Here is a 72,089-nt window from a genome sequence, read left to right as displayed (position 1 = left end):
ACGCCATCAATGTGGTCCTCGTGGACACTATCAGCACAGTCACAGCCAACAAAGCCAACATAAAATGGAATCGGACGCAGGACATGCTAGAAAAGAATCAGATATAAGGCGCGCATCCTCTTTGAAGCAACAACCCTCCTACTCCAAGTATAAAGGTGACATTCAATGCTTTATATCTTCAACATGAATACTCTCTGTGAAAGGCTTAGATACAAGGGAGGTTTTGTAGACATTGAATTATTTAACATGCAGTATCAATGGTATGTAATAGTGCAGTTGTGTTTGCCCCAATAGTAGCCCTCAGAGGGTAAACATTAAACATTATTTCAAAAAGCAGAACAAAACAACAATAGAAAAGCTAACCCAAGATTACATGGACCTTCATATGCTACTACAAATTTAACTTGGTATGCAGTTATATTAGAACAAGTATCTCTTTTGTCTAAGCATTTTTGATGAGTGATTTTTTATTACAGACTGCGTGGCTCGTGTACGGAGGTTCCTAATAACTAAATTAGGAGAAGACTGGGTCTTTCTAGTGCTGCTGGGTATCTCCATGGCTTTAGTCAGTTGGACTATGGACTATGCCAGTGCCAAGAGCCTCCAAGGTACCACAACATTTAAACTTATTCAGAAGCTATTCCATGTCCAAATTCAAAATGAGTAGTTGAGCTTTGTAAATCATTCCATAAAGAAGTACCTTCAACGGATAGTTGTGTCTGCACTCTGGTATTAGTCAATCAAACATGTTTTAAGAAACTGGGTAATCTTCTTCTTTTGCTGGTTAAAGGTGTCCATTGGTCAAAAATCGAGTTTTAGCTGCTTTTCAACATGCTCTTTGTTTCCGTAATTTTCTTCTAACCATTTTGTTTCCTTTTTCCTTCTCAATTTGTCTCTGTCCTTCCTATTCGATTCATTCCTATTCCATAATTTATTTCTAAACAACCCAAATATATCATCTTCTAATACTCAAATATGATCCCCCAAGCACATTTCCATTTTTCCCATTCTTCCTACTTTTTTCTATCACTTCTCTCATACATTGCTTCTACTACCCCTTGTATTTAGCTTATAAGTGGATGTATGGACAGCTGATGGGAAATGTCCCACTGCAGTACTTGGTTTGGACCGCCTATCCAATGGTGCTCGTCTTGTTCGCCACCTTCTTCTGCAACTTGATTGCTCCACAAGCCATCGGTGTGTACTCTTTGCTTTTCCCTGAGCAATTAACATTTGTCCTCTGCTTTCTTATAGTGCTTTCATTTTAACCACTTCTACTTCTATTTGAAGTGTAAGCTTATAACGCTGTAGCGTACCGCTTCAATGCATGCTGCATGCTACCCATAAACTGTATGAATTCTATTGCAGTGATGGCTGGTTACGTGTTTAAATGGGAGGGCTAAAAATATCAATAGTGTCTTTGACAATAAAACTAATATATATACAATATCATCATTATAGTATATATACTACGATTATAAGGTTTCCTTAATGCCTTAATAGTGATGTCAGTGAAATTATTACACACAAATTGATGCATTCAATATATGGTCAACAGGAAAGATGAAGCTCTTCTTTTCAAGCAAAAAACCCAAAACCCCAAAACAATGAACGTGCTATTATAATATGTTCTTGTCCTTTTGTAATTTGTACATTGACAGGATCTACTTTTACGATCTACTTTTACTTTTTTTCTACAAAGGAATTTTAGGGAAAAGGAGAGAAGAAAGAAGGCCTCGTTCACATTAATTTCACCCATGATGGTATTTTACATGTACCTCTTTAATCCCCACTGATTTAACTGCTGGATTTCGCTCTGTATTATCACCTGCCATAACTGCCATTGACAGATTACATGAATCTACTCCCTGGTCTAGAAAGAAAACAGCCCCAGCATTGCTTCCTTATCCCATTCTGTGTATTACTCTTAATTATTAACAGAAGATAATATAATGTGGATGCCAAAACCTTAAACCTTGTATGAATTAGTAGACCTTTTAGCCCTCTCTGCCTGCATTTAAACCATGATTTACGGTCAACTTGTTACTTATACATTCTATCATTCTTTGTGATATACTATATTAACTACTAGAAAGGTTGCAAAAGGATTCTCAAATAATACTTGAAGAACGTTTGAAAGTCTTTCCTCAAATATATTTTGTTTATAAATACATGACAGGCCCGATAAATTCTAACTCTGATGTGCACGCCTGATAAAAGGACGTTGTGGATGTTTTCTTGTTTAAGATAGTAGTGGAACAGCATTAATCTTTATACTGTACATTGTACACTACTATCAGTGTCACATTTTTGCATCTTCTGCCAAGATGCAATGAAGATATACGAGTGTCGTTGTTTAAATGACTCAAAACAGAATTATTCAGTGAATAATATCTTTAATGATTCTGCCTGGAGTTACCACTTCTTGAACCCTCACCCCCACCTTTATCTTCCTTTTCTTTCCTCAGGTTCTGGCATCCCAGAGATGAAAACAATCCTTCGAGGAGTTATGTTGAAAGAGTACCTCACATTTAAAGCATTTATAGCAAAAGCAGTTGGTCTTACTGCAGTACTAGGAAGTGGAATGCCAGTAGGCAAAGAGGTAATGTGGCTACATATCTAGCATTTTTACTGAATGTAAATGATTGACTGTAAGATACCAATAAGATTTTCTTTGTGTTTTTCAGGGTCCTTTTGTACACATAGCTAGCATTTGTGCCACTGTGCTCGGCAAGTTTATGTCCTTTTTTTCTGGGGTCTATCAGGTAAGCAGAATGTAGCTGCTTTTAATGACTGTTTAACTATAAGCTGTTATATAGCTGAAAGAAAAGCTTTTTGGTTGGATTTAGAATCAGTTCTACCAGGGTTTTAACAGAAGTGCACTATATGAACCAATGTGAGTGGACACCTGACCATCTCACCCATATATGTGCACAATCACATTGCGTAGTATGTTCTTGTTTGCTGTAGCATTACAGTTTCCCTATACTGGAACTCTGAGGCCCAAACTTGTTTCATATGTCCAGAGTAAGCTCCAAAAAGGTTGGGGTGGAAGAACGTGAGTGTCCTGCACTGTTTTGGGATGAGCTAAAACACCAAATTCATCCCATCAGCCATGCTCCAAAAAGTAGTGGAAATCTTTTGGAAAAGGGTAACACTTATTAAAACAGTTAAGGGGGAGTAAATGCATTGCAGAACATGACCACAAATGTATATGGCAACATCTAAATGTATAATAGAAATGCTGTACTGGATGCAGTGCAATGCTATGATGCAGCTAAATAATTTGATATTGTGATATTCAGTACAAAATAATGGGTTGTCACAGACAAACTTATCCTTATCAAAGTTTTTAAGCAAAATTAGGAAAAACATATTGAGTTATATTTATATTTAAAAAGAAAAAAAAAGTAAATGAATCATATATTTATTTGGTAATTGCATTCGTTTGTCTCTGTTTCTTTGTGTCAGTAGAGCCCATACTGCTACACAGATATCCTCACAGTCGGTTGTGCTGTGGGAGTAGGCTGCTGTTTTGGCACACCGCTTGGAGGTAAAATATATATATCTCAATATATCTATATGTCAATAGAACGAAAACATCTAATCGCAATTATTCACACGATTGTCTTGAGTTAACTCGTGATTAATCGCAGCTTAATCGCACATTTTATCTATTCTAAATATACCTTAAAGTAATAATTTTCAAGTTTGAATACTCTAATCAACATGGGCATGGACAAATATGGATTCTTTGTGCAAAATGATGTTTAATATTATTGAAACCACTCAAAAAATTTGAGCATAAAGAACATAGACAAGTAAAAAAATGGTACACGTTCATGTTTATTAAACACATGGAAAAAAGAAAATGATTATTATTTTACAAAAACATTATGTTTAAAGTAATCACGGTGTTTTATGTAATCATGATCATCAGGATACCAGACAGACCTTTTGCTATTTTTGTACACGGATGGTTTTAATTGCCGGATGTGTGTGATTTTGGTGCTTGATTTGAGACTTGTCGCATCAGTAAAAGAAATGTTTAGTGATTAAAAATAATTTTTTTGGTGGATTTTTTTATGTCTGAGTAAAGAAAGAACGTCGTGAAAAAATGTGTGTTGCGATAAAGGTTTTAAATTGACCTCTTTCATATTTATGTATATTTTTATTAGAAATAGCCAAACAAAAATGCGCGCTGCATTATTTGCGTGTTAATAAAATTAGTGCTGTTAAAATAAATATGCGTTAATAACATGTACATTTTGATCAGGTTTGATATATATACATACAGTGTATTCCAGAAGTATTCAGACGGCCTTCACTTTTTCTTAATTTTGTCATGTTGCAGTCTAATTAATCTACACTCAGTATCCCATAATACATTCACAAAGTGAAAAAAGCTGAAATATCACATGTTCAAAAGAATTCAGACCCTTTAAAACAGCACTTAAAAAATTAGTTCAGGTGCCTCCCAATTCTCTTGCTTGTTGCTGAGATGGTTCTGCACAGCTTTTCTGTGACACACCTCTCTATAGAAGGCCTCACAGCTTACAATGCATATCAGAGCAAATAACAGAGCCTGCAGAGCTCACAGACAGGATTGTTGCAAGGCACAGATCTGGGGATGGGTACAAAAATATTGCTGCTGTACTGAAGATTCCCAAGAGGACAGTGGCCTTCGTAATTCTCAAATGGAAGAAGTGCGTCACAGCCAGGACGTCACATGGCCAAACTGAATAATCAGGGAAGAAAGGCCTTAGAAAGAGAGGTGACCAAGAACCCGATGGCCACTCTGACTGAGCTCCAGAGATCTTATGTGGAGATGGAACAAATTTTGTGTAGGGCTCCATCACTGCAGCCCTACACTAATCTGCGCTTTATGGCAGAGTGACTAGACGTAACACTCTTCTCGGTGCAAAACCCATGAATGTCCGCTTGGAGTTTGCCAACACAGTCTGTGAGTCCTTCTGGTGCCTTTATTGCTCTTTTTCCTATTTATAAATAACAAACACATAACAACATTTTTAAAAAGTGAAGAAGGTCAGAATACTTCCCAAACGCACTGTACATCGAATGCTCTTTATACATTTATATATTTTTCTTCATTAGTTTTATTCTTCTTTAGGAGTCCTGTTTAGCATTGAGGTTACATCAACGTTCTTTGCAGTGAGAAACTACTGGAGGGGCTACTTTGCTGCCACATTTAGTGCCTTTATATTCAGGGTACTTTCAGTGTTCAATAAAGATGCAGGTGAGATTTGCCTTTTTTTTTGCAGTCCTCAGATTTAACAAAACCCTGAAGTAGGCAAAGTAATTCCAAAGAATTTATATCTCATCGCTATATATTGTAGCCTATTTTGTTTAAACTATTTCCATTTGGCTTTGTTTCACCATTTGAACAAACCTTCATTCTTCTTTTTCCCAGTCACCATCACTGCTCTGTTCCGCACCAAGTTTCGCATGGACTTCCCCTTTGACCTGCAGGAGCTGCCAGCATTCGCCATCATTGGGTGAGAGCGTGGGGCAAGAGCGTGCCGTTCGTGGTGAGGGCACAATCCTGGAGCTGTATTTGTTGTACCGCAACCCTCGCAATGCCATAGAACTAACTTAAAAGCGAAGATGATTGTGGTGTACCATGACATCCCTGTTTTGGCTTATCAGTTCCCCTCGACAAATGCACACTTTTATAGATGATTTTTTATTTGATGCATGGCAGTGAATCACATTTTGTTTTGCATGTCAGCTGATTGTTTTGGTGTTTCATAAAACACTGCTGTACCAGGAACAATACTTATGCAAAAAATAATCAAAATATTTTTTCTGTTTTTAAAACAAAAGCAATGTAAATGTTAAAATGTTAAGTGAAACACTAAAAAGGAACATAATGATTATGCGCAATTATGAATAAATAACTGAATGAATAATTCATTATATCAAGACTTTTCTGAGTTAGTGGTAGTTCTTGTTCTTTTGGTACAGTAGATCAAATTTGATCTAATGTTTATTTCTGTTGCTCTACAACACAGTATTTCTTGTGGGTTTTTTGGAGCTTTCTTCGTCTACTTGAACCGGCAGGTTGTCCTGTTCATGAGAAGATCCAACCCCATTACACGGGTTTTTACCAAACAGTAAGAGAGCCATGTGAACAGAAGGAACATAGAGCATGTGTACACATTTTAAAGTACGCTTACTGGCAGCTCAAAAACGCTGCCTTGAAATCACCTTAATTCCTATACATTTCTAAAACCAAAAGGAAATGTTTGAAGGCTAGCAGATCTCAGATGACATTATGGTCAGAGTAATCAGCCTTATATAAGGCACTTTAATGTCTAGTGACTCACTTGTTCTCTGACTTAGTTTTCCTACATTGGTTGATTTGCAGTTAGCTGAGTAGCCTCACCAGTTTTACTATGAAACTCTGTTTTTTTTTCCTCACACAGCCGACTAATTTATCCAGGTGTTGTAACTTTTGTGATTGCATCGCTGACATTCCCTCCAGGATTTGGACAGTTCATGGCAGGAGAGGTTAGAAAAAAGCAACATTTATGCAGCACAGTGTTTTAATTAAAATTCGATTTAATACCTGACATCTTTTAGTCTCTTAACAGTATATTCATTATATTTCAACACAGCTAATGCCCAGAGAGGCTATAAATTCTCTGTTTGATAACTTCACCTGGACCAAAATCTTGGGATCTACTGCTCCTCCTGGTCTGGGGCGATCATCTGCCTGGCTTCATTCAGATGTCAATGTATTTGTCATACTACTTCTCTTCTTCATCATGAAGGTAAAGTTCTGTATATATTTGTTTTTTATTCAAATTGAGCATCATTGCATAACTTCTTGGAAGTTGTTTGACTTGTATAATAAAAGTGTATCATGGCTTGTGTTGACAGCCACATTCTTGTGGCGAAAGATCAAGTGTAGGATTACATGTGTGTGATCCTGAGCCAAAGCAGATATCATGCTTCAGGAGAATTGCTGAGAATTGCAAGTTGTAGATTACAGTGTGAAGAAGTAATCGGCCATAATAAAAGATAGGCAGCGACCACAGTCTTAATTTTTGGGTGGAGGTTACAGCATCTTTTAAAAATTCTAATTACTACTATACTATAGTACTATAGTTCTTACATCATTTATCCAAAAGTAATGCAAATCTTCTCTGTATTACTTATTATAGGGGTTCCTTGCAACCCTGAAGCTAAACCTAAATTGGTTTTTGAAGTGAAGTTCCCGATGAGAACTCATCTACATGATTTGAGCTCTGATTTTCTTGTCACAGACTAATGCTGGGGATTTGTCATCCGCTCAGTGACAAATCGCTGTGTGCCCCACTTGGTGACAGTTTGTCTAGTGTGAGTGGTTCAGCAGAACGATTTTCTCAGTCTGCAAGCTGTCGCAGATGCTCCAATATTTTCAAGTATGTCCGAAAATGCTTCAAATGAATCTTGTGAAGCACCTCTATGACAAGCAGAACTACAGTAAGCAGTTAAAAAGTTGGAAAACAAATGGTTGCTCAGACAGTAATGCTTTTGTGACAAATGATTTGCCATATCAGACCCGAATCTTTGATAGAAAAGGGAAAAAGTATTTATTTTCATTATACATATTGTATAGTATGAGCAATCTATGCATCCAGACAAACAATGACAAGGTGTGTTCCTTTCTTGGCACTGACAATGTTAAGTAAGCAACTTTGGACACCCTCCCAGTCTGACTGTGTGGCAGGGCCAATGCTGGCATATTGTCTGGCAGATTTAGACTCTGATTCAGAGTCAACTCAGAACGACCTCAGGCTAAATAACTTGCTGCTCACAGACTTTATGTCCAGCACAGCGAGGAGCTGAGAATTTTGTCTGAGACAATCTAAAATAAAAAGGGACAATGGGTTTTAAGACATGGCTCAGCTACATTAATTATATAAAATCTGACAACACAAGAACTTGCCTTTTTTAAAGGAATTAAGGGATGCTACACACTATATAGATGCACTTGAGAGGTTTTTTTTGTTTCCCAAACTGATGAACTGCAGTATTAAACTGTACCCTTGGTAGCATTCAGAAAAGTCCAAAAAGCAATGCAATGTGGCCTGCAGTCAAACTTTTATCATGTACTCTTTCATATAATGCCAAATATGAAAATATTCATTGTGCAACAGTGTGAAACCTGACAGAACAATGGTATTCTCGTGAGATCTTATAATAAAAGGCGCACAGGTGCCAATACTTTAATATTTTACTGCTTGCGTAAGAGCAAGCTATAGATGTTGAGCCCTCTGTGGGGGAGCTGGTCGAGGGCTCTCACTTAGCAGTGGGACGCCGGGGTCAGGACATGGACTGGCTCTCTGTCAGTCTGGTTAATGCATGATGGCAGGTGTGGTGGGGCACAGTCTACATTGCCAGACACATTGTTGAAAACATGCCAGGGTCGTTTTTTTGGCATGCTGCTGCTGCCCAACAGCTTACTGTCAACTGTGGTTCTTGCTGAATATATGGTCATTGCAGCTTGCCATACCACTCTGCCCATGACTCTGTCGCCGGTTCACCACTGTTTCTTTCTTAGACCACTTTTGATGGATACTGACCACTGCACAGTTTTGGAGATGCTCTGACCCAGTCGTCTAGCCATCACAATTTGGCTCTTGTCAAACTCGCTCAAATCCTTATGCTTGCCCATTTTTCCTGCTTCTAACACATCAACTTTGAGGACAAAATGTCAACTTGCTGCCAAGTATACAATATTCACCTACTAACAGGTGCCATGATCATGAGATAATCAGTGTTATTCACTTTATTGGTCATTATGTTATAATGTCCTAATGTTTTGCCTGGTCGGTGTATATCGAATTGTTTCCAGGACAATATGCAATATGTTCCTATAGACCTTATAGTAAATAAATGTTTAAGTCTGTTGTAGACTTTATGGTTTGGTCTTTGTCAGCTGAGGTATTGATTTCAATGCAGTAAGACCTGCGATTATTGAAAACATAGCTTGGTTTAATGAAGATTGGATTTCAAAATGGCTATTTCAAAAACAGAAAAGCTTAAATGTAAATCGGAAGCTATAAAGAAAAAACCTTCGCTAAATTTTAATAAAGGAAACAGTCAAGCATGGACCACATCCACTAATATTTTAAGTATTTCAAATTGTAATTTGTTTAGTATTATCTATTAGCTACAAGCCTTAGCATAAACAATGCAACTGGAATACTTTTAAGCATTTTGGTTTTGTTGAATAAAATATGTATGAAATCTAAAGGCAATTAATCATTTTGCACTGTATTCTGCAGTTCTGGATGTCAGCTGTTTCAACAACAATGCCCACCCCCTCTGGAGCATTCATGCCTGTGTTTGTACTTGGTAAGATATAAAAAAAAAGCAATAGAAATGTTTTTTTTCTTGAACAATAATAGAGAAATCCAGACATTTGTCACTATACAATAAGTTGCCTTTCTGTTGTTAGTGAAATTTTCAAGGGCAACCAACTTGCCTTCAATAAAGGAAATTACTGGGGCAAAGTCGGTTAAATCTTCTTCTCCATCTAGGTGCAGCATTTGGTCGTCTAATCGGGGAGATCATGGCCTCCCTATTTCCTCATGGCATTCTATTTGATGGCATCCTTTACCGGATCACTCCTGGAGGGTATGCTGTAATTGGTCAGTCTTACTTCTAACTTCTTTTCTTTTCTCTTGTCTTTTCTTCTATTTTCATTTCTCTCTCTTTTCATTACAAACCATATAACTTACTAAAAAATGTGTTAGAACAATAATTTTAACTTCCATTTCTGATATGAAAGCAAATGCTTTGATTTGGTATATCAATGGTATACAAAATTCATATAATATTTGATAATATTTTATAAAAATGAAATAGATTTAATCAAATTAATGCAATACACTTTTTTTATTATATTGATGTCAGGGATCCACCAGCCACACCCAATCACTCCAAGCAGCTCACCAACTTACTAATCATCTACACCTGGTCCACATCAGTCACCACACCATAAGAACCCTGTTTATCCACAAGCTCATTGTCCATTCTACAGCTTAGGCTAATGAACATTCAGGACTACCCAAGCTACTCCGTTTGGTTTCGCTTAGCATACAAGATTCTGTGTGTTATCTGTTCTCACTCTGCCACAGTTGTTCTCCTGGTTCAGTTTACCCTAGTTGGGTGCTCCTTTTTTTTTGTGCTTTTTGCCTTGCCCTTTTGCTTTTCATTAAAAGGCCGTCGTTGAATTCACTTGGTTTCCAGTACGTTCTTTGCGAATGATAATTGATTAAATTCAATCAATATTATTTAATTAATTTGGCACAAATTAAATTGATTAAAAAAAATTATTGGTTTACATTTGTTAGACCCCATTTCAGAAATACAAATGTGTATGTATGTATGTATGTATGTATGTGTGTGTGTGTGTGTGTGTGTGTGTGTGTGTGTGTTTTACGTTAAAGTATTTAATTTTCTAAAGATATGATCTACTTAACTGTTCTATTTAATTCAGCATACTTTAACAAATGTCTTCATTCATTCCATCATTCATTCACTCCCTCGATATGTGGAATTGATGTATATATATTTATATATATATATATATATATATATATATATATATATATATATATATATATATATATATATATACACATGTAAAGATCTTCAACAGTCAAAACTCAACCTATGTTGCAGTATTTATATCATTTAGCAATCCTTCACTGAAACCATCTAATTGAGTTCCCACATGATTGTCATGATTATTTAAGGAACCACAATTAAATAAGTATTTACATATCATTCTGTTTCATTGTATGAAGTCATTCTATTGATTAACAAAGTATGTGAGTGTGGGAAGACTATTGTTTTACAGTTGTCAAAGTCAGAGTCATAGTCCTACACCTGCCATTTAGTCCAAAGGTGCCAAATCATTCCATCCATTGAGGACAATATTCTAAGAGGCAGCTGTCCAGTAGATTGTGAGATCAGCTGTGCTCTAGTGCATGAACTAATGGACTGTTCAGTTTACATCTACTGCATTTAGCAGAAGCTTTAATCCAGAGTGACATACAAAGTGCTTTAATGTCATCAATGAATAAATCAACACTGGTTCACTAAGTTGCAAACTTATGATTCTACGAGCATAAAACTGGGAGGAATTATAGCACACATAAATATATAAAACAAGCAGGGAAAATCAGTGCTAGTTCAAGTGTTTCAGGAAGAGGTAGGTCTTCACCTGTCGTTTGAGGCAGTTCATTCCATCACCTCAGTGCCAGAAGATAAAAGTGTCTTTATGTCTAATACTTCTCCTTGAATGGGAAATATCAAGCATGAAAATATTCATTGTGCAGTTCCACTTTAAATGCGTCTTCATTGAGTGACAATTATTTGATATCCTTTATATGGGAAACAATGGGACTTTTTATATAACAATTCAACACTTAAATTCAGAATCAGGAATAAACTACCATCATTTTTCTGAACTGTTAAGTATGTTGAGTAGACCCACTTACCTCTACCCAAGAGGGAACAAATTTAATAGATCAGAACATTACATTTACATTTACATTTGCGGCATTTAGCAGACGCCCTTATCCAGAGCGACGTACAAAAGTGCTTTGAGTCCCTAGCAATGAATAAATCTACACTGGTACACAAGATTACAGATTTAATATAAATATAACTCTTATATGACTCTTTATTACCATTACCATATGGTCACTGCCTGATTTTCTCTGTTTTGATCAGTAAAGCACCCCAATGGCTGGTTGGTTAACATTCACAATAAGTATACAGTATTTTCACATTTTGGATTAATTTGGTCTGCTTTGATAATGGAGAGCTTGACACTCCCACATCAACCAGTGTATGGATATTTAAGGGGCCCTACATGGCCAGTCTATTTGGTTATGTTGTTTTCTGATTTATAAATCATGAGCTACTCTGTATCCTGGTTTAGCTTTTCCTATTTCCTAGTGCCAAGTTTTTAATAAGCAGAATTACAGAAAAGTCAATAACTGCAGATTGAAGTGTTAATTTCAGTGCAAGTAGCTAAACAATAATGAAATGACTATATGTGCCATATGCCAGGCAATCTGTATGTATTTTTTTTGCAGCAACAAGTAAACAAAGCTTTCTCTACAACATTTTCATGGTGTATTCCACAGTTCTATCTGTTGCTTTGTACATTTTGCAGGTGCAGCAGCTATGACAGGGGCTGTCACTCATACAGTCTCTACTGCTGTGATTTGTTTTGAGCTGACTGGTCAGATCTCCCACATTCTGCCCATGATGGTAGCAGTTATCCTGGCCAATATGGTGGCACAAGGACTTCAACCCTCACTTTATGACTCTATCATCCAGGTCAAGAAGTTGCCTTACCTCCCCGAACTGGGCTTTGGCCATATAAGGTAAGAACATTTGTGTGCAGAATGCCACACCAATATGGCATCTTTTTAATTTTTATGGTATACACATAAAGTATGCTCAAGAGGACTTCCATGATTTGTTTTGGTCAATTTTGGGACAGTTATGTCATCTTGGAGCCATTTAGATTTTCTGATTAAATGCTGTGCCATGGCTGGACTATGTGTAAGCCTCAGTATGCTACACTATAAGGACAAAATTATTGGGCCATCTGACTTTTCCATCCATACGTGGCTCTTTCCAGAAATTTTAACACAAAGTTAAAGGCACAAAATTGTATATAGTAGGATGTCTCTGGATGTGGTAGCATAAAAGTTTTCCTTCATTAGAACTAAAAAATCCAAACCTGCTCATTGAGCACAAAGTGAGCTCTATTAACATGTTGTTCATATGGGTTGAAGATCTTGAGTGGCACCAACCTCAACATTATTGAGGATGTATGTAAACACTGACTGCACCCCAGCCCTCCTTATGCTACATCAGTACCTTACTTTACTAACAGCCTTGTGGTTGAATAAGCACAAATTTACACACTCACACTCCCAAATCTAGTGAAACATCTTCCCAGAAGAGTAAAGGTTATTATAACAGCAAATTGGGACTAAATGTGTAATGGGATATTCAAAAATCACGTCAATCTTATGGTCAGGTGTCTACAATAGATTTATCCATATAGTGTATTATTGGTTATATTTAATTGCACTGTATGCAGAATAAATGTGAAGTATATTAAGCTCAGTATTAGACAACAAGTATTGAAATTTAGATTATAACCATCTACCATCTTTCAGTGGTGGACAAAGTACACATACCATGTACTTGAGTTAAAGTAAAGATGCATTCAGTAAACATTTAATCCAGTAAAAGTAAAAGTTCTCCCTTTAAACTTTCACTTAAATAAAAGGACAAAAGTATTTTCTTTTAAATGTACTTACGTATCCAAAATATTATGATTATTATCCATTTTGTCACAAGACTCTTTACTTAAAAATCAAGACTTATATGTTACTGTTAGCACACCAATCTATTAATAGAATTATATTAATAAGTCAAACACTGATTGATATCTATTCAAATTATCCTTAAACCAAAACCTTTTTTTCAACTACTTCAAACAAATCATGCGAATAAGGCCATGTGTGTTGTGGCGAGTCCGAGTCTGGAGTTCTTCATCATTTATTTTTTTTCCAAATGTTCTGCCTGCTGTTGAACTGAAGCTGAACTGTATGTTGGTGATAATTAGATACCACCAAGCGGCCATCAAAAAAGTTCAAAACAGAACGTGCGTTCGACCCTGATTGGTGGTTTGCTGCGTGCTTTGCCAGTTAAGTTTTTATCCAGTCATAAATAAAAGTAACAACAGATTTTGTAAAATGTAATTGAGTAAAAAGTAAGATATTTGACATTGAAATGTAGTAAAGTTAAAGACTCTCTAAAAGGAAAAACTTCAGTAAAGTACAGATACCTGAAAAAGCTACTTAATTACAGTAATGGATTACATTTATTTCGTTACTATCCACCACTGCTATGTTCCCATTGTGCAGTGTCTACTTTGCATTTGGCCATTTCTCTCCATGAGGCCATTCAGGTGCCTGTTCAGTTCCTCTTCACAAGATTAGAATACTGCAGCTTTCTTTTGGCAGGCGATCCAGAATGCAGCAGCATGACTTGTTCTTTTCAACTTTTTATACCACTTTCTTCTGTTAAACTTCTCATCTGATGTGACAGCTGCTAAGACATTATTCTGAGGAAAAATAAAGAACAATCTCCATTCACTGCATGATAACCCCTCAATATTTAGATTTACTTCCTACCTTTTCGCATCCTCCGCCCCCCTCTTCTTTGACTGCTGATGAAATTGTACCCATCCCCCCCCCCATCTTATTCATCATTACATTTTAAATGACTCCACAACATCTGGCCATGGTCAGACATCAGCAACTACTGACTCACCAAACTGTCATCAGTCCTCATCCTCCTCCTTGCTATTTTAGCAGCTACCAGCAAGGACCACACTTGCAGGATGAAATGTCTTGGAATTCATGCAAAGTGTGGCAGTGGTTTGCTTATTACATGGAGATACAATGAACTGATCTACATTGATCTACACATGCTCTAATCAGACTGGTGTTCCACAATGTCCAGGATTGGTTCCTCTTCGGTTCCCCCTCTGTACGTTCTATTTTAGTGTATCCTTAGATGTTTTTATACTACTTCTATGCTGGTGACAGTGAATATAGCCTCTTCTTCCCTCAGTGTGTCTGCTTAGATCTCAACATGTTAGACAGGCATCTTATAATGAATAAAGGCTAAATCATGTATCTGATTTAATACTGTTATTCATCTCTGCTGTATATCTCTTCATTAATGTCTCACTTAATTGATCTCACTTTGAGCTCGTTTAGCGTTTTTATAATGATTTTAGTTTGTAGATTTAGAATCCTAACGGTCAGGTTAAAGGTTAGAGCACCAAGAAGAAACTCCCCAAGATGTTTGAAATGAGATAGAAACTAAAAACCAGACTCCAAAAATCCCAACCTGTGGCTAACAGTGGATAATTCTTGAGGTGATCACAGAATAGTCATTATGATTACAAAGAAACATAGACTGGTTAGATTATCCATTAAAGCAAGACAAAAAATTTTGTGAATTATAAAGAAAAATAAACATTTATGTACAAATTTTACTTAACTTAGACTGAATAAAAATATAGACTAAAAACCATGTCTGAAGTGTTTGTTTTTTCTGTTGCAGTCAATATAACATTTTTGTTGAAGACATCATGGTGCGAAAGGTGAAATATTTGTGCTCAGAGTCAACGTACCGAGAAGTGCTTCATTTACTAGAATCCACAACCCTCAAAAATTTCCCTCTTGTGGACTCAAAAGGTGAGAATTTCTAGAGCCACATAATGGCTTATTTTTGCCATACGAGGTGTTGAATGTTGTTTTTTTTATGTGATCAAGCCTGGACTTAAATTGCCTGGACTTAAATTGTAATAGATATATGTTTGGGTTAAATGCAGTTTAAATGATCTACTCAAAAATTCATCGCCTGTTTTCCAACCCAAGAATCAATGATCCTCTTGGGAAGCATTGAGCGGTATGAGCTTCTTGCCCTCTGTGACTGGTGGCTATCAGCAGAACGACGGATCATGACACAGGAAGAGGGTTTGCAAGGCCAAGGGTTGTGTGAAAGCTTGGAATCTATTGCCTTTGTGGATGAAGACGGAGAAGATATCGATGGTGAAAAGGTGTGTGAACCTGGCAGAATTGTATTCTAGAGTTTGCTCAGAAACTAGAATTTTGAAGACATCACTTTTGGAATTATGATTTATAGTGCAGCTTGATTTCTTTGCGTAAAGTTTTAGTTTAAAATCCCCAAAGCGCTAGTTTAGTGTGTAGACAAAATTGTAAAATACAGAATGATTACTGTGCATCGAAAATTTTTGAATGCTACACATGGAACTTAATTACACAGACATGCCCGAAATTATTTAGGGATCAATTAATCAATTCTGTGGTAGTGAATGTAAAAAAGCTTGTAGTATTGACCAATTACTAGCAATTTTGTAAAAAGCTTTTCCTCTTCCTCTTCTTCTTCTTCTTGTTATTATTATTAGCTTCATTCATGCTAAATTACTAAATCTTTTAGAAACATACAGAAAAAACTTATTCATAAAAGCATAAAGAATTGATTGGATGAATGGTAAATGGTCACTGTGGGGTGGAAATGGGATGTAAACCACTGTTCCCCTTTAACATCTCAGAGCATACCAGTGCTGGAAGAAAGAAATGGCCCTTTACCATCACCCAAACAGCTGGAGACCACCACAAATCGCACCCCTCCTGGTGAGTTTATGTTATACAGTGGAACCCCGGTGTATGAGTGCCTTGTAGTATGAGAATATCAGTGTATGAGCAGTTTTACTAGTAAAAATCTTTGAGCATATTTCAGGAAGACAAGCATTTCTTTTGACGCGTTTGGTTCCAGTCACTCGTTCAGCTCGTCGCTCGTCACCTCCCTCCCCACGCTTCATGCTCATTCGCTATATAGATGTTTTTCTGGATGCATTCTCGTCGTTCTGCTTTTGTCTGTTTTTATAGTGTTTTTGTTTTATTTCACAATACATTTTGCATCATGGGTACCAAGAAGTGTAGTGATAGCGCTAAAAAAAGAATAACCATTAAAATGAAGAAAGAAATTGTAGAAATTTTTATTATTGAGGTCCATTTGCGAGTCCCAGGAACTGGTGCACCTCAGGTAGAGTGCCACTCGGGAGCGGAGCGATGGCATTGACTTGCAGCCGGCTCTCTCGAGAAGCGACTTAGCGTGGTTCGCTCTCAAGAATATATATATTTTTTTGTCGAACAATTAACCGACAATTCAACACATACACACAAAGCGCTTCGTGAACAAACAAAAGCTGGCGCTCGCCTCACTTCATGTGCGTTTTATAGTTCCTGGGCGTGACGTCACCCCTGCCGGTGATGGCCAGCATCCAATTTTTGACTGATTGCACACATTATTTCAGAGCGTGAACACTCGGGCACGTTCCCAAATCGTTTCGACGCAGCTCGAGTCCTAAAAGCGAACTAACATTTGTGTCTATTTTTATAATTAGAAAACCCAAAAACCAAACTCGCATTGGTGGCCAGTTGCTATGCTACTTTTTCTTCTCATTATTATTCTTCCACTTCTTTTTCTGCCTAGGATGTAAATGGTAACCAATAGAACCATCAGGTATAACATTCTGAAATTTGTCACATTGATTAGAATGTGTGTAAGGGACATCTGACCAAATGCTGAAAATGCTACAACAGTATTATTAAGTCAAATATGGGCTTGTAGATTTATTAAGTGACAATGGATACCCTAGGTCGAGACAAGTCCTATCATCCTGGACTTTGTCAAAAGGTTTTTTTGGCTAGTTTATAATACTTTTGTACCCAACTTGTCATACATCATCTCCAGTGAAGGTTTTACAAACTCAATAGAATTTTAAATGAATTTGTCTGTATGGGCCAATAAATGTGATAGTAAAGCTGCCAAAACAGGTAGTGGGACTGCATCACCACAAATTACATTACTGAGTGTGGTTAAACCATACATATCATGAGTAAAACTACACATTACTCTTGAAGTTCTGGCTCTGTTTTTTTGTGATTGCTTAGACAACAATTGTAGCACTTATTTAAACATGTGGCTCACTGTGTCTGGGTGCTTGGACCCTAGAAAAGTTATTGTTGTTAATTATTGTATTAAGTAAATAACAAAATGGTCTCTCTTTGTCTCTTCACTTCCACATTACACTTCAGATAAAGGTCCCCTCCAGTCTTTCAGGAGAACTCTGTACAACTTTTTCTCATCCTCTTCAGAAAGACAGACAGATGAGCAGTCAAAGGTACAAAAGTTGATCTTATTACGGTAGATTAAAAAAAAAAAAAAGCTTGCTTTTTCATCATTGTTAATCCATGACTCATATACTTGTGTATATTTGTATATGTATATATATATGTGTAATATAATATATTTATATACAGTATGTGTATAATATGTATATATTGTTTTTTTTTTTTCACAGGAGCCGACTCCTCCACCCTTTACTGACACCATGACACCTGAAGAGGTTGTAATTCTACTCAAAATTTTCAATCTAGCCACGTTTATTTATTTGGTACTCAAACATGACACACACACACACACACACACACACACACACACACACACACACACACACACACACACACAAAAACTTTGCATGTACTGGTACTCAATGGCTATTTTCTATAGCAAACAAGACACATAATCCAAATAGGGAAGGGTTATGAGATGCACAAACAATAGGAGCTGGTCAAGACAATATATCACAACAAAGCAGCAGACAAACTCGGTATTGAAAACACTGAGCATATAATTATTAGTGCATTTGTATATATGGAGTCTTTTTATACTGTGAGAGTGTGCTGTGAAAGTGATTGAGCCTAGGTAATCAGTGTTCTGATGAGTGTGAATATGAGAGAGAGAGAGAGAGAGAGAGAGAGAGAGAGAGAGAGAGAGAGAGAGAGATTCGGGTATTTCAGCATCAATTTACAAGAACCACTTTCTGAATCGCTACCTTTAAGAGAAATTGTTTTCTATGACATCCGACTGGGCTGTGGGCCTGAATGATTGTGGTGGCATGCATGAAATTCATGACATATTAGCAGGTAATTACATCCTTGGCTGGCACCCAGCACCTCTTTTCTGGTCTGCAGTCTTCCGGTTGCTAAACATGACTAATCTTAGAATAGGACAATTGAGAATCCAGTCTCACAAGCAACAAACTCTAAAATGAAAAGGCTTGGTGTGATTGAGGTGGATGAGTGTGGTGCTGAAATCTTGCCTAAGTTGCTCAAACATCTGGTCTGCTGAAGCATTACAGCTTTGAGGTCCCTTTTTTTTTTTTACCAGGGTAGTCAAGAGGAATATGTTGTTGCTGAGACCTTGAATGAAATGGCAAGAGATATTGCTCAAACCTAGGAAACACTGTAGCTATTTGACAGTGGAAGGTACTCAGGTAACTCACATTTTTTTCCCAGAGGTGTAACAGTACACGTATTCATACCGACATATTTTGGTACAGGACTTTCAGTTCGGTACATGAGTGTGCCGAATGCAATCCCTTTTTCGTTCGGAGCATACAGTAGTTCAATTTCTGATGGATTCCCTCAAATACATATTAAGTGCAGGACCGCTGATTTATTTAGTCTCCGACTGAGCGCAATTTTCTTTTTATTATTTTTAAACTTGAAAACATACACAAACATGCCAGGGGTATAAAAAATAAACTCGAATTAGCGCAGTGTAATTGTGGCTGCTCACTCCATACCGGAAATATGGAAATGCTAAAGAATCCATAGCACTCACATTAGCCACTTAAATATGAAATGTAAAACACAAACGCACTTACATACACATCTGTATTACTCAAATAGGGTCTAACAAATGTGAACTATTCAATAAAATCTTTCCATTTATTTAATTTTATTTAATCAATACCGTTTGTGCTAATTGAACTGATTACTCAATTTAATCAATATAATAAAATGTGCATTGCATTAATTTGATTTATTCTAGTTTTATAAAATTTATTACATTTTGATCACAAATGTCAGTAATAATAAACTGCATTAATGAAAAAAACACCCCTGTTTTTCACATAGTTAAGGTTTGAGTGTGACAGGATGTGAGTGGCTTCAGCATGGGTGTAGATTAGAATGTTGTCAAACTATTGACACATAATTCTCCAATGTTTACTGCAGAAAAACACTGAAGCCACTGAATATAACACATATGGAATCATGCAGTACTTATAGTGCTAAATGGAATATTGCACTTATCTCCTTTAAGGATGTGTACCAGATCATATGCACTTTGCAAGACAGGTTAATTAAAGATCTTTGTCTCTTGTAGTTTTAGCAGAGACCAGGTGGCTGGTTTTGACCGTGCCAAAAAGCTTGCATTATTCCTAATGCTTTGCAGGACTTTCACTTGGTATGTTGTTTCTGTCTTTTGATGGCATAGGTAACCCTTAACTGGTTGTGTGTGGATACTCTGCAAATAAGGTGTGGTTGCTGGTTTGTAAATGGAGGAGCAGAGCAAGGGAAACTAAGTTGTAGCGATTTTAGGCTTATGTAAAACAAGGGTATTTCAATTACTGGCAGCAAAGATAAAGAAGTGAGAGCGATAAACATCACAGGAGCACCATCTGTTTATCATCACTTAAAAGGAAAGGAAAAGAAAAGAAAAGAAATATCCCTGCCTCCCATTTTCTTATTGCTAACTCAATGCAATAATTTGGGGGAAGATTTGCTGCCATGATATCATCACAAGTGCTGAGTCAGGACCCTCATCAGCATTTGATAGATGCAACAACAGGCCCTCTTTCAGCTGTGCACAAAGCTGCAATAGTGCTTCCAGACCCTGCTCCAGGTTCTGACAGAGGACTAGCAGATGCTGTGGAGCCTATTCCAAGCAGCAGGTACTCCAACTTTATTTGTTGATCAAGCTCTTATCTGAACTGCAGAAGTGTGGGGCTTGCCAGCATCACAATGGGTGGTCCACCTGCTGCAGCTACTGTCAGGAGAAGCCCAGCATGTGGCCAACAGCTTCCAGTTACAAACCTGCTGGAATTCCAGGACTTAAAGTAGGCCTGTTGACACCTGAGTGCTAAGGTAAATCTTCTGGAGGACACCTTTTACTGTCCTGAATCAGGAAAGTTGGCAAGTTAAAGGTGAAAGTTTCTGATGTCAACCATGTCAAACTTACAGAACCCCACATTAATATATCGCCCAGGAACAGTGGTATACAATAAACATCATATGCCCAAAGTAGTTTGGTGGAAAACTATGCTTGATTATGGGAGTATTCAAGAAATAACATTGACTGGTCCAGTGTGGGGGTCTTGGTTCCCAAGAGAGATGGTTTAGTAAGGTCAATAAGCAAGGTCCTTAACCCTCACCTGCATAGTTGTATACACCGATCAGGCATAACATTATGACCACCTGCCTAATATTTGTGTTGGTCTCCCTTTTCCTGCCAAAACAGTTCTGACCCATTGAGCAGCACAGCATTAACTTCTTTAGTAATTTGAGCTACAGGAGCTCGTCTGTTGGATCGGACCACACGGACCAAACTTTGCTCTCTACAAACATCAATGAGCCTTGGCCGGCCATGACCCTGTCGCTGGTTTACCATTGTTCATTCCTTGTACCACTTTTGATAGATACAGACTACTGCAGATTAGAAACAGCCCACTGCAGTTTTGGAGATGCTCTGACCCAGTCATCTAGACGTCACAATTTGGCCCTCGCTCAGATCCTTTCGCTTGCCCATTTTTCCTGCTTCTAACACATCAACTTTGAGGACAAAATGTTCACTTGCTGCCTAATAAATCCCACCCACTAGCAGGTGCCATGAGGAAGAGATAATCACTGTTATTCACTCACCTGTCATCATGTTATAGTGTCATAATGTTATGACTGGTTGGTGTGAATAAGATGACTGTAAAACCCTCTGTACAAAGGCATCTGCCAAACACCATAAATGTTATTTGAAAGCACTGGTGTCTCTGCCCTCGTTTGAATCATCATCAGAATCAAAATTAGAATACACTGGAAACGAAAGCCATGTGCTCTCTTCTTTGAGTCCAGTCAACTGTGCTCATTCCAGAATTTTACATGTCAACAGGCCAAATAAACTCAGATACTTTGCAGCTGTCTGGAATCACATCTTGTCCAGCAAAAAACCCAGCAAGCACTGTAGCAAACAAACAACAAAAAACCCATTGTAGTCTGCTGGATCTCTGATCTACTTATTTGGGCAAGCATTTAGTGGAGATGTAGGCACTGTTGGTGATGGAACTGGTGTGTCTGGAGTGGTGGCTCTTCGCTAGGCTAACTGTTCAGGTAGCATGTTGATCTGCTGTTGCTCCTTTCCTTTGCAATGGCTCTTTGTTACTACTCATCATTGTCTCCTTCCTCAATGGAATTGTTAAGTAAGTAATTGTCTCGCAGGAAACAGTTAAGGATTCAAGTGCAGGCAACCCATATATAAATCTGATGAACATATATGAGCAAATACTTGTGTAATATATTGTGTAAAACCATTTTTGATACATTAAAGTAGAACACAATATATCAGATACCTGATGTTGAGATATGGAATTAGTTACTTTGTGTAAACAGTGTCACATAGATGTGAATGTAGAATTGGCTCAAGGGACTATTCAACATTGATACACTCCTAGGGAGTTATTTGAGAGGTCTGGCTTGTGCTTATCTTTGCATCTCTGCTGTTGGATGTGGATCCGCCAAATGAAAGTGAAAATAATTATTCATAATAATTATTATTTGAATAGAAGCAAACAATTCAAATAGGATATATTTAAAATGCTATAAAATAACTATTTTTGTTTCAAATTACACTTTCATGACATGAATGTAATAAATCTGAAAATAACTTGATCAAAAAAGGAGATGTTGCATATACAATAAAAAAAACCAAACAAAAAACAACTCTAATGGCGGCAAGTCGGAGGTATACTTCCTACAATTCTGACTCAGCGACAAGGAAGATTTGGATGAAAAGATGTGGAGATTTTACAAGGTAAGATATTTTCTATATTTCTAAATGATTTACACTTAAACATCAACTATTTTTATGATTTAATCAGATTTAATAAATAGCTTAGTTTTGCTTTAATTGCAGTTATGGGCGAATTAACTATTTCCTGAATTTTATAAAAAAAAATACATCTTTAGAGTAATTTTGTTCATTATAAGATGTGCTGTTGACTGACTACGTGAATCATGTTTCACAGATTAGGTGTTAATGTTTTTTTTAACCAGTATTGTCATCTCGACGTACATTTTCCTTTGCTAATATGCTGACTCTCAAAAAAACATGAATGCTTGCTAAATGTAGGATTTTTAATGAATTATTGTAATATTTTTGGTCGTCTTAATGCATCATATTTAAGCAAATTACGTGTGTATGATTTGTCATCTTGACGTTCATTTTACTTTGCCAGAAATGTCCTTGAGCAAATATGCCAAAGCGTTGGACAAACACACTGAGTCGACTGTATTTGAAAGGAATCTACATTCAAAGGTTTGATTTCATGTTCAAATTGTGTACATGAAGTGAAACAGGCATTTTCATGCATTTTTTAATTGCAAAAAGTCTAAAGTAATCTATTTGTACTATTTCAGAGAGCTCATCGATGTTACACCATTCCACATTTTTGCTTTTTTTGACTCCAGCTTGGGACAGTCACTAAATAACGGTATTTTTTTTTCTTTTTCTTTATTAAACTCAACTTTACTCATGTAATTTCTTTTGTAAAAGGGTTGATGTCTGTTGTTTTCTCTCTCCTTTTTTGACTTTTAGATGTGAGTTTTGGGAGTGACATTATTCCAACATTATTCCCAACAGTTTGGTTGGAACAATCACTCAAATGCAGTGTTTCATGTTGATTGTATTGTACCATGCAATGCTAACAAAATATTACTTTGATAATGTGAAAATAATGTTTAATGTTGCAATGTTATAGTTATGTTCTATTATGTTTCATGTTAGATTTGTTTTCTTGTTGATCCCTGTAACTTGTTGGCAAATAGATTTTAAACGATTGCTTTAATTTAAGTACTGCATTATGTCCTGTCCTTTTTTTTTTTACTCTGGAAGCAATTGCAAAGCAATAAATGTTTAAAAATTAAACATGTTTTTGACAATTTATTTAATAGAATTAAGTAAATTTAAGGTTATATAAAGTAAATAATAATAAGTTATTGGAAAATAGTACATTTTATGTATTAAGCAAGCTCAGTGTTTGTGTGTTTGTGTGTATTATAAATACAAGGATAAACAATGTTTACCCATAGTTAAAAATGTATTCTGTATGCATATATGCGTCATATATTTGCATACAGTACAAGTATCTGACATATATTTTTAGAACTGTGTAATCCAAACATGAACATGTGTGCAATATATGTACTTTGCATTTATTGCTATAAATCAGATTTCCGTATCTGAAAGATCACAGCCACATCATTCAAAAATGAAATGCTCAGGTGATGAACAAACAACGTAAATGGAACTAGGCGGTATATCACAAACAGGAAAAAATTCATTTTAAAACCCAGAGAAACAAACAGGAAGCTTTGATATAAATAGGTATAAAACCAACAAACATATACCCTTTATTTACAGCTGTGTTCCAAGACTCCTTTAATACTCATACGAACATCAGTAATCTAAATGGCCATGTTTGTAAGTAAATCAAGCTGGATTCTGGTATGTGTTAGATATTGATACTGCCATTGACATATCATTAATGTTAAAAAAGTTCCTGGAAACCTGGAGCGTAAAATTTCTAGAAAGTAGCTCTGTCTTTGTAACAATGTTATCCTTTTTCATATATTTAAAAAATATATACATATTAGTTTGTTTCAGTATTTGACCTGCATATGTCTGGTATTGCCTTAAACAGATTAAAGCATGGGAGGATTTAGAGATGGATAAACCAATAGAACTTGTACGAGTAAAGATAGACCCATCTCCTTTTCAGCTGGTGGAGAGAACATCACTACACAGGGTGAGTTTACCCTATGCATCTTTTGCCTATTTAAGCAGTAAATGACTTGGAATGAAGGACATTTACAAATAATAATTTGCTGTCAAGTGGTGTGCTAAATTTGACTTATTTATATATTTGTTTTGCTATTAGGGCATGTACAGGCTGTTGTTGCGTGATAAATACAGTGTTTGTGTGTAAAACCTCTCAAATGCAGTAGTACCTTGTATTTATTACAGTAGTATTTATAATATATATATACTCTATATATTAATTAAACTTAATTCAAAAACAAATAAATACCAATACAATCCTTTTGAAGTAGAATAATATTGTCCTTTCTATATTAATATTATTTTACATTAATGACTGTACATGAAGATAATGTGTGCTGACTGTTTTTTCACACAGACTCATACACTGTTCTCCTTACTGAGCCTCAGTCATGCCTATGTAACCAGCATAGGCAAGCTAGTGGGAGTTGTAGCACTAAAAGAGGTAGATACATTTAAATACTGTATGCTGGGATACTATAATACTATTCAATATCCATATCTATATATATAATTTTTGTCAATATTTTGTGTTAGCTTAAGGCAGGCATTGAGGGCTCAACACGGAGCGGTGTCCGCTTGCGTCCCCCTCTGGCAAGTTTCCGTGACACCGTTCGTAAGTACTCGAAGACAACTCAGGCCTCTTCAGTCCCAACTTCCCCTGTGTCCGTCTCCACCCCTGAATCCTTCCAGCTTTCATCCCAAACCCCTCCAGTTCCTCTGTCCCCGGTCAAACAGCAGGAAGAGGCGAAAGTGTTGATTGAAGAAGCAAAGCAGGAGAACTCGACTACTGGAAGCAGCAGTGCAACTAGCAGTCCTCAGACAGGAAGTACACTCAGCAAAACAGGAGGTCCCCATAGCAGCCCATCTCAAACTCCTTCCTCCCACCCCACTATGTTGCTCTCGTCCCTGACACCTGTCCCTGAGGACGGAAAAGATGATGAGCAAGAAAGTGATGATGAGCAACCCATTTAAAGCTGTATTTATAATAAAAGTATTTAAAACATAAAAAAAGAAAAACAGAATTTGGGTAAAAATGAATCTCAGAAGCATTTGGTTAAAGCAGACCACCAAAATATGCAGATCTCAAATGAACAATACTTTTTGGTACATAAAAATAGCCTGTTTGTTTTTGTTCTACTATAAAACTATCTGGTGGATTCCTAAGTATTCTGCTGCATTTTGAAACAAGGTGGATTTGATGTTGCCAGATAATCTTGTGTTAGGAATAAGCTAATCATCAAACTGTGATGCTTTTTTAACTCCTGGGTGATCTGTACGATCAGTGTATAGATTTGAAAGGTGAAAATGTCTGCACAGTATGTAATTTGACCTAAGCAATTATTAATATCGACAGTCAAGGTATAAAGGGCTACACTGTTTACTTTGTATGCTGCGTGCAGTCCTGTTGATTGGACCTCAAAATTATCCCAAGTTGATGAGTAGGAATTTTAAGTTGAAAGCGGGTATTCTATAGTGTTAATCGTGGCACTAAGTTGTGACCTCGAGTCAGCTATCTTTATATCCCTAAATGGTGACCCTTAAGAGATCTTCGTGGCAGTTTAGTAGCTGGTGTGGTATTAACCTTTTTTTTTTTTTTGTTGTTTAGTTTTGAATCTTTATCTTAAACTTGCAATGCGCTTAAAGAATTCAGCTGCAGATGACGAATTTTACATATATACGATACGGCCAAAAGTATGTGAAAACCTGACCATCACGCTCATATTTGGATCTTTGTGTTACCACAAGGTTGGAAGTGCAATTATTCCAGCAAACAAAATCCATGAAAACATGATTGGTGAAGGTTAGAGTGGAAGAAGTTGAATGTTTTGCACTCGACCATCTTTGGGATAAACTGAAACACTGACTGCACCACAGATCTCTTCAACCAGCATCATTCCCTAATCTCGCTAATGCTCTTGAGACCTTATTGATCACAAAACCCCACAACTTTGCTCCAGAACCCAGTGAAAAGCCTTCAAATAGAGAGGATCTTATTACAACTACAAAAAGGGGAATTCATATGTCTCACAATTGATATTGAATGTTTAACCAATTATGAACGTGATGGTCAGGTGTTCATTAAATTAGAGTGTAGTTTGCAGCCAGTATCTTGGGTCATTTATTTTGCAATTAGCAAATATGCACAGAATTGCAAAAATATATATATATTTAAATGCTTTTAGATATAAATATAATTTAGGTTACTTTTAATCTCTCTAGATTGCAGGTTTCTAGATTTACAATTTTCTCTCAAAACTAATCATGACATCCTGTTTCTTCTTTTCTCAGGTTGCTCCAATGTCTTTAAACTAATAATTCTTACAATGTTATACATGGAAACTATGTACTATACATGCTGATCCTTTTTTTCACTTTGTAGTACATAATACCTAAAGGATGAGTACAGTTTCAGTACATTCTTTATTTATTCTTTATCGACTTCTTTATTTATTTTTGTTCTCATTCAGTTCGAAAATTAACTTGTATGTTTATTACAAGTAAACAGGTTAGAATGTGATGTAACAGATTCGCATTCCAATGAATTATTTATACAGTAAAAGTTTGTTGGGGAAATTACGAGTGATGCAATAAATCTTGACAACATTAATGACCAATTTGTCATATTTGGTCATTTTTGAAATTTTTGAGGGTTTATGACGGCAATGTATTTGTGGTTGCATGTGTGTGTGTGTGTGTGTGATTTTTGATTTCTTCCAGCTGACGATTTTCAATCATACACTGCCATCAGGTCACTTGTATCACTTGTCCTTTTAGAATGCAAGTTGTTTTTTATAAAATCAGGATTCTACTTTCAAAACCAAAACTCATCTTCCAAATGATAAAATTTTTAATATGTAAGGTTGTAATAATGCATATATGACGTTTCTCCATTCCTATTACACCAATACCTTCATCATAAAGCCTTTACCTCCCGTACAGCTTTTTTAATGTTCTATAATATTCTAGTTTAAAGACAGTTGAAGTTGCATAATGGATTTTATCACCCAAAGATTTAAATAAATAAAAATAAACACTCTTTTGCCACAGAATTATATGTTAAACACAGGTTTACTCCTGCGTTATCAATTAAAGAACGCATTCATATCGTTTCATATCCACACATATTTTCTACTTATCCATGTATTGAGACACGTATCTACTCTCATTAGCGAGAGAATTATTCTTCGTTCGTGGTCCACCCAGTAAACAGCAAACTCTTCAAATAATTAGAATAAAGCCTGCAATTAATTAAGAGCACCTTCTTTCATTCAGTTCCACTAATTATATCCACAGTCATCTGGTCTGTCAAATGATTGAAACGATCACAGTAGGAATAAATTCATGAACTGATTCTGCTGTAACACCCAAACACTTCTTCATTTTTTCAGCTCTATCAAAAAAAATCTAAAAAGGCGATCTGATTGGTGTTACTCTAGTTATTAGTATCCTTTGGTTGCTGTTTCCGAGAATGTCAGCTGCTGTGTGCAAGAATGTGTTCTGTCTCCCATCCACATCATTCTGCAAATCATTCATTCAGCAAGGTTTATATTGAGACTGGAGAATGAAGGCAGTTGTTTCTGAAACTCTGCATTTACTTATCCAGTCAAATAATGATTATCATTTATTATGGCAAAAAAAAAAAAAAAAAAAAAGATAATAAATTTGACAAACTTGGGAAAAGACCTGATAAACAGAAATATAGTAATTCAGCCAAAAGACTGTACATTCTTTTATAATAATAATAGTGCATATGTCTTATTACTTATAGACTTCCAGTTGGGCAGTATTGTGCTTGCGTATTTAAAGAGCATGTGTGTGTGTGTGTGTGTGTGTGTGTGTGTGTGTGTGTGTGTGTGTGTGTGTGTGTGTGTGTGTGTGTGTGTGTGTGTGTGTGTGTGTGTGTGTGTGTGTGTGTGTGTGTGTGTGTGTGTGTGTGTGTGTGTGTGTGTGTGTGTGTGTGTGTGTGTGTGTGTGTGTGTGTGTGTGTGTGTGTGTGTGTGTGTGTGTGTTTGCATGTGTGTGTGTGTGTGTGTGTGTGTGTGTGTGTGAGTGCTGGATTTCAAATACATAGGAGACACTTCACACAACGTTATTGCCAAATGGTGAATAACCAGATAATGGGTTTGGGAATATACATTTATACATACATGCAGTCATACACTCATACACATACACACACATACATACATACATACATAGAAACATACATATTATATGTACATAGAAATACAATATATTTTGTTGGGTTTTTGGTTTTTATTACAAAAATCAAGTTCAGTTATTATTATGTGTATACTTGGTATTTCAGTCACTTAAATATTCAGAACGCATGCACTTTCTTTTGGTTGTCTTTTGTAGGTTTGTATTGCACTGTTTTATTTCGTTTCTTTTAAACGAGTCCTCGTATGTGTGTCTTTTTTCCCCATGATCAACATGCCACATGTTGTCTCTATATCTCCATTTTTACCATCTCTGTCAGTGTGTCCCTGCAATCCATGGGTGTGGGTGGTTATATGTTTGAGTAATTTGTTGTTGATTATTTCTTTCTTTCAATGATCCTCCTGAAAAAAAAAAAAAAAAAAAAAAGAGCTGCTAATTGGTCGCCACAACAACCACAGCACCTTCCTCCGCGTCCTCTTCTTTCTCTTCCAAGGATTGGATGATGCAGGATGTGACCTCAAAGGCCATGTGCTCAGGCATTGGCTCTGCATGGGGCATGGGTGGGCTCACACCCCCAGGCATCGCACCCTCTCTGTGAGGCTGTGAGGTTATAACCGGCGTAATAGGCATTGCCTCAGGTTCCAGTGTTATTGTGATGTCATCCTCCTTGGATTAAAAAAAAAGAAAATAGGAAAACGGCTTCGTTATCACCAAAACAAGTGTGACCTGTTTCCATGTTCTATAATTAAGAACACACTTTGTTATTAATAGACATGGATTGATTCCCACAACAGGTATTTGCAGAGCGCCTTTCTAAATAATGTTTACCTCTTAATAGTGAAGAGTGAATAATAAGTTCTTCCCTATAGTCCTTAAAATGTGTATAGTCCTCATTATGTTTTTGATGTTTTTTGTCTTTTTTGTTTATGTTCAAGGATTTGTATTTATTTACAATGCACCTACTACATTAAGTAAAGTTATTTCCTACAGTAACTGTTAGTTATTGTAAAACCCTATCTGTATGCACATGCCATGTTTTGCTTCATTGGGATATACTGTGCTCTTTCTATGGCATTTACCAGACTTTCCTGAGTGATTTAAAATTATTTCATTCATATAACTGAGTAGTTGAGGGTTAAGGGCGTTGCTCAGGGATCCAGTGGTGGCAGCTTTGTATAAATATGTCTTTAAGCATAAAACATTTATTTTTCAACAATTATTTTCTAATGAAGAACTTTATAAGTATTTGCAGTGTGTTTGATTTTACACTATTCTTTACCAAAAGAGGGTCTGTTTTGGGAATGCCGTTGTGCAGCATTAAATGAATTTATGAGACAGACAGACAGATAGACAGATAGATAGATAGATAGATAGATAGATAGATAGATAGATAGATAGATAGATAGATAGATAGATAGATAGATAGATAGATAGATAGATAGATAGATAGATAGATAGTACTTTGTCATTGCATAGTAGAGGTACACAGCAACAAAATGCAGTTCACCATCTACCACAAGTGCAAATAGCAGCAATTGCGCAAACTGACAAGTGCACATAAATATGTAAATATATGTACAGTATGTAATGTATATATGTAAATATATGAAAAGCAAATTAACAGTTTAAACATGTGCAGAAGATGATGAGCAAGTACACAAAGGATTTGTGTATATATACAACCTAATCACATCAAACTTAAAGTCATGATACTCTACAAACAGGTACCCAACAGCCCTGACTAATCTTGAAAACAGATTAGTCATCATGTACAAATAAAATGATTCATTTGGTCAAGCTGTTTAAAAATGTCCAATAAATTTACTTCTATTTGGACAGTAGGAAGGGAATTCCATTATAATATGAGAGGGGTTTTTAATAATTTTGGTACTTTTTGGCTGAAAAGTGCTGTTTCGGGTGTATTTTGGGCTAAAATATTTTAGCTGCATCCTTATAGTATATAGTCAAACACAATGATCGATTAATTAACTTTAAAAAAATCTATTTATATACTCTCAGATATTCTCAGTGAACTGAGAAGAAAATTTGAGAGGACATGAGAAATAACTATTGTTATATGTAGGGCAACAGGTGGGGCTTTTTGGGTTACAAGTTTGAAGAGTTAAAAACACCTGTATAATAGTCATTTATTCCAGATTCAGGATTGAGTTAATACCGCCACTTTAATTAAAGAAATCCTAAGTTTGTTTCAGACAGGCTATCCCGTAAGTGCATTTCACTGTCCAGGAAGCACAAAAGTCTGTAGTCATGTCTGCGTTCCCTGATGTGCTCTGATCCTGGGGTTCTATTGATAATATTTTTGTCACTGCTTTACTGAGCAAATACAATGTGTATTACTGGGTAATATACAGACTATTAAATTGTTCTTCCATAACAGAATTGCAAAGAACACACCTTGGCTTCCTCCTCCTCTTGCTGCTCAGGGATGCATTCATTTTCGGCAACCAATTCCTCGCCATATGATTCCGACATGCCCATTTCTGCCAAGGCCATGTTCATGTGTCCCATTATTTCCATCTGATGTGGCTCTACTTGTGCTGCGGCCCACAAATCTGCTAGTCGGGGATGAGTGGGTGGACCCAAACTGTGAATGGTGCTATTGGGAGTAGCTTGCAAAGAATGAGAAGTGCTGTGTAGCCGATGTTCCAGTGACTGGAAGAAAAACATTTCAAAAACATATTTAAAAAACTGATTGCCCTGTTCCAAATTTATTTTACAGTTTGTAAATTAATACTGGTTAGTACTACTGTTCCCCATTAAGATCAGCTGGTTGTACTTGTATGTGCTTATTCTAACCTGTTGCTGGTACTGCATGAGTTGCTGCTGCTGGTACTGCTGCATCTGCTGCAGCTGCTGAAATTGAGTTTGCTGCTGAAGTGCAAGCTGTTGCTGGGACAGATAGTGGGTGGCGCAATCGTAGCCTTCTCCCGAAGCCCCACTCGCTATGTAGGAGCCAGCAGCAGGAGAAGCCATACCAGATAGATCGTTGTTGATTGGCTCCCAGCCATCAGAGGATGAAAGGCAATACAGACCCTGGGAGACATAGGTGTGAGGCCACACTTCTGCAGATGAATGATGCAAAGGCTGATCTAGAGTACAAAGAAGTAGTCAGAAAAAGGTAACAAAGTGCCTTAGCAAAGTTCTGAATATCTGGTGCAGGCACAATAGTTTCAGTTTTGTTTTTAATGATCATATATGGTACTATATCATGTAGTGAGTATCTACATGCAAATTTGCCATGCCAAAACCTGGTCCTAAATGCAGCACTTTGCTGGAAAACTTTGCCAATTTTTACTGCAATATAAAATTTGAATTTATTTTTGGAAACCATGGATACTATGTCCTCTATACTAAAGACCACCTAAATTGTTATCAGGGCTTAGTTAGAAAAGCTGCATCTCTGATGGTATGGAAGTGCATTGGTGCGTGTGGCATGGGCAGGTTGCACGTTTATTAAGGCTTCATCAATGCTTAGTGGTATACAGGTTTTAGAGCAACAAATGCTTCCATCCAGTATATAATACTGTATCCATTACAGTATTCAGTATGCAGTATCTATTATATATTATAACATGACTTCGCAGTAGAAGAGTTCAGGTGAGGAACTGGCTGGCCTGCAGTCTAGACATTTCACCATTGGAAAACATTTGGCGCATCATGAAACAAAAAATACAACAAAGGACACCCAGAGATCTTGAGCAGCTAGAATCATGTATCAGAAACATTCCTCTCACAAAACTTTAGTAACTGGTCTGCTCAGTTCCCAGATGTATATAGACAGAAGACGTGATGCTACACAATGGTAAACATGGCCCTGTCTTATATTTTTGAGACCTTTTGCAGCCATTAAATTCAAAATTATTTTATTAAGTATCTTTTTCTTAAATGATATATATTCTCAGTTTAAACATTAGATATGTTTGTATGTTTTATTGGGAAGAAAATATTGCTTTATGTGATTTGCAAATCACTGTATTATGTTTTTATCTCAATTTTTTACAGTGTCCAAACTATTTGGGGGGGTTAAATGCACTACATAAATGTAAAGGGGAATAAGTGGTAAAAGACAAAATGACAAAAGGAATATTAAGTAATATAAATTTGCACTGAAGGACAATTTCAAAGCAATGTGGATGAATAATAATACAATTAAGTTCAATCTTTCCAGGTCCTTCAGAGTTAACCTTGGCCCCTTGGTTGCTCCTTTGATTAAAAGTCCCCCTTATATAGTCATTGACTTTTGATTGGACAGCCTCTCCAGACAGAATCATAATTGCACATTATTCTTGCTTTTTACTTATAAATTGACTGGTTTAATGCTCTGCAGGGTGTGCTTATTACCAAAATCTGATTAAAACCTTTCTGGAACCTTGTTTTGGAGTTGATTTATTAGCCACAAGGTAATCACAATGCTGTTTTTTATGTTCACCAACAAAGTCTGGGGCCTTTTAGGTGCAGGTATATTTGTGCTAAGATTATTTAGCACTTTATTTGCAAACAGGTCATCAGGACCATCTAAACTGACAAAGATGCTGCCCAGTTTAGTTGTTTAGAGGTTTTCAGAGATGTAGTCTAGTCCATTTAGCTGTGCTGGATTAGTGATTTTAAAACCTTTCCATGGTGTCTTTAGTGCCAGACACAAAGTGTAACCACTTGATAAAGAGGGTCGATTTGCATAAAAAGGATTACATTAACTTAGCCCTATATCCAGGTCTCCTATCACTGCAAGCAACAAGGAATTATTCAGCATTCCCCAAAAGGGATCCTTTCAGTGTTAGAGTAAAATGGATAATATATTGCCATTGTGCCATATGCCATTACCATATATTTTACTCTGTCTAGTGCATCTACATTCATTTCTCAGACAGCATGTGCCTGAATTAGAACTTTATCTAAGGAGACCCAAGCTGCTTGTGGTAAACCCTTTTGGGTGTTGCTGGTCAATTATCAAGGTCACTTCTGAGGCATAGCTGGTGTCTGTATTCAGTTTTTGGAGGAGTTTTCTTTTTAATTACTTAGTATGCAAAGTCTAAAGGGAAAACTAAGTCCAAAACTGAAGCTGTCTGTTAGCAGAAAAGAAGCTAAAGTAGTAGTTCAGTGGTAAACAATGCATGCTATAATGAGGTGAAAATCAATTAGCTGTGCTACCAGCAAGGAACCGTAAGTTCACTAGCCAAATAAACAGTGGGAGATATGCACTATTTTGGGCAAATAATACTGCCGGAGTGTTCTTCATGAAGAAACAAGGAAAAATAAGGATGAAGCAAAATGAGATATTAGTGTTGTTTAGTGAGCAATAGCATTTATTAAACTCCTAGAGATATTAAGGCTACTAAAAACCACCCTATCCTCCATTTTGTAGCTGCTAGGAGTTGCACATGTGTACAGACTGAGAAGATGAATGGAACATTTTGCTGCTGAATGAAAGCAGTTATGAATACACTTATCCTAATGACTTTTTAAGCAAACAATAAATAAAACATGCAAAACAGGGGCTAATTTATCAACGTCTCAACTACAGAAAACAAATTAAAATAGTTTTCTGTCAAATATTGAAGTCTTGAATGCCATGAGCACAAACATATTATATCTATATGTACAAAAAATGGATGTTAGTTATATTTACCTCTGCTGGTAATGCTCTCCTGATTAACTTCACTAAGGTGTGCCACACTGCCCTGGTTGGAGTCAACACAGAAGCTCTCCCCATCCATCGAATTCCAGGCCATTAATGTAGCCTCAGAGATTGCAAATTGCTGCATCACACCTGTTTAAAAAAAAAAGCAAAAGTGGATTGTCATGGTCTATTAAATATACTCTGAAAATAAGAGTCATGTCAGTGTCAGCAACATGAAAACCAAACAAGTCAGTAAACCTGTACTTGAAGTATAGCATGTTATAGCTCATATTTCGAGCCACAGTTTGCAAAACCCATGTCATGAACTCATAATGTGCCTGCAATGTAGCTTACTGGTTTAAAAATGATAAGTTGATCATGACACAGCTTATAGCTCTCTATGTGTTCAAAAAAAGTTTATAAACGTTCAAATTGAATATGATTATAAAATTGAGTATAATATTCTGAAAAACACATGCAACAGGTTGGCATATTGTGATTTAAAGAAATTTTAGACAGACCACCCTAAGAGTAAAATTCACAGTCCAAGTAGCATGCAGGTCTATAGTCATGTCTGCTGTCTCCATACTGATGTGCTATTCCTTCCTAATTAAAATACACAACTTTTAGCATATAGCATACTAGACCCTTGTACAGATATCTAAGTCTATTCGTTCTGTCAAACTTTCTTGTTTGTCAGTTATTTCTTGGGCAGGTGCAAGTGCCATGAAAGCCAGTCTTTCTTTAAACAAGCAATATAATCCAAAACGACGAGCAAAAACAGGTGGACGTCAGGCAATGTGCAAACAGTACTACTGGGTTATAGCAGGTTAAAAATTGTGTCAAGAAACAACTCAGCAACAAGTCAACATTTTAAATCAAGAAGATTTCAACAAGCTGTTTTTATAGTCCTTTAGGTACAAACACAATTCCAAAAGTTTATACACTGTGTAAAATGTAAATACAAGCAGAATGCAATGATTTGCAAAACTCATAATTCAATATTTTATTCACAGTAGAACATAGAAAACATTTGTAAATTTAGGAAATGTACCATTTGAAGGAAAATATAATGTAATTTTGCATTTAATGGCTGCAACACGTCTCAGTAAAGTTAGGGTGGGGCAACAAATATCTGTAAAAAGTAAGTGTTTTGTAAGTAAGTGAACATCGTTTCCCATGTCATTCACAAATGCAGATTAAGTCATTAAGCCAAAGTTTATTTAAAATATACTGAGGCAAAGTTTCAGACTAATTACAATTTCTAATCAGACGAATCTAAATTGTAATTTCTTTCTGCATCTCTGATTGCAGGGGAGTGCATTAGTGCCTGTGGACAGAGCAACTTGAAACGCCTTTAATGCTGAATGGTATATTTAGGGTTTAGAGCAACAAATGCTTTCATCCAGAAAATACATCCAGCATCTATTACAATAGCATGACTTCATAGTAAAAGAGTCCAAGTGCAGAACTGGCCTGCCTGCAGTATAGCCCTTTAACCATATAAAAACATTTGGAGCATCATGAAACAAAAAATACAACAAAGAACACCCAAAACTGTTAAGGAGCTAGAATCCTGTATCAGACAAATATGGGACAACATTTCTCACCCAAAACATCAGCAACTGGTCTACTCAGTTCCAAGATGTATATTGTAGCCATCAAATAATAAAAAAGGCCTAATTTTTTCCTTAAAATGGTATATATTCTCAATTTGAACATTTCATATGTTTATTTTATTGTGACTAGAATACAGATTTATGAAACTTGCAAATCATTGCATTCTGTTTTTATTGACATTTTGTCCCAACTCTATTTTGGAATTGAGGTTGTAAAAACAATGTTACATTTTTGTCTTTTCTGTATTTCTTTCTTCTTTGATTTGACCATAAACTGTAAAATATTTTGAAAAAATTTTGAATGTTTTTTCAATTGATTATTTTTACCAGCAGCCATCCGTGCCTCCTTCTCCCCATCACTTAGGTCACTGTAGGCATCATTCTCAAGTCTTCTTTCCCTCTCACGGTGCAGATTGGAAATTCCCGCACCCCCTATTGGTCCAGCAGATGGTTTGCCCCAACTCTGCCACTCTATCATGTGTGCTACACGGCCTTGCGCCATTGCTGTGGGTTTAGTTACTTTGTCCTTCATGGATCTGGTCACACCTACATAAAGACACAAATTATAAGTATTAAACAAAACATAATAGGTTTGCATGTGACTGCATGACTGAGCTCATGTTGGCATCACCAATATGTTAAATCTTGCCTACTGAGGAAAAAACTACAAGCAGGATGTGCTCTAGTACAGGAAATGACATCATACATGGCTCTGCATGCTTCTGAAAGAAGGCTAATGAGAGTATTAATTCCATGCATTATGTATAATGATTTTTTTTTTGTCACAAACATATTATGGATTATATCCTTTCTATTTTAGTTTCCATAGGCTACCAACAATATTATTACAACAATAATTCTAAAAAGGAAAAGTTTACACCTGCAGCTATCTGGCTTTTGACAGATTTTTGGGTTTATGAAGGGAAATTTATTTCAGACACATTATTCCCCAGAAATGTATTACAAAGCTAAATAAACCAAGATTTGTTTTGCTAAAATAATAATAATCATAATAATAATCATAATAATACATTATAAAATTATAACTTTACTAATAAATGATTACAATAAAATGTAATATATAAATATTAGTGGAAAATATTTAAAGAAATGTAATTCAATGTAATTATATAATTATATAATGTTTTTTATCATTGTCATTAATATAGTGTGGCAACAAATATCAAAAGATTTCTTCACATAAACATATACCAAAAAATACAAAACCAAACTACAGACTGCTTTTTTCATAAGAAAAAAGTAGCATAGATTTTATGCAGTCACATTAGGGCACCTGGTGAATTTAATAAACTGCCTGATAATAAATTGGCATTATATAAATTAGATCGTCTATAATTAATCTGTAATAATCACTTAATTGCAGTTGTGATGTATCTAGTAGAGGGCCTATCCAGATGGCAACCTAGAGGAAACCCACATAGACATGACAAGAGAAATTCTGCACAGACCCTGGAACTGTGAGGTGGCAATGTTACATGCTGCAACACCTTGCCACCCACTGCCAACCCATTCTCTGGATAAACCTATTGGAGACTTTTTGTCTGTGTGTGATAGAGAAAGATAGTGACATTGCCTGAGAAAACCAATGAAATGTTGCTATGGCTGAATTGTTAAAAAAAAAATACAAAAAATGTTTTATATAAAATTTCATTTTCAGAATGACCAAAATTCAGTTTTTTGATCAGTAATGAACCTGTAGTAATATTCCACCAAAGCAACACCAAAATCTTTCCACTAATTCTACTTTCTAATCTTGCTATCTTAAATCTACTTGCAGTTTGACTGCAGTAACCATGTTAGAAAAGGAACCAGGTTATTAAATGCAGTCTGTTTGTCTAAACACGTTTAAACCTTGATAGCTACAGCATGTGTACTTCTGTCACAATTTGAACCATTTGTTCCTGCCAGAGCGAAACACACAATAAACCCGATTGTTTCAGATTGGGATTAAAAGGCAAAGACTAGCTGAAAAAATGTTGGTGAAGCTTTTGTACTAAAGTAAACTAATTATAAGAAACAAATAACTAAAACTGTAATAAACAGAGCAATTATTATAAATTAATTAGCGATTATATTTGAGTCAAGAGCAAACCAGACACAGCATGGTTACAACTTTTCTAATGGCTGTGATACATGCAAATAGGGAAAAAAATACATCAGGAAAACCAGTTCTAACCTGTCCATCACCATGCGAAGGGTTTTCCCAGGCTGCCACATACTCACACACCCACAAACAAGTGTAGATAGATACTATAGTATAGAGTATATTCCAAAGGAAATGGCCTCTTCCAGATTAAAAATGATCCATTTATAGGGCACGACAAAGTGGGATATTTCAGACCTATATGTAAGATAGCACTCTGTAGCTCTCTACCACCATCATCAATGCATCAATGGAGTGAATTTTTGAAGAAGGTATATTTTTAGCAATAATATAAAGCTATTAGCCGGTAAGGATTTTGAAGCATCTTGAGAACAATTTTTCAAGAGATTATGGATGTCAAACTTTTGCGTTCTTACATTTTTCCCCCCACTCAAGCCAAGCCACACTTCTACACTGAAGACCCTTATTGGAATAAGATGAACATAAGTGCTAATACTGATCTTATTTTATAATAAAAAAAACATTCAAGCGCTGATACACTTACACTGAAGTTATATGATTGCTCTTTGAATAGCTCAGTAGAGCCATTCAAACTATTAATTCTGTATTTTTATTGAGGATCAAATACAGTAAATCTATTGATGTTAAACCCTATGGGATGTACAAAATGATTTCCTTTAGGGGTTCTTAAATACACAGCATTCAGTTTTTTTAGATGTTAATAGTGATGATATATTGAAATTATTTTTTATATATATTAGGGATGTGCATTTCCATAACTGAGGCAATGTGATTCCCATCTGGATGCATAGACACCGATACAATACATTAAAAATATATATGAAGCAGCTACTGATGCAATATGATACAATACACCCCTATTACATTGCAGTGGGATCATGTTTTGATTTGATTTAACACAATGTGATTTGTTGCTATAAGATGCAAAAGAAAGCATTTTTAAATTTAGTTGACTTTTACTTCTTTGGTTTAGACAGACAACAAGTTATTAATTTACTTAAGTGCATTCTGACTTCTAACACATGGTCCTTTCACAAACAAGCCAAAAAACAACGAAAAAAAATATTAATTACACCCAGACGTTCTTTTCCTGTTCTGTCTCCAGGAAGATGCAGCTCTACCTCTGCCATGTTAATCTGTATTCTATGTGACTCTCAGTACACGCCTGGGTCTCTGTAGTGTTGTGATATGTCATATTTACAGCAGCGGTGCTGAGAGAACGCCCTTAAGACACGAGGAGAAATCAAACTACATGTAAAATTTTAGTCACAAATTATTGGTCCCTTTTCAATAATTAGTATAGCGCATATACTTAAAATAATTTTAATACAGTAATCCCCCGCTTTACCACGGTTTGAATCTCGCGCTCCCGGTGTATCGCATTTGCTACGTAACTAATTTGTTTGCCTGATTTTCTCGGTTGCTTATGGATAGCACGATATACTAAAAAATGTATAGGGTTATGTTGAAATAATAAAATGTATGAATAAAAATATAATTATTAATTATAAAATGAGGTAAAATGTTAATACTGTATAGTACATGTGCTCATAAATGTAATACAGTGTAGAGTATTTCTACGAATTAACATAGAATTCATCTCGCTATATTCTTGCAAAAGTGTGTGGGAGGATGATTTACGGCGTAAACAATAAAGAAAAAGCATTTTGGGGTGGCGTCTGTTTATCGTGGGTTTTCGTTTATCGCGGGTGATTTTCAAACGTATCCACCATGATAAACATAGGATTGCTGTAAATAGTTTTTAACCGATGCAAATATAGTATAAAAAGAATGCATTGTGATACCAAGTGGTATTGGCACAATTGGTGAATCTTAGCATTCGTATTATGTAATATATATATATATATATATATATATATATATATATATATATATATATATATATATATATATATATATGAATAAAGTGTAGGAATATAATTTGTGGGTTGCAACAGCAGACATGAATTGAATTCATGTGGCTGTGCAACTGTCATCCAAAAAAAAATGGTTGAATTTATTGAGGGCACTCTTTTCCACCACCATCCCAAAACCATCCAGAGAGCATCCGAAAAAACAAATCAAGCCTCCTTGATGCAGTTTTTGGCAATTTCAGCTCTGTATTGTATTGAAAGATTGGGGGAACACACTTCGTTGTGTTGCTTTGGTGCTACTCTGCAGGCACCTTGCTCAGACAGAAAACTTGTGGTCTGTCGGAGGTGACCCAGGAGATCATGGACCTGTATTCCTTTCATCTTCTTCACAGCAGGAGAGGTTGGATGCTGGTAAATTCGCTTGAGAAATCAAAGAAAGCGATTCTCACTGTGGTACTGTTGAACTCCAGATGGGAGTGGACCTTTTGCAGTAGCTATATGATTGTATCGTCTATGACTACCGCTGTCTGGTAGGCAAACTGCCGGGAACCGATGATTAACCTGATGATGAACCAGACGTCTCAGATAAACAGGCTTAGTGCATGATTTACTATAGAGGCTCATTGTGATGATCTTTCTAGGACCTCCAAAACCTGTCTATGACAGTACAGATTTCACCATATTGCAATGTTTTACAAGGAATTCTAAGCACTTCTTAGCATTCAGATTTGCCTGCATCCATTGCAACAACTCCAAACCATGAAAAAACACATTTTTTAAAATAAAATACAACCTACTCGCCAGAGACTCATAATTTGCAGCGTTCCTCAGAGGCTGTAAGCCAGTGGTACCGCTCGTATTCACTGGTCTGGTAGTGGTGAACAAACCCTTTCCCGGGCTGAGACAAGCTAGCTAGCTTCAGGGTTGACCGACCTCCTTACAATGTCTAGCTTTTCTTCAAAATGGATTTTTAAGTATGTCCGAGACTAACTCAATTGCTCTTCCTCCGTAGGCATAAAAAAGTCTAACACACAGTATTAATGTGTGCAGCACGGTACACACCTGTTTTGCCAGTGGAACTTGGCTGTAACAGTTTCCCTCTGACCAACAATTCAGAGGACTGAAAAATGCTGACGCTATTCCAGGCCAGCTAGCTGGCCCTGTGAGGCGAATATGAAATACGATTAAATCTGATTGGTTAAAGAAAAAGACCCACTGATAATATTCTCTATGGTAAAAGGGCTAGCAGTACAGACTTTGCAGGCCCTGGGCAGATTAGATTGACATGGCAGCACACAGAGGCTGAAATCTGATTGGACAAAAAAATCTAACATCCACATACACATATTGGAAGCAGTGCAGCCAAGAGAAACCCTACGAAATAAAAGAATAAACTGTTAGGAATAAATTAATACAATTTCATGGAATAAATATTATGATTTAGGTTGTAAATGTAGGTCAGTGATTCTGATAGTGTTAAGGCCAGCAGAGAAGGCTTTGCTGGCCCTGACCACCCGCCACTGCGAGAATTACAACAAGGACAAGCATGACATCAAGGAGGCTTTTTATAGGCTATAAACATGGGGTCACAGTCAGGGGATGACAACTCTGCTATTAGTGTTTGGCTAGGAAAACCACACTAGTTTTAGAAAAGAAAAAACAGATGGCTGTCTTTTGCTGTCCAGAATGAATCTAAGAAGAACTTTAAATGTGGTGTTTGTCTGTTCAAAATTTATTTTTTTGTATACAAAAAAGCACACACAGCTACAAATATAAAACCTTGGACATAGTTATTCCCTCATTTCATGTCTTGATGATGGTGGACAGTGATCTCTAATGTTGGGTTAGGATATGGGTTGCAAACACGATTTATAGAATATTCATACTCATCAAACTCTTCTTCATGTTCTACCATTGAGGGCATCATAAAAGAGACCATTCCCATGAGAATAAAAAGGTTTCATCACAACACAATACTGAGATTCACAACATGGCAGTAAATTCACATTTGCACACTGTACAAAACCACAAAGACACTACATTGACACTCTCATCACCAAGAACCAAACAAGACAATTCCCAGCAGCAAGCCTGTGGTAATGGGGTGTGTACTTATATGGACCAATGTTTGTGCTCTGGTTGGATCTGATTGGGCTTTCATCAATGGTTAGCTGTGGCCATTGACAAGCATTAATTAATGGCAGCAGGATGTGGAACTGGAAGGGGGAAGGGAAGACCCACAGGGGCAGCCATGTTGGCTCCACTTGCCATCTCCTCCACTGGAGCCAACATGGGGTCAGTTACCATCTACCGGGACAGACACACACCTGACACACCTGTCAGAGAGGACTTAGCCAGAGCTCCAATCCCATAGGCGTTGGAGTTCCCTTTGAGACGAGGCAAGATAGATGTGGTGTCCTCCATAGACAGCTATAAGACAGAAATGTTGCAAGGACAGAATATAAATAGCAGAAATGGAAGAAGAAAGGACGGAATGGACACATAGTTATTCCTATGCCATATTCATGTTTATGAAATATAACAAAATCTAATCTGCATAATATGTAATAATTTTACAACATAATTGTAACATAATTTAGTACAACATATTCAGTATATCATACTGGTTTTTGTGTATTTCTGCATTAACTGTCACTAAAACTAAGACACTCAATCCCCATAACCTTAAAACTGTGATATTAGCAATCCTTACTGTTGTTTATAAATATCTTTCTCTCTCTCTCTCTCTCTCTCTCTCTCTCTCTCTATATATATATATATATATATATATATATATATATATATATATATATAGAGAGAGAGAGAGAGAGAGAGAGAGAGAGAGAGAGAGAGAAACAAAAACAGGTAAGCAAGTATGACAGAAAAAGTTGAAAGTGGAGGAGATAAAGAAAACAGAAGAGAAAAAAGAGCTGGAGAAGTGAGTGGTCAACTACTCACTCACATTGATTCCTTCCCAAGAAAACTCTGCCCGTCCTTGCTAAAGGGAAAGCAGACAATAAGTTAAGAAGTGTATGAAGTCAGAAAAGAAATACAAAGGGATTGAAAGATTTAGCAGAGAAAGTGGAAAAAGTATTTACCATGTAAGTAAATACACAGCATTGCAGCACATTAAAGGTTTGTGGACACCTGGCTATAATATCCATCTTGCACTATGATTAATAATATTCAATAGTGGACGAAGTAAACAAACCATGTAAATGAGTTAAAATATAGATACACTCTGTAAAATATTAGTCCTCATTAGTCCTAAATGCTACCTTTAAACTTCAACTTGAAAAGTAAAAAAGTGAAAAAGTTTTTGACTTCAAATGTACTTAAGTATCCAAAGTACTATGATTTATTATAACGATAATGTGTATTATCATTTTTGTCACAAGACTCTCGCTTATTCAACTCGATCAAAACAAAATCAAAACAAAGCACGTGCTCAAACCTGAAGTTGAGTAAAAAGTTATTTGATAAGATATTTGACTTAAAAATGTAGTAAAGTTAAAGTAAAAGTCTCCTTAAAAGGAAATACTTTAGCAAAGTACAGATACATAAAAAAAAGCTACAATACATTTACTTCATTAAATTTACACCACTGATCATATTTTTTATTATTAGTAGTATTACTGGTAGTAGAACTACCTAATGGCACTTTTTACCTATTGTTTTACACATTTTTTCAGTATCAGGTTGTTGACCATACTGTAAGATTTTAGATTTATTGCTCCCATTACTGATATAACAAGTCAACTCTAGACTCTAAAAGGTATGGAAAAATTCTGTAGGAATTTGTATCATTTAGCTTCAAGACCATACTGAGATCAGGCACTGATGTAGAGCGACAATGTCTGGGGTTCAGTCATTACTTTAGTTCATCGCAAAGGTGTTCTATGGGGGTTGAGGTCAGGGCTCTGTGCAGGACAGTCAAATTCTTTTATTCCAACATTGCTTTGTGTACAGGGGCCTTGTCATGCTTAGACAGGTTTGGCCTCTTAGTTCCAATAAAGGGACACATTAATGTGATAATATAGCAGTGGTGGGCCATCAGGGCCAGCTAAGCCTTCTCTGCTGGCCTAAACACTATTAGAAGCACTGACCTACATTTACAACCTGAATTCTACTATTTGTTCCATAAAAATATTAATTTATTCCCAACAGTTTTTCTCTTAACTTCATAGCGTTTCTCTTGGCTGCACTGCTTCCAGTACGTGTATGTGGATGTTAGATTTTTTGTCCAATTAGATTTCAGCCTTGATGTGCTGCCATGTCAATCTAATCTGCCCAGGGCCTTTAAAGTCAGTACTGCTGGCCTTTATATCTTAGACTATATAATCAATGTTTTTGTTTCTTCAACAAATCAGATTTCAAATTCTCCTCACAGGGCAGCTAGCTGGCCCAGAATAGCGTCAGCATTTTTACGCCCTTTGATTGGTTGGTCAAAGGGAAACAGTTACAGCCAAGTTCAACTGGCAAAACACTTCTGTAGCTCTGCACACATAATATATCTGAGTTAGACTTTTTTATGCTTATGGAGGAAGAGAAATTGAGTTGGTTTTGGACATACTTAAAAATACATTTTCAAGAAAAGCTAGACATCGTGAGGAGGTCGGCCAACCCCGAAGATAGCTAGCTTGTCTCAGCCTGGGAAAGGGTTTGTTCATCACTTCCAGACGGTGAATACGAGCGGTACCACTGTCTTACCCACTCTGAGGAGCGAAATTATGAGTCTGCATCTCTGATCAGTAGGTTGTATTTTATTTACTTTTTAAAGTTTTTGTCATGTTATTAGACAAATATTGATTCTGAGCTGCTCCAGATGATGTAGGTGCACAGTTGCGGTTGTAGTGTAGAGGTTTGGAGTCTTAACTGAGTTTCTTGCTTTAGTAAAATGGTATTTACCCTTCATATGTGAAATGCCTCTCTCTCTGTAATGCCACACGTTGTTATATTGCGTTTTTGTATTGTATTGATGGTTTCTATAATTGCGATGTGATAGTGGTGGTATTAAAAGGTGGATTAAGTAGGGTAAATCCTTACTGAAGTCCCAGGTACCAAATGCATGGCCCGCCACTGTAATATAGAGAATACTGTATAGAGTTTTCTTCACTGAAACTAACAGGCCCAAATCTGTATACTATATGTAATAACACATGTAATAGAAATGACGGTCAGCAGTCTACAGTGTATGCATTTGGTTTGTATCTTTTAGTTATAAAAATAAAAGCAATAAGCTCCATTCTAAAATTCTTTTTTTTTTTAAGTTATCAATTGCTATCATTAGCTGGATAAAGCTAAAAATGTAACAGTGGAAAAACTTGAAAAAAAAAAACACAATCAGGTTGAAAAAATCAAAATAAAATACTAGCTGAGAAGGGTGATCCTTTCAAATGTTTTTATAAATTATCCTGAAAAAATAAATGTATATACTTGCTAAAATCTACATAGTACAATTGAGACAACAGTATCAAAATTTGAGTGATTTTTTGGTGTACAATGTTATCATAAGCAACACTAACCTAACTATTCAGCAAAATATCAGTTGTTATGTATTAATTACACCCAAAGCCAGAGCTAACTGTAGGATGGATTCATAGCTGTAGACCTGCAAATGTAATTTACTTTTAACATGCAGCTGACCTTCTAGATCAGATTCTCAAGGATCATGATTTAGAATGTTAACACGTTTCACACTCGCTGTCAAAAATATCACAAATGCAATTCTCTTACTATTCTCTTTACTGCACCCACCCAGGTGGGTTGCAAAACAGCTAGCAATGATTTAATGTTGAAAAATTTTATGTTCATATTCAGACTTAAGAATGTAGTGAGGAATGAAAAATATCTCAGACAGAGTTTAAGGTTTAGGGCTGGTTTATGCTCCTGCTTAGATATCCATCAACTTTCTTTCAGGCAAAAGCTTGCTTGGTGGGGCTTGGAGGTGAGTCTTCTGTTTGCCAATTTTGTTGTGATGACATATTGTACCTCCTATTATTTACGTTAATATTAGGGGTTTCAAAGTAAAATTCTTTAATCTTATTTCAAACTTGGTATTGCTTCAATAGAGCACAAAACATTCGAAAGGCACCGGGGACATAGGACACCAATTTGACACCAATTTGACATTTTAGCTAAAACAAATGATCTTATCTTTTACATTACATTTACATGTGTGTCGTTTTGAAGTACTGCAGCCTATTTGTTTTCTGTCCTGTGAGAGAAGAGAGGGTCTTTGCAGCAGTAAAGATGCATGGTCACAAACCTGTCATCAAACTGTGAACGTCATTTTACCGACAGACCTTAAGATATTGACGTCTTAATTAACATTTTCATTATGGTCTGTCACTCCTCATACAGTAAGTAAAAGAACTTCCAAAATCAGGTTAACACCACTGGAGTGCTGGCTACTAACTGAAGTGCATCAGTGGAATAAGCAGCGAGTTAGAGTTAAAACCAATGCAAATAATCATACAGAAACCCACCACTCAGCTGACCACCACCACTGGGCGTGTTACATGCCATAACATGCATATTATATTACTATTATACATATTATATGATTTAATTATTCATTTAATTATCACATATATAATGAACATGTAACTAAACTCACCAAAATGCGGAATTACAGTAATGGGAGCTAAAGTTATCAATGCATTTAAGAGTAGAAAGCTGGCACAGGAGGAACTGGTATTTTTTTATTAATTAATTTATTTAAAAAAATTGCAGACAAGTATAGTCATTTAAATGGATTTATATATATATATATATATATATATATATATATATATATATATATATATATATATTTTTTTTTTTTTACTTTTCTGTGTGGCGTGGTAACGGACCCGGCCCAGTAGCTGAGGACCCCTGATATAGAGAAACCATGGGTCTAAGCATTTACAGAAAACGGTTTGTAAACTTTAAATGGGTAAATTTTTGAAAGACAGCACTCCTCAGCCTTAGTGATTCCATAAACGAGAATCCGAGAGAAAAAGACGAAAAAAAGGCAACTTTTTTGATCAATTACCCAAAGCATTGCCATAACTCAATAATTATAAAACTCCAAATAAATCACTGCAAAAAAATACACATTTACATTATGGTATTTGGCAGATTCCAGAGTACTTATTTATGAAAGAGACAGTTACCTCATTTATACATCTAAGCATTTGAGGGTTAAGGGTCTTGCTCATGGGCCCATGAGCTTAGTGGTGCTGGGATTTGAACTCATGACACTGTGCATCCGATCAACCTTTAAGAGCTTGTGTCATTTTTATATTAATATGAATTCAATTTGCTTCATCAGTGCATATAACACACACACACACACACACACACACACACACACACACACACATACATAGTTTTACTTACATAATGAAATTCATAGCAGCAGTTTGAAAAGGGATTAGCACACAAAATGTCTGATTATGAGCCAACCCGGTCTCTGTATGAGTATTCTAACGACATTGGAGTGCCACTGCCATGAGACAGGAAAAGAAAGGAGGTGGTGAAGTGGAACAATTGATGAGGTTATGTCTCCAAGGATAGAAAGCCAGTTATACGACTAGACTGTAGATAAAGGAGGCCCCCTGGAGGCAAACTCCTTTGGCCTTTGTGAGAAACTTAATACTCTCATGCTCAGTGAGTAATATTGTGCTATCTATCACCTGGCTAGAATAAATTCCCTACTTGTTAGCACTATAAATATAGTACAGCATGCAACTGTTGAGTTTGAGTACATCAAGTTAGAGTCAGAAATATCAGAGCTCGAGGCAAAATCAGGTCATACTTTACTCAGAGATTTGATCATTTGTACAATTGTACAATTCAATTACATATTGTTTTTAAAACATTTTGACTAATAATAAAAAATGAAGTGTAATCTCATTTGCATAATGTTAATGAGAGACTTTAGGATAAAGTTTATATTTAATTTGTGAAATTTTATAAAGGAAATATCTTCTAAGCCGTTCTTCGAAATGTTGATCACTGCACTTGCTTCTGAATTGTCAAATAATCTTCTTTCATACTAAAATTTTCTCTTTACTCTTAGACACTGTTTTTTTTTTGCCTGTAACCATCATGTAGTTCACTATATATCGACAATTAACACACTCATATATGTAAATGATAAGTAGACATTATTACTCTCCATACTGTTACCACAAAGTCGGAGGACCACAATTTTATAGAATGTCTCTGGATGCAGTAGAATGAACTTTTCTATTTGTTTGAACTAAAAGACCCAAACCTGGTCCATCATGACAATACCCCATGAAGATTTGGTTTGCATGGGTTGCAGCAAAAGATCTTGAGTGGTTTGAACTCGGACCTAAACCTTATTGAAATGAAGTGGAATGCTGACTGCACCATAGGATTTCTTCCTCTCCCTGCATCAGTACCTGACTTTAATTACACCCTTGTGGCAGAAGGTTATTATAACAGCAAATGGGGACTGAGTGTAGAATGGGATTTTCTAAAAGCACAAAGTAAGTGGATGGATGGATGGATGGATTGATTGATGGATGGATGGATGGATGGATGGATGGATGGATGGATGGATGGATGGATGGATGGATAGATAGATAGATAGATAGATAGATAGATAGATAGATAGATAGATAGATAGATAGATAGATAGATAGATAGATAGATAGATAGATAGATAGATAGACATAGTTGCCACTGGCTTGCTTATTAGGGAACTTAAAATGATAAGGAACAAACTTATAGGCACTAAACTTTCACATTGTTTTGTAAAACTTATAATCTCTTTGTCTCTGTAAATCTGCTTTAAAACGATGTCTATTGTGAAAAGCACTATACAAATAAAACTGAACTTAATTTGAATAGAATTGAATCAAATTGGATATACTGTGTTTATACTAACAGCTTAGAATGTAAATGAATTAACAGCATATAACTGATTCCAAAAAAGTATAAAGAAGCATGCAGGGAGGGGTGCATGGGGACCTTTGGATTGAGAACATGGGGGTGGTGGCATTAAGAACACAAATACTTCAAAAAGTACAGAAAAAAAGGTTATAATAAATACATTGACAATGCACTAAGTATCAACAAGGTAAAGATGAAGATGGCAGTACCATACTGAGACTGTGAAATTCTGAGAAACCTTCTGGATGGTGAAAGGGAATATAGAGACCTTGTGTGTGAATTGTCTTCATATTGTTTATTTATTTATTTATTTATTTATTTATTTATGACCCAATATATAAAAAAGACAGAGAGAGAGAGAGAGAGAGAGAGAGAGAGAGAGAGAGAGAGAGAGAGAGAGAGAGAGAGAGAGAGAGAGAGAGAGAGAGAGAGAGAGAGAGAGATATGATTGTATACAAGTTAAATTGTACGGTTCAGTAACTGCATTAAGATGGACCATAACATGTCAAAGGTTATCTTTACCATGCCTTAAATTTGACACACATTCTGTATCTGTGAAAGCTCTGTGAACGGAAATTGTATTCACTATTTCCTACCTGATCTCCATCTTTCCGAACAGGAATTGCTTCTGCCGCTGAAAAGAGAAAGTATAAAAGCAATTAGACCTACTCAAACGCTCTGCCATCAGTTAAGCCGCTTTTTAGCTTCATAGAAAGACAAATCAGATGATAAATCACTAAAACTGCCAAAAGTGACATAATAAATGAATGGCGTTAACATCTGGGATCATCATTTATCATTCATATCATTTTCACGAAATACATGAACACGCAGTTTTCTTTTCTCTGTCAGATTTTAGGATAAACGCTTCAGAATAAATAAATTCAATTATAAATAATCTAATAATGCACTCTGTAAAACAAATGGATGGGGCAAATAATCATCCTCTTAGAAAAAATCAACTCTTTGAAGACTCAATTATCAAATGTACAGTAAATGAGTTCATAAGAAGTGAAAGCACCACTGAGTGAATGTGACCCCACATAGATAGATAGATAGATAGATAGATAGATAGATAGATAGATAGATAGATAGATAGATAGATAGATAGATAGATAGATAGATAGATAGATAGATAGATAGATAGATAGATAGATATACAGTCAGCTGTCAGCCAAGTACACACTTCAGCTCCCTGCAGTTGCTACAGCATACAAACATAGAGAACACAAACTCCCACTCCCAACACACACACCTTCTGTGCCCACGGGTGATACTATTATATGCACTCTCTCTCTCTTTCACACACACACACACACACACACACACACACACACACACACACACACACACACACACACACACACACACACACACTATTTAAGGGATGTTCCATCACACACTTAATGCAAAGTAATTAATTCACCCATGCTTCTGTTGCTAATGTTGACCAAGCTTTAGATCATTTGTATTGCCACTTTGTGTCTGACCAGTTTCTCTCAGTCTATGATATTAACCTGCCGACATTATTCCTGTCTGCCAATTGAATGTCTTGTGCCTATGTAACATTATTCTTTAAACACTTATTTGGATTATTTCTGCATGCCTAAATAATCTACTGACTCCATATGAATTTGCCTGCACTCGTGATTTCTGACTGTTATGGATTAATAATCACCTGGTTGGACATAATTCATATATTTAATACTTTCTTGTGTCTTTTTCCAACCTATGAACTTTATATAGCACACAACAGCGGATCATCCGTCTCCATACCCCTCTGTCCTCTACATCTGCCACTTCCGAACCATCTACCTGCATGTCTTCCCTCACCACATCCATAAACCTCCTCCTTGGTCTTCCTCTTTTCCTCCTACCTGGTGGCTCCATCCTCAGCATTCTCCTACTGATGTACCCCATGTCCCTCCTCTGCACATGTCCAAACCATCTCAATCTCACCTCCCTCACCTTGTCTCCAAAACTTCCTACATGCGCTGTCTCTCTAATAAACTCGTTTTTAATCCTGTCCATCCTCATCACTCCCAACAAAAACCTCAACATCTTCAGCTCTGCTACCTCCAGCTTGTCTTTTACTCAATGAACTTCATATAGCACTAATCTTTTATATGTTACCATCTACAAGTACAGATGGACATTTTAACCTCTTAAATTTGAAACTAAGCCATCTTTTAAGCTGGTTTTTTTCCCTGTTTTTCCCTTTTTTTTTTTTTTTTTTTTATTATTTTGATTTATGTTTTACCCAAATCAATATAATCTTGATGACTCATATGTTGTAACTCTGTGCTATAGTATACTGAGGATAGGATTATGTCCTTGCTGTAAAGCCATCTAGTTTTAGCACTGTGAAATACAACACGTGTTTATCTCTACTTGTCCTGCCCATATTTGATGTTACAGACTTTCACATCTTTCAACTAACTTATTCTGTACATTATTTGTCACCATTCTCAGTTTGTTCCTCAAGTTGGTCCTCTTAAGATCCAAAAATTACCACACTAAAGATTTCTGAACACTAAATCAAATAAAGGAGCACAAATTTATATTTTTACAATTTTATTTCCCTCATACTAATTAACCGGGGACAAAAATGCATTCTAAGACTACTAAAAACAGGAAACTATGGCACAGTCAAGATTCAAACGCATGATCGCTTAAAAAAATGGTTAAAGTCTTTTTGTTTTTGCAATAAAAAAACAACCTGTTTCTAACATCCCAATCTCAACACCTACATCCAGCAGCTTTAAAAGGTAAAATACTGATATAAACTACTAAAACTAGATGTACAATGAGTTCTAAATTACATTACATGTGCAGTATATTGCCACAAGCATGTGGAACCATCAGACACATAAGTTTGACACTCAAATGTAAAATCTATACACAATATTAGAACGTAGCATTTAAGTTTCCCTTAAGTTCCATGAAAAATCGAGTGTCCTAAACAGAACCTTGACCTCAACCTCAATGAACTCCTGTGAGGTGAACTAGAACATCAACCTCCTCACCCAACTGAGGCTCTTGTAGACTAATAATCACAAATCTCAATAGTCATGTTAAAAAAATCTAGTTGAAAGTCTTCCCAGAAGTGAGGAGCGTCATTAGAAAAGTATCAGAGATATGGTTTAAACTTGGGTTGACTGCTTGAGAGGCAGGAGCTCTAGCAGTCTAACACAGGGGTGTGTTTGTTGTATATGTGAACCCAAAAGCAGAGACAAACTCTAAAATATAGGAAAATGTGTTGCTTTTTATTTAACGTTTTAAGCAAAATATAAAAAAATATATAAACTCAGGAAGGGAAAAAAATGAAAAAACGAAACTCCTCTGGAACTCTGAGGGAAAGAATATCATAAAGTCTTTCAGAGAAAATAGTGATGCAAAAAAACCAACAACTTACAAACAAGGACTTTCACAGGGCTACTCTGGAGACTTGGCAAAACAAACATAGGAAACAGACTACACAACTTCAAAAATCAAGGAAAAAGACTGACCCTAAAGAGGAACTTAAATGCACAGCGGGCTAACAGGACTTGGGTGGAAACCAAACAGAAGGTGTTCTCATGCTTTTGGCTCAATAGTCACTCAAATGTCTAAAGCAGGGATCACCAACGTCGTGCCCAGGTAGCCCGCAAGGACCACATGAGTAGCCTGTGGGTCTTTTCTAAAAATAGCTGTTTCCTACTTTGTTAAATCATTGTTGATAATTATTATGAAAAATCATTAACATGATCAGTGTCTTCACACAGATAAATATTATTAATTATTAATAATAACATAATAAAAGGTAAATTAAGCAGATGTGTTATTTCAGATTTAACTAAAAACTGTGTGTATCAAACTGGTAGCCCTTCACATTAATCGGTACCCAAGAAGTAGCTCTTAGTTTCAAAAAGGTTGGTGACCCCTGGTCTAAAGCATTTGAGCAAAATACATTTTATTAGTGAGTATTAAAAAGTATTAGAGTTAGTAGAAGCATTAGTTCATTTCATTTAGGCTTTGGGAGTTTGAATGGTAAAACAAAAACAGCAGAAAGAGATGATAGATTTGCCTAATCACCTATTCAGTTATTATACCAAGAGCGATTTACTTAGCTTGTGTGACTTCTTTTTATTATTCCTTTCATATAGTCATGTTGCGAGTGTCATATTTTTACGATAGACACTTACGTTTGTATCAAGAACAGTATGATCAACAACGTTTCTGTTCGCCATGCAATTATATGTAACGCAAATGGTCTCATGGTCGTCATTGAGGTCTATAAAAGAATTCTTTCTGTCATCAAACTTTAAATATCTTTCATAATTGTCCTGGTGTCTGCGTGACATATTATTTAGGTGACTGAATAGTAATGAGTGGGATCAGATTCTTGTGTCTAGCGCCGAAAAATACCTAACAATGGTGTCAGAAGTGGTATCACGGATTGGTTATGTTTGTTTTGTCTTTCCTTTGGTTTGTGGTACTGCCCAGTATTCAAGCTTAGCTGTAGTATATTCAACACCCTAGTGGGGTAGTAATGTGAACACATGCAATGCTGTAAGAAAAAGCAAGAAACTGCACCACTGTACCTTGTTTCTGCAAACATGCACATGGTGTCAAAAGCGCACTAAAATGGCTCAAGAGCTGCAACAAAGATACACTTGTTTTTGCCAAGTATATTACTGGCACGAATTCAACAAAAGGAATGGCGCATATACTGCTGGGGTACGATCACACTGCACCACGCTGCATAACATGGCAACAGTTCACAGATATATTAGCATGACTGGTTAGTTAGCTCCTGCAAAAAAAGCTTCCCTATTGTCGATGAGGATGGGCTAATACACACTCCATGACTCATAGTCCTTGCCTGCTGCATGTGTATTTTAGCAAAAGGTAATGCCGATTATGAGGCATTTTGCTGTCTGTGGTGTTCCTTACTTGATCATGCCTGACACTGCAAGTCAATTTGTGAACAGGACATGTTTCACTCCACTCCACTAAAGAATTCCACTACAGATAAACAGGAAAACTGGGTTTGTCACTCCGATTGATAGGTGATGTTGTGCATGTGTTTTTGTGATAATGAACCTTACAGGATAACCAAGAAAACAATTAACCAATCAATTAACAGTGAAATAACAATTAAGAAAATTCATAATTAATTCCAGTTTCCTCACGCCATTCACGAGCTTTACTGGCCTCTGTTTTTGCACATATCTACAAAAGATGTCTTCTTGCTGATTCATTTCTCACACAGCTGCTCTAAATGTGTGTGTGTGTGTGTGTGTGTGTGTGTGTGTGTGTGTGTGTGTGTGTGTGTCTTAATTGCTGGGCTCTTTTTCTGTAAGTACAGTGGAGCCTTTGAGCATTGGGGCCATTTCACAATCAGTCTTTCTCACCCTGGAGAGAGAAGGAGAGCACACAGAATGTTGGTGTTGAGAAAACGTACATGAACAAAGCAAACACTATGTGTTCTTTGTTCATAGTTCTTTGTATAATTTAAAAGTATAATTTCTATAACTGCTGTATGCAATCTCATTGGCTTTTGTTCTGGTTTGGGCAAATATCCATGTTTATATGATTGACTGACTGATAGATATACACCAACCAGGTATAATTTTATGGCCACCGATCAGGCAGAACATTATCGCCACCTGCCTAATATTGTGTTGGTCTCTTTTTTTGACTGCCAAAACAGTCCTGACCTTTTGAGCATTAACAGCATTAACTTCTGCAGCAATTTGCACTACAGGAGCTCGTCTGTTGGATCAGACCACACGGACCAGCATTCACTCCCCACATGCATCAATGAGACTTAGCTGCCTATGACCCTGTCACCGGTTCACCACTGTCGATAGATAGATTGAGAGATTCTGACCACTGCAGACAGGAACAACCCACAAGAGCTGCAGTTTTGGAGATGCTCTGACCCAGTTGTCTAGCCATCACAATTTAACCCTTGTCAAACGTACTCAAAAAATACGACTGCTGCTACTGCTGTTTTTGCACTGCATTGTGTTTGTTAGCATATACTCTCAGTTATAGTCTTTATAGTCCTCTTTGCACAGTCTGTACTGTTTTTCGTCTGCACTGTTTGCACTAGGTTGCACTCGAAGCACTTAATGTAGCTTTGTGTTGTGTTGTAGCTCTATGTTGTTGTTGTTGTTTGGTGTAGCACCAGGGTTCTGGAGGAACGTTGTCTCGTTTTTACTGAGTACTGTATACCACTGTGTATAGTAGAAATGACAATAAAAGCCTCTTGACTTGACTCTTGAATCAAATCCATTTTTCCAACATTAACTTTGAGGACAAAATGTTCACTTGTTAGCTTATGTATCTCATTCACTGACAGGTGCTATGATAAAAAGATGTTATTCATTGTAACCCCTTTTATTGTTATGCCTTATCGGTGTACATTGTTCTTTTATTGCAAAGCATCCTTGAGCTCGGGAAAGGGGCTATCTATGTGTAACAATTATTACTATTTGTTGTTGTTGTTGTTGTTGTTGTTGTTGTTATTATTATTCAAATTCAGGTTAAAATGATGCCAGCTATGTGGGGAAATACATTTTGGAAAAGTTGGATTGTTCTGCTTTATCTGAGCCTAACTGAAGTGGATCCTTTGCATATTGCTGGGAACGCTAAGTTTAAAGCAGGAATGCACCCTGTAGTGTATTGCAAGGTACAATTTTTGGGTGAGGGAGATCAATAAGTTTGCTGTCAGCATTGTTGTTTTCTAAGAACAATGCACACATGCTGGTGATTTATTTGACATTTACATAATGGGATGTTTCACAACTGTTTCTGTACATTAAACATCACTTTAGCTTTGCAGAACAGCAGTGGCATGACAGGAACAAAATGGGAACATATATTGTAACCTAGAATGTGGAGGTGTCAAAGCAGGTCTCAATAAGAGCAAGTCCAAGAAGCTATTTTTACACTTAGTCAACAAGTTGACAGAAAACAAAGTAAGTCTGGCTTGTAATAATGATAGAATTGGGCTGAATATAAAAGCAAGGACATAGGGGATGTATGAATTGAAAAGAGAATGGGTAAACCAGTGAGCAGCACAAGTGACAATATAACAAGTTACATTAAATTTAGTTTTTTACATAGTTTTACATAATCTTGGCCAGTTGCTTGGCCATATAGACAATAGACAATATATAGTCAGGCTACCAACAGGAGGAAACGGCAATCACATGGGATATCCAAAGCCAACCCATCGCATCTTTACTGTATCACAGTTTGGATTCTATAAAAAGCATTATGTGTGAGCTCAAAGACAATCATAACTGACAATCTTTTTGTTGCGATTGACAAGAGACAGTAACTTTGCCATCACATCCCACACACAAAGAGCCACCCAAATCCAGTTTTTCTCTTTTGTACTATTGGACATGGATGACTGCGCTATTGTTAGGATTAGAACTTCCATGTGAGGGCAAACCTGGGACATGCCTAGAAACTCCAAACAGCAACTTGAGCTCAGGGCATGCGTTGTGCTGCGGTTTAGTATGTAAACAGTACTGTTTAATTTATGCCACAGATGACCAGACCATATTTTATGTGGGGTTTTTTGTCCAGGCACAAGTCTTATCTATCCGACTGCTATCACGTAATAAATGTTATTATTGGCCAGGCCTTTCATAATTATGGTATGTTATATAATAATAATAATAATAATAATAATAATAATAATAATAATAGTAATAGTAATAGTAATAGCAAACTAATACAAATACACCTTTTCTAAAAAAATAAAAAATAAAAAAATTGAATTTATTAAAAAAATGCAGACATTGGAAATTTCTTTTTTTCTGGAAATTTCTGGAAATTTGTTTTTTTTTTCTCAGGTCTTATCTGTCTGAATGCTATTACCTAAAAATGTTAATAGTGGCCAGGCCTTTCAGAATAACCCCTTATCTTGGAAGATATATCATCAGATATAATTGCAAATATTATTATTTTGAAACAATTTTATTCATTAGACATTTTGCTGGATTTTTTTTGTCCTGATTCAATTATCTAACAAATGTAAGACAATATCAATCACATAAAACTGTGATAAATATTATCATTTGAAGATCATTTTATACCACTGATATGATGATAATATAATAACTTAGTAACACAAATACACCTTTACTTAAAAAAAAAAGAGCTTTCAATTATTTAAGTGTTCAGCTTCACGCAGATAAAGACATTACTGATTGTGACTGGGTTTTATGAAACACAAGAACTTTCCTTTTCTTCAATGTTTAAAAAAAACATTGTTAATGCTGTGTTAATATCTTGCATGCCATTTTTAAACAGTATGTTTTAATTAAAATTGGTGGTATTTATCAATACACATCTACAATTTAAATAAAGTTTTGCCTTCAAATGTGTATTTTCATCTCCAATTTGACAAATATTTAAAATTCAAATGTTCCTTCAACAGGCCTAGAGCTGGCAGCAGGACAGAAGCAGCACAAATGGTAAAAATGTGGGTGAAATTCATACATTTGTAAACAAACAAACCTGCGAACATGATGGACAACATCAAGGTCAGGAATAATGATCAAGGTCATCTCTATACATCCTATGATAAGTTCATAATTTTTGTGACAGGCCTAATAATGGCTTTTCCATGCAATCATGAAACAAGATTCATCATTGATTCATTTGGTGTTGTTCTGCAGGTAAACGCACTAAAAGTGGACAGCTATCCTCATTATAGTCTCAGATTCCAGTTGTTCTGACAGGAGTGGAACCTGATCGAAGAATTGTCTTTTACTGGTGTGGCACTTATTTCAAGATTTATTAGATGCTTTTCTGCTTTTTTCTGTTGAAAAAAGTGATTTTTGGGGGGGGGATTTCCTGGCATTTCAAACCAATCTGGCCATTTGTATATATATATATATATATACAGTACAGACCAAAAGTTTGGACACACCTTCTCATTCAAAGCGTTTTCTTTATTTTCATGACTATGAAAATTGTAAAATCACACTGAAGGCATCAAGGGCTATTTGACCAAGAAGGAGAGTGATGGGGTGCTGCGCCAGATGACCTGGCCTCCACAGTCACCGGACCTGAACCCAATCGAGATGGTTTAGGGGTGAGCTGGACCGCAGAGTGAAGGCAAAAGGGCCAACAAGTGCCAAGCATCTCTCGGGGAACTCCTTCAAGACTGTTGGAAGACCATTTCAGGTGACTACCTCTTGAAGCTCATCAAAAGAATGCCAAGAGTGTGCAAAGCAGTAATCAAAGCAAAAGGTGGCTACTTTGAAGAACCTAGAATATGACATTTTTCAGTTGTTTCACACTTTTTTGTTATGTATATAATTCCATATATAATTCCACATGTGTTAATTCATAGTTTTGATGCCTTCAGTGTGAATCTACAATTTTCATAGTCATGAAAATAAAGAAAACTCTTTGAATGAGAAGGTGTGTCCAAACTTTTGGTCTGTACTGTATATATATATATATATATATATATATATATATATATATATATATATATATATATATATATATATATTACATGATGATTACAGCATCATTATTCACTGCTTAGTAATCCTGCAGCAGTAATAAACCCTTCAATAATTCACACTTGCACATGCTTTAGGCTCTTTACCAAATCCATTTGGCTACACTATTTCATTTAGCATAAATACTGCCTTCAAGACATAATGGGACATAGGTTTTAGCAACAACGAATGGAAAACATTTTCTATTCAATGAAAAAAGAAGGATAAGAGGTCATTCTTGCTGAAAGAATAGAGGGATACATGCCTAAAAACTACAAGCACTTTTGAATATGGGCTCAAATGTCTTGACCGTAGTCTTAGGTGTAGATCTCTGGTGAACAGACAGATCATGTTACTGGATGAATCATGGGGTCTGCAATTAGCTTTCCTAAACTCTTTATTCTCTTGCAACACTTTAAATTTAGACATGCACCACCTCCCAGGTTTGCTCACTACTACTCATCTAATCATCATTGGAAACAATGGAAACAATAGCAGTTGGTAACCTAAAGCACAGTGGAAGAAGATGAGGCCTGTGGAGGAGTGTATTTCTTCGGCATTCTACTCAAGGAAGGTAATGCCTCTTATGTCTTGTTGGTTGTTGTGAGACAGCAAAACTCTTGCCGTTTTTTCCGAGGTGTCCGCTTCAACCCTGAATGCTGATGACTGCTTATCAGTGAATCAGTGATTCTTAAGATGTTGTCCCATTCTCTTATCTGAATGAAATATCAAGAGCTCCATTAATCCAGCTTGCTGGATTTGGTGGACAAGATTTGTGTCGTTATACCATGTCTATACCTGTGGCATTGTAAGATTGTAACCCGAAGCCAGTGTTTTGTTTTACCTATTCCCCAAAAGCTATAGAGAAAGCTCAGCAATGCTTGAAATCTGATTTTCTCTGTCTCTGGATTTTCAAGTTGAGTCATACGGCAAAGAAGTGAGATGCAGGTGTCCCCTTAAGGGGAGTTTGCAGGCACTTCAAGGAAATACCCAACAACACTGGGGTATGAGTCACCAGCAAAGCTAGAGGACAAGGTGTGGAAGGTGCAGGCAGATAACACAGACACAGACAGTACCTTCTTTTGTTCTACCAATCTGTAATTGTGAGAGCCAATAATATTTTGATATTTTTTTATATTTATTACACCAAATGTATATTGGATTTGGAAACTATAAATTGAAGGTGTTAATTTTTTATAATTTGGTTTGTGATGCATTGCTGATATTTTCTGTATTTATTTTTGTTTATCTATATTTCTATATAATTTCTTATTGTTATTCTGACATTATTGATTCCTGTTCTTTGTCTCTGTTGCCACTCCTACTTAATTGAATAGTGGCATGTTCAAGAGGCTTTCTTATCATTTGTAGGCCTCTAGAAATAAAACTTAAGACGTTTAAGGTAATACATTAAAATGCATTTCAGGTGTTTATGGATGTTAAATACGGGGATTAAAAGGATTCCCTATATATATATATATATATATATATATATATATATATATATATATATATATATATTTGTATTTTTGCATTTGTAATAAAAAAAATAACTTTTTACAGACTCATTAATGGTTTTTGTGACGATATAGGAACTTATTCTCTTGCATTATAGTTTCAAGCTGAAAAGGTAGGGTAAGACAATAGAAAGGTAATCCAGGACCTTGTTTCTGTAGTAATAGTGATTGTGAGGAACTTCCACCAATGCGTTTACTATAATTACTCTAATATCATAAAAAAAAAAGTATTACTATAATGCTATACATTATTTACTTTTAATTAATACTAATACTATATACTGTGTGTGTTTGGTGTGCACTAAATTCAACACTATTAGATAGGTATTAGGTGCAGTATTATAACATAGCATAATAATTGTATTGTTATATTACAGCAGTTTGTTTGTTAACTGCTGTAATATAACAATACAATTATTATGCTAATATGTTAATTATTATGCTAATATAACAATACAATCATTATGCTATGTTATTTTTTCTTCACCAAAAATAAAACTAAATAGGGTTATGTTTATTTTGCTCTAATAGACATACAGAGCTCTACCAGATTTCTATACCCCCCATATTTATTAACACACATTATGTGGTCCTGTGTGTGTACTTTTAAATATAGATTTGATATAAAACGCACAGCAAATAATAAAAACCGTGTGGTTTAAAATGAGTATTACAATATAGCTGAATAAGGTCCTAAGGAATATAAGGAATTATGTGACGCTACATGTGATGCTTTACACAACACTTTTCATGTAAATTGGCCTGAAGTGTCAAAAACATATTTAAACCACAGTAGTGAATGCTAAACTGCAGGCTACATCTTTATCTCTCAACAAAGTAAAAGTGTGTAGCTGGGGGTAATGTTGACATCCAGGAGGTTACAGGCTTAGGCCCCTTGTGCCTTACCAAGTCATTAGTTAGGGGTTCGAGCCTTTTAAAAAGTACTATCTATAGATGTATTCCACTATTACAAAAGATTTGCAAGGGTACAAAGCATAGTCAGAAGCTACCAGAGTCTTTCAAAGACCAAATCGATTGTGTGTTATGGATTTAAATGCTTGTTAAAATGATCTAAAAGGGAGGTCGATGTGAGGAGTTATGTGATGCTATATATAAAACTTAACTAGCCTATCTGGTGCACATTAGCCATAAGAGGTCTATATTTATTGTTTAACCAAACAAATTTAGTTTCATTTTAGGGATTTTTTTTTCTTTGCGAGGTGATATATTGGCTTAGCATTACACAACAGTATAGTATTAAAAATCTATACCAAGTTTGTTAGCACTTTCTTTTAATTTAGTGTACCACATTTATGATAGCAGTAATGTTTATGTACGTATTAGCATCCACAGACCTTTACTAAGCTTTACCATGTATAAAATGTAAATGAGGATTCTGTATATACATATACAGTTTAAATGTCATTTTGTTTTATTATATGCATGTTGGTTGGGATTCAAAAACAATACAAAAATAAACCTGTTTAGACCGACAGGGACCAATAGCCTTTTGCTACGTTCTATATATCAGAGATGTCCATCTGAATGGTATAATAGGATTAAGGTCTTTCAGAATGAAAGCACTAGTAAAATAGTGTAAAACAGTAATGTAATTGAAGATTTATGAAGTTACTTAGCAATTCAATTATTATGAGAATCGATTTAGACTATAACTAATCTCAACAGTCTGCTACAATGGCTTAAGACTGCAGTTTGCAGGAACAAAAGGCTATTCTTCTATAACAGTTCTGCATTTTAAGTGTCTATTACTGAACAGAACCCCTCAACAATGATGGAACTGTAATGAATGAACATTTTGTGACACCAGATAAGGACGGGTTCCCTTTTGGGATCTGGTTTCCTATAAGGTTTCTTCCTCATGCCATCTCAGGGAGTTTTTCACTGGCTCGCTAATTAGGGATAAACTTATAAGTAACACATTCCTCCATTCACAACAGACAACAAGCAACAAACATTTAAATGTCATAACCTCTTTATCTCTGTAAAGCTGCTCCAGGACAATGTCCAGTATTTAAAGTGCTATACAAATAAAGCTGAATTGAACTGAATTAAATTAATATGTGAGGGGTGCAACTAGATCTGAATTAAGCATCAGTAAAAAATAGTTCTGAAGTTCTTTGACTGTGTAACCATTTGTTTTTTGTTCTCACCTTTCCTCATTCATTTTTAACACCTGTACACTCGGGATAAAGCCCAAGAAGGATAGAGTGGTCTAATGAGGCTCACATTTCTCACGTTTGACAAAGAGGTTAATCTGAAGTAGGCAGTTGAGCATTTATCGGACATGAGTTGCATCCGAAGTGAACAAATTGCTGGTAAAATCCTTGACTCCTTTTACTTGTTTAGAGGAAGCAGGCACTAAATAATGTTATTTGATCATTAATGTATTTGGAACTTTGTAGACAATATTGCATTCAACATCCTTTATTCTAAATAAAAAGACAGACAGACAGACAGACAGACAGACAGACAGAGATAGATAGATAGATAGATAGATAGATAGATAGATAGATAGATAGATAGATAGATAGATAGACAGACAGACAGACAGACAGACAGACAGACAGACAGACAGACAGACAGACAGACAAGTGGCAGGTATTAGCTTCAGCTGAAAAGCATGTTGACTGGATATTTTCCATCGTGTACTAGATAGATAGATAGATAGATAGATAGATAGATAGATAGATAGATAGATAGATAGATAGATAGATAGATAGATAGATAGATAGATAGATAGACAGACAGACAGACAGACAAGTGGCAGGTATTAGCTTCAGCTGAAAAGCATGCTGACTGGATATTTTCCATCGTGTACTAGATAGATAGATAGATAGATAGATAGATAGATAGATAGATAGATAGATGATAGATAGATAGATAGATAGATAGATAGATAGATAGATAGATAGATAGACAGACAGACAGACAAGTGGCAGGTATTAGCTTCAGCTGAAAAGCATGCTGACTGGATATTTTCCATCGTGTACCAGAGGGATAGTAAAAATGCGCACCTGCAGTGTTTTATTGTTTTGTAGGGATGAAAAAATTGTCTGGCAGCATAGCAGACAGCCTTCAATCTGTGGTTCAATCTGTGTGGTACAACCTTGTTCAATCTGTGGTTTTTGAGTGTCATATTTTTCCCTCATATTTATCTAGGTGGGTTTCCTCTGGGTTGTCCAGTTTCCTTTCACCTCTCAAAAACATGCTGTTAGGTAAATCAGCACTAGGTATAAATGAGTGTGTGAATGTGTCTGTGCATATTGCCCTGCGGTGGACTACCTGATAGATTCTAGATTCATTGTGAATCTGACCAGTGTAAAATGACAATAAATGTTAAATCGTTAAATAAGAGTGGCTTTTTTACCTCAGTAATGGGAAATGTTTCACTGACTCATTGTGATTGCTCTGCTCCACCAACTATAATTATCCCACCTTTCATTTGCTTACTTCTCTAGCACTAAGAGCAGAAACGGATGTCAACGATTAACATAAAGGCTGTCAGTACGCACTTTAATTTTAAGGTGCAATGGGTACGGACATATTTAAATGCCAGGCCCATTCTCTTTTAAAGCATAAGCGACTTTTTCCTGCCCTAAGAAACAGTGCTTGAAAACATCACAAAAAGTTAAAGAAACTGTAGGTAAAACCTTAAGGCATGACCCGAGTAAAAGCTTTTCCAATGATTAAAGACAATATATCATTTTCACCTTGGGTATAAATGGTGGGGGATCAAACATAACTGTCTACTGCATGAAAAGGCTCCTGCAGTCTCCAGGAGATCCTTCATACATCATAATTCATAGAGGGCAAGGCAAGGTTTTGAAGAGGATAGCTTCTGAGGAAATGGGCTTAACGGAAAATTTGACTGTGTGGATTCATGTGCATATTACATTTCATATTAAATTAGATAGAAAACCGAAGTCATTTGCGAGAAAAATACTACATTATATTTCAATATGTGAAGTATTCTGCAACAGACTTTTTCTCCTCTCTGGTACATTTTTATACTGGTTTAGTCCTATGTTCCACATTCCTCTTCAACATTGCTCAGTCCTTCACTCCCACCTTCCTGTGCTCTGACTCATTCTTTGCGGTCTCCTGTACTCTGTCTGTCAGTATTTCTCTCTCTTTTTTCACTCCCACTGGACTGTCTTAGATTTCTTTATGTTGGATCATCCACACAACAAAAGCATAATTATCTATCATAGTATTGAAGGTTGGAGACACTTGTAGAATGCTCCTGGTCCATTCCACCATATAGAACATTTTAAACTCTAATGTTTGTTTGCTTTGGGGTTTTTTTCATTTTTTCAATTCAGGCCATAGATTTGTACAATTTGTTTGTTTGGCTCATTCTTTTGTTGAAAGCTCTATCTATAGCCAATCCTAAATCTTAAGAAGAGAAAAAACAACCAGGCAGAATTATTCTAGTACTTTCAGTTCAAGATTTCATGATGCCATTAGTCTTCACAAGAGTCCCTGAACCACCAGCCACAAAACAACCCCAAACCATCAGTACCACCATATATTTTACCATGAGTCGCAGACGCTTTTACGTCTATGCAGTCCACATTTTCTGGACAAGCATACGTATGATATGAAAGACATCATAGATATCAAAATATTAATGCAACATCTGCCACCATTTGCACATGATAACACTTTATGAGATGCTCCATTGTTAAGGTCATCTATAATGCTGATGTATTTTTGTGTACCGGTAAATGAACTTTTATGGAAGTTGGCAGATGCCCTTATCCAAACCAACATGAAATTATTTCAACCATACATTTGAGCAGTTGAGTCTTATGGACCTTGCCCAATGACCAGCTTGGTTGTGCTGAGATTTGAACTCATGTCCTTTCAATCAGAAGTCCAAAGCCATAACAATTGGCCTACCACTTCCCTGATAACATATTATTTGCAATTGCCTTTATAGTTCATACATTTTGAGTGTCTAGATATATAGATTTTCACAGCAATTCTTAATTTAGCTCCTAATTTTGACAGATATACAGTACTGTAACATGGCTGAATAGCAAAAGAACATTACATATTTAATTCACCAACTTGTCCTCTATACCTCTTGGCTCCTTAACAAGGTCCTGAACCCAATAGCTGCTTTGTGTAATAAATTAGATAAATGTAAGTGGCTCTGTATAAGGGCATTTGCCAAATGCTATAAAAGTTGAATGTAAACTAGAGTAACCAATTTTTCCTTCAGTCAACTCCATACACATTAACTGGAAATTTTGAGTTTCCAATTCACCTACCTTATGCAAATAGTAAATTTCAGTTCTATTCCGTCAAAGTGTAACTTTGTAAGATTGTAAATTTCCAGGTTTACAAGTCAGACAGTCAAAAAAGCATTTCACTGTATGTCATACTCTGTATGAATGTGTGACAAATTCAATTTCAATTTCAATTCAATACTTTTAATTAGAGAACTTCCAGACAAATATGCTGCATTCTATTCCATAAAACAACAAGATAGTAACCCAAGCAAGTACACTTTTAACATTTATATCACATGTACAATTTGCAGGCCAAGCTGAAGAGATCCCAGCCTCTCTTTAGGCTACTTAACTTGTATTGACAATTTAAAGTTTTCCAATTCACCTACCGAACATTCAAATGCCAAATGGTAAATTTCAGTTCTATTCATTTAAAAATGAAAATAAAACTGATACAGTGCAATGTATAGCAAACATAGATCAAACAAAATCAGAATAATTGATCAAGATCAATCCAATATATTCAAAAAGAAAACCTCACAAGAGCTTCCAGACAAATATGTGGCATGTTATTGTTAAGATTGTAACCTATGTACACTTTTAACATTTTGCAGGCCAAGCTGACACAATCCCAGCCTCTCTACAGGCTCTATTTCAAGTGTTGTTTTTTTCTTTGCACTATTCCCAGTACTAATTAAAGACTAAAGCATTATGACTAAGCTGAGGACAATAAGTAAGAGATTTTTAATGATTTGATAGCTGTGCTGCCAACACAGCTTTTTAGCAAACTAGATTAGAATTTACTCTTCATGGTCCATATGTAGCATGGTTTATATCTGATGTATACATGCTCTATATGGTAAAGTGGAAGCTTAGTGGTTAAGGCATTGGGCTTTGGATCTGACGATTGTGAGTTCCAATCCCAACCAGCAGCTAAACTCAAGCAGCCACTACTAGGCCCCTGAGCAAGGCCCTTAACCCTCATATCTGCTTAATTGTATAAATGAGATAAATGTAAATTGCTCTGGGTAAGGTGGTCTGCCAAATGCTGTAGATGTAATTATATATTTGAAGAAGACAATGTTTTGGAACAGACCAGACAGTGGACTGTTGTATGATAAGCACTTGACCCATATTCTACGCATCAAATCTCTTCTCTTCTCCTTCTCTCACTATAAACCAGATCCTAATTATAGCTCATCTTGCTAAATATGAGAGCCATGCTTCTCCTGGCAAACAGTAAACCCATTTACTGAAGTTCATAGCTGAATGAGCAACTACACACACATTCACACCACAGCAACTCTCAGCAGTTTGTTCACGATGCCTTTCTATACGGGGCGAAAAAAAAACGAAAACTGATGTACTTTGGCTGCAAGGGACAATAGATGAATCACTTCAATTTTCTTCTTTACTTTGCTACTTCTTCGCTCTAGGGTGTGACGTATACACGCCCCTATTTCTCAGAAACAAAAACAGCACTTTGTCTGCAAGCTCCGCTTTAACGCTGACTCAATGACAATCAAAGGTCAAATATGGCGCCAATTGTTTCATTCCGGCTCAGGCAGTGGTCCAGGTTTGCTGTAATAGGTTCAGATCTTTGGACCGCAGCTGTGAACGTCCTTAAAGAATCAGCAGCACTAAATAGGAATGATTTATCCTGTTATCAAATCCTGTCCTCGAATTAGCTCTACTCATTTCAAGTGCTATTAGATAAAATGCAGGCATCACACACACACACACACACACACACACACACAAGCATGCACAAACTCAATTGCACATAATGCAGGTCTCTAAATAAACTTGCTGGCATTTAGGCGAGCCTTTCGGTATGCCTTCAAACTCACGCATGCATGTACAATTCCTCTCCTCTCCCACTTGGGATCTCTTTTATGTCTTTTATTACTCCTTTTTTTTCAATCTTCCATGCCACAGTAGCCCATTAGGATTATCTTACATCTACTCTCCCGTCTTCCTTCTAGCCTCCATCACTGTCTCTAAAACACCAGCCCACCCCCGTCTCTGATTCGTGTGTGGCAGTTAACCTCTCGTCTGAACGCTCCTCCACCACCACCAACATCAGCACCACCTTTCAGTTCATCCGTTGTCCCCTGGCATCCCTTCAGGACAATTAGAAATCATAGTCTATCCTCAAAGACAAATAGCCTTCAACCAAAGGGTTTCCATAGAAACAATGACACTTTCCCTGCTCGGGGAGGAGTGTGCTTGTGTGTATGTCTGTGTGTGTGTGTGTATGTGTGTGTGTGGTAGCATCATTCACTCCATCACCCCGGTCTTTTTTTTTCAGCCTAATCAAAATGTAAGGAAAACAGTAGAGGGTCTTACTGATAGTGCGAGAGCCAATGCAGCCCATGATGTCTTAGAGAGGGCCGGCAAGTAACTGAAAAAGAGGTGCCTTGTCAGCAGACATCGCTCTCTTTCTTCTCCCGGTGTCTCTGTTGTCCTCTTCTCGGTGTCCCTCTCTCCCCTCTCCTCTCTCTCTCTCTCTCTCTCTTTCTTTCTCTGTCTCTCTGCAAGGCTGCATGCAAGTGTGTGCCTCTCTCACTCTCCCCGTCATCCATGTCTCCTCCCTCCCAGCACGCCCACCCACCCTCGCTCCCCCCTTCTTCCGTCTCACACACACACACACACACACACACACACACACACACACACACACACACACGCATGCACTTATCGCACACATGTTCAATAGTACGCTGTCAGATTTGAGACAATGGGGGAGTAAGATAAATCTTTGCTCCTAGTTAATGTATTTTGCTATTTTAATATATATATATATATATATATATATATATATATATATATATATATATATATATATATACATACACACCAAAAGTTTCATTTCCTCTTACCTACTTCAAATTTCAAACCAAACATATTAAACGCTAGTTTATTTATGTGCTATCGAAACCTGTAGCCCACGTGGCCTAACCCCAGTCATGGTATAAAGGAACTTAGCTGACAACGCTGGACCATTTCTTCCTGACAGTGCAGTCCATAATTTTCCACACCCCACACATCTCCTCCTTTCCATTTTTATTTTGCACCATTGCATTCTGCAGACTACGGACAACAACTGTCACTCTTCCTCTGTTATGTTCTCACACGGTGGGGGTGGGCTCTGTAACCTTGAACGCACCCAGTCATGTGCACACAGCATACAGATCTGACTACTTCAGTGTGTGTGCCTACATGATTTTATTGCTTGCATGACAGAGGTCGGTGTGAGGACTAACGTGTTGATATATGTGTATGAATGAGAGAGGAGAGAAAACACTTAGTTCTATTACCGTATAATATTTTAAAAATCTACACTTGCAGTAGTCCAGTGCTTTCACCTGTGCAGTAGAAAGAATTGTATTGTTTATCCCATGGCAAATTACATGATTTTACTCATTTTTTTTTTACAACAGTATAATACCTAAGAGTATATATATATATATATATATATATATATATATATATATATATATATATATATATATATATATATATATATTTATTTTTTTTTACATACATACATACATACATATACAGTAAATATATATATATATATATATATATATATATATATATATATATATATATATATATATATATATATATATATTATACATACATACATATACGTATATATGTGTGTGTGTGTGTTTGTGTGTGTGTGTGCGCACATGTACTTAATGCAATCCTTTTACATGCAGAACATAAAGTGAGGAAAATAAGTATTTGAACACCCTGCTATTTTGCAAGTTCTCCCACTTAGAAATCATGGAGGGGTCTGAAATTGTCATGGTAGGTGCATGTCCACTGTCAGAGACATAATCTAAAAAAAAATCCAGAAATCACAATATATGATTTTAAAACTATTTATTTGTATGATACAGCTGCAAATAAGTATTTGAACATCTGTCTATCAGCTAGAATTCTGACCCTTAAAGACCTGTTAGTCTGCACCTGTTTGAGGTCGTTAGCTGCATAAAGACACCTGTCCACCCCATACAATCAGTAAGAATCCAACTACTAACATGGCCAAGACCAAAGAGCTGTCCAAAGACACTAGAGACAAAATTGTACACCTCCACAAGGCTGGAAAGGGCTACGGGGAAATTGCCTAACAGCTTGGTGAAAAAAGGTCCACTGTTGGAGCAATCATTAGAAAATGGAAGAAGCTAAACATGACTGTCAATCTCCCTTGGACTGGGGCTTCATGCAAGATCTCACCTCGTGGGGTCTCAATGATCCTAAGGAAGGTGAGAAATCAGCCCAGAACTACACGGGAGGAGCTGGTCAATGACCTGAAAAGAGCTGGGACCACCGTTTCCAAGGTTACTGTTGGTAATACACTAAGACATCATGGTTTGAAATCATGCATGGCACGGAAGGTTCCCCTGCTTAAACCAGCACATGTCCAGGCACGTCTTAAGTTTGCCAATGACCATTTGGATGATCCAGAGGAGTCATGGGAAAAAGTCATGTGGTCAGATGAGACCAAAATAGAACTTTTGGGTCATAATTCCACTAAACGTGTTTGGAGGAAGAAGAATGATGAGTACCATCCCAAGAACACCATCCCTACTGTGAAGCATGGGGGTGGTAGCATCATGCTTGGGGGTGTTTTTCTGCACATGGGACAGGGCGACTGCACTGTATTAAGGAGAGGATGACCGGGGCCATGTATTGCAAAATTTTGGGGAACAACCTTCTTCCCTCAGTTAGAGCATTGAAGATGGGTCGAGGCTGGGTCTTCCAACATGACAATGACCCGAAGCACACAGCCAGGATAACCAAGGAGTGGCTCTGTAAGAAGCATATCAAGGTTCTGGCATGGCCTAGCCAGTCTCCAGACCTAAACTCAGTAGAGAATCTTTGGAGGGAGCTCAAACTCCGTGTTTCTCAGCGACAGGCCAGAAACCTGACTGATCTAGAGAAGATCTGTGTGGAGGAGTGGGCCAAAATCCCCCCTGCAGTGTGTGCAAACCTGGTGCAAACCTGGTGTGCAAACCTTTGTCGATTTCTTCTCTATAACATCCGAAGGATTCGACCATTTCTGTCCATACAGGCTGCCCAGGTGCTTGTTCAGTCTCTTGTCATTTCAAGACTTGACTACTGCAACTCTCTGCTGGCAGGTCTCCCCCTGAACGCTATTCGTCCACTGTAAATGATCCAAAATGCAGCTGCACGACTTGTGTTCAATCAGCCCAAGTTTTCCCACACCACCCCACTGCTGCACTCCTTTCACTGGCTTCCAGTAGCTGCACGTATCAGATTCAAAACACTGATGCTTGCCTACAAGGCCAAAAATGGACCAGCACCATCTTACCTCAGTGACCTCATCACATCTCGCACTGCACCACGCTGTCTGAGATCCTCCAGCACTGCTCGATTGGTACCACCTTCTCTCAGAATGAGAGGTAAGTACAATTCAAGGCTCTTCTCTGTTCTGGCACCGAGGTGGTGGAATGAACTTCCCCTAGATGTCCGTACAGCAGAGTCCCTGATTATCTTTATGCGACGACTGAAGACCTACCTCTTCCTAAAATACCTACATTAGCACTTTCCAAGTTTGTAGAATTCGAGTTATAGTTATATTGAGTTTGTAATCTTGCGTACCAGTGTAGATTTATTCATTACTAGAGATTTAAAGCACGTTTGTACGTCGCTCTGGATAAGGGCGTCTGCTAAATGCCGCAAATGTAAATGTAAATGTAAATGGTGAAAAACTACAGGAAACGTTTGACCTCTGTAACTGCAAACAAAGGCTATTGTACCTAATATTAACATTGACTTTCTCAGGTGTTCAAATACTTATTTGCAGCTGTATCATACAAATAAATAGTTAAAAAATCATATATTGTGATTTCTGGATTTTTTTTTTAGATTATGTCTCTCACAGTGGGCATGCACCTACGATGACAATTTCCGACCGTAAATTTGTATAGTTTCCGCCTTGCACTTTGAGCACATTGATTATTATTACTATTATTACTATTATTATTATTATTATTACTATTATTATTATTATTATTATTATTATTAAACTTCAAAACATACACAGCAATGCCAGGGGTATAAAGAAGAAAAAAGTGTCACTGTGGTTACTCACTTCGTACCGAAAATAAGATTTGTGTACTGAACCGTGAATTTTGTGTACCGTATTTGGGCTGTCAAAATGAATGCATTAACGCAAATTAATTTAATGGCACTAATTTTAATAACGTGTGATTAATGCAGCGCACATTTCTGTTTTAACAGTTTTATTCAAAATATAAATAAATAAATATATAAAAGAGGCAAAATTAAAAGTTTTGAAGCAACACACATTTATTCACGACATCCTTGCTTTACTAGGATATATAAAAAATTATAATAATAATAAAAAAAATTATTTTAGCACAAAACATTTGTTTTACAGATGCGCCAAGTCTTACATTAAGATCCAAAATCCACTATTATTCACACATCCGGTAATTAAAACCGCCCGTGTGGAAAACTTAAACTAGTAGACCCAAATATGTTCCAGCATGGCAATATATAGCTCCATAATATAGAGCTCTGACCTCAACCCTATTGAAAACCTTTGGGATTCATTAGGATGTTGATTGCACCCCCAGGCCTCCTCACCCTACATCAATATCTGTCTTTACTAACACCCTTGTGGCTGTATGAGCAGAACTTTCCATAAGCACCCTAAAATATTATAACTGCAAATGGGAACTAAATGTAAAATTGGATGTTCAAAAAGCACATATGAATCATATTGTTGTGTGTCCACAAACTTTTTACATATGTGTTTCTAATCGCCCTATGAG

At 36.4% G+C, this 72,089-nt stretch overlaps 2 protein-coding genes across 7 annotated transcripts in view; one reads left to right on the top strand and one right to left on the bottom strand.

Moving 5' to 3' along the window:
- Window positions 1-25,649, top strand: part of clcn1a (chloride channel, voltage-sensitive 1a) — a 34,256-nt gene extending 8,607 nt beyond the window's left edge. Inside the window, exons 2-23 of the mRNA XM_046844140.1 lie at window positions 1-155; window positions 477-608; window positions 1,069-1,197; window positions 2,469-2,602; window positions 2,688-2,765; window positions 3,475-3,553; window positions 5,132-5,257; window positions 5,432-5,516; window positions 6,033-6,134; window positions 6,447-6,531; window positions 6,639-6,794; window positions 9,297-9,366; window positions 9,552-9,662; window positions 12,203-12,416; window positions 15,187-15,320; window positions 15,504-15,685; window positions 16,202-16,283; window positions 17,751-17,836; window positions 18,017-18,061; window positions 24,470-24,574; window positions 24,965-25,051; window positions 25,144-25,649. The exon at window positions 1-155 is cut by the window's left edge and continues 95 nt beyond it. Of these exons, the coding sequence (XP_046700096.1) occupies window positions 1-155; window positions 477-608; window positions 1,069-1,197; window positions 2,469-2,602; window positions 2,688-2,765; window positions 3,475-3,553; window positions 5,132-5,257; window positions 5,432-5,516; window positions 6,033-6,134; window positions 6,447-6,531; window positions 6,639-6,794; window positions 9,297-9,366; window positions 9,552-9,662; window positions 12,203-12,416; window positions 15,187-15,320; window positions 15,504-15,685; window positions 16,202-16,283; window positions 17,751-17,836; window positions 18,017-18,061; window positions 24,470-24,574; window positions 24,965-25,051; window positions 25,144-25,581 (2,815 nt within the window). The 3' untranslated portion in view covers window positions 25,582-25,649. The remainder of the gene's footprint in view (window positions 156-476; window positions 609-1,068; window positions 1,198-2,468; window positions 2,603-2,687; window positions 2,766-3,474; window positions 3,554-5,131; window positions 5,258-5,431; window positions 5,517-6,032; window positions 6,135-6,446; window positions 6,532-6,638; window positions 6,795-9,296; window positions 9,367-9,551; window positions 9,663-12,202; window positions 12,417-15,186; window positions 15,321-15,503; window positions 15,686-16,201; window positions 16,284-17,750; window positions 17,837-18,016; window positions 18,062-24,469; window positions 24,575-24,964; window positions 25,052-25,143) is intronic.
- A 3,512-nt stretch (window positions 25,650-29,161) lies between these two features.
- On the bottom strand, window positions 29,162-67,783 carry fam131ba (family with sequence similarity 131 member Ba). Of its 6 annotated transcripts, none has more exons than XM_046844528.1 (9): window positions 67,600-67,783; window positions 49,551-49,588; window positions 43,010-43,045; window positions 42,375-42,477; window positions 36,355-36,573; window positions 34,418-34,558; window positions 31,588-31,880; window positions 31,186-31,443; window positions 29,162-29,436 (listed from the first exon to the last, which is right to left on the bottom strand). In XM_046844528.1, exons 1-9 carry the CDS (start codon window positions 67,625-67,627, stop codon window positions 29,203-29,205), a joined length of 1,350 nt encoding a protein of 449 aa, XP_046700484.1. In that variant the 5' UTR covers window positions 67,628-67,783; the 3' UTR covers window positions 29,162-29,202. The 6 variants fall into 6 exon arrangements, with proteins under 6 accessions (XP_046700484.1, XP_046700485.1, XP_046700489.1 ...); XM_046844529.1 differs by having other exon boundaries at window positions 42,384-42,477; window positions 67,600-67,782; XM_046844533.1 differs by having other exon boundaries at window positions 43,010-43,041; window positions 67,600-67,625.
- Window positions 67,784-72,089: the final 4,306 nt, after the last annotated feature.

Source organism: Silurus meridionalis, chromosome 29, assembly GCF_014805685.1.
Source record: "Silurus meridionalis isolate SWU-2019-XX chromosome 29, ASM1480568v1, whole genome shotgun sequence".
NCBI lineage: Eukaryota > Metazoa > Chordata > Actinopteri > Siluriformes > Siluridae > Silurus > Silurus meridionalis.
This window is presented reverse-complemented; position numbering and strand designations above follow the sequence as displayed.

Bases quoted from the DNA above. Each gene is read 5' to 3' on its own strand.
- fam131ba (XM_046844528.1), bottom strand. From the start codon at position 67,627: ATGGGCTGCATTGGCTCTCGCACTATCA. The intron at 42,478-43,009 runs GTGAGTGAGTAG...TCTGTCTTATAG, and splicing joins TTTCTTGGGAAGGAATCAAT to CTGTCTATGGAGGACACCAC. The intron at 31,881-34,417 runs GTAAATATAACT...TTTGTACTCTAG, and splicing joins GGAGAGCATTACCAGCAGAG to ATCAGCCTTTGCATCATTCA.